Below are 72,089 nucleotides of genomic sequence, written 5' to 3'. Positions count from 1 at the left end.
TTTTCAGAAAACAATGTCTATTGACTATGGATTATTAGACTAGGGTATAGAGTGGAGTGTCCATAACAACACCCGTAGTGGAAATAAGAGCAACAAGATCAACCTATTATTGATTCTCGGTGCCTCCCTATAGGGAATCTACGCAAGGACTACACCCATCAATTTTGCCTCAACTTTACCCACACATTAATGTTCTTTTCTAATTCCAATGAATAGTAGAAAGCATAGATCCTGGGAAAAGTAGTTTTAAAGGAGAACGTCCTAACCATATATCATCCCAAAAGAAATCATATGCTCAACCCCAGTTCCTTTTTCTTTTTTACATTGAGCAAAAAGATCCACACACTCTTCCCTCAAGTTTGCTATAACTTTAATAACATCTAATTAGGTAGAACTACGTTGGTTAGATAAAAAGAAATCCAAATTACCCTTGAAACCATGCATATCTCGATTAAGAGCACACAAGCTACTAACACCATCATTACCCAACTGCTTATGAAACATCACCTTTTACCATCTAACCCATGTTATGTTCATTTCCTCCAAATAAGCTCCAAATAGAAGTTATTGCAAAAAGATTCTAGATGCGAGAAAACACCCATATTAGCCTTGTAAATAGACCTGAAGTATGTAGGAAGATAACCTAACACATACTTCAGTATAATCAATATCCCACCTATAATGAATTCTTGACCTTCCAATTGGAAAGTTTAGTGATCACTTTTTTGATCACATCTTTTCAAGCGCCCAAACTATTCTTGTTACCACCCAGCGTCAAATCAAGATAAAAGAAGGGAGTCTTTATAGCTACACAACCTATATTATTAGCAACACCCATCACCATAAAATTAGGAACACCAATACCATTAACTTACTTTTTGTAAGTTAATATTTAAACCTTAAGTGGGATGAAAACAATGGAGAATTCAAATTATTTCACCTCCTAATAAACAAAGCATCGTCCACATAAAGCATGTGATAGACAATCACACTACGAGTAGAACCAATGTATATACTAGTACCATTCCTATGTCGTTAGTATAGTAGTACCATTTCGAAAGTTGTGGAATCCTATCATTTCCTACATCTTTCATCATACTATGACATCTATTATTACCCGTTGTTACCCAATGTACTAAATTTATAAAATAAACACACACACACACACACACACATATATATATATATATATATATATCAAATAATATTTCATTTAACAAAGGACATACTTTCACAGAAGAACATATAACATTTAATTATCTAAATAATTCATATCTATGTATAAGATAAACGTAACTATGCACTCACTTGATAAAAGTGGATGCCTCAGAATTTGGGCAACACTTTGCCTTGATACTTTAGCTTTTCTTCTAACGTGACCTAGGTTCATATTAATAAGTCTTAGTTTTATATTCCTAGTGACTAATGATATTTTAGATTCCTCATTAATCCCAATGTCTACATCAAGATCTATCATGTAAGGAAGAACCAGGTAGGATCATATCAGAGGTAGGGTCTGGTTGGTATACAGAGTATACTATTTGGAAATCCCACTTTAAACACCTCACTAAATCCAACCTAGATATCATCCCCGTAAGTAGATAAATCTGTATAACGATTTGGAATCACTGATAAATCATAATTATAGGTTCATAATAACGAAAATGACTACAATTAAAAGTTACACTTGAATAAAATAAGTGTAGCTTAACTTATAGAGCTTTCTGATGAAAACCGGGAATTATGCAAGAATAACTCTGATATGGGAGCTTCTATTCACCGACTATCTAGCACCGTAGGGCTTCTAGTGATCTCAGAGCTTTTCGAAAGACTAAAAATACGGAAAGACTCGACAAAAATTGAGAGAAATCGAGAGACAAATGTAGGGAAGGAGTGAAATTTGAATGAGGCACTTCAGGGTATTTATAGCCAAATTCAAAGTGCATGCCACACAAATGGTCGGTCCATACCACACATTTGGTTAGGGAGGGTGACATTGTTCCAGCAGTCGCGTGATATGTGTCACAATCTCGTGGCTTGCTAGATGCTCGTCGTGTATGTTGTTGTTGTGTGCAAGCGCACATTAGGATTTTCCATTTCTTCAAAAATTCATATCTTCTTTATACAAGATCCGTTTCAACACGTTTTATATCCACGCATAGCCATCGACGAGATCTACAACTTTCGTCTAGACTCTGTCGGCTAATTTTGACTTTATTTTTAAAACTATATTTTTAATAGACTTAGACTGTTAAAGTTCGTTAAAAATTCATAACTATCTCACATGGTATCTGTTCTCGATTGTCTTTATATCGATGGATATGTATTGATGAGATCTTCAAGTCCTGTTTATATTATTTTTCCTAACAATCGACCGATTTCAATTTCGGTTTCTGAGCTGTATAATGCTACGCTGAAATGTTAGAAAAATCATAACTTCCTCTTATGAAGTCATATTTGAGCGTTTTCTATATGTACGGAATCCTTGTCATATATACTGTAACTTTGGTTAAGATTATTTATCCTAAATAATTTGTTATCAAAAAGTCATTTTTAACGCTTATAATATCTTAATTGACTAGTCCAAATCTGTTGGTGTTACAATTTTGTATTAGCAACCTATTACACTAATGGTACGAAAATCCTTCACACACTTAACATCCTAAATTTTAGTGGTAAGAGCAATTAACGAAGGATGGCAACCTTTAGGAAAGTTCCTCGATCAAAAGAATTCCAACACAACTTTAACTACATCGTCTTCTAACAAGTACCAACTTTTCCTTATGAATTTAAAAGTAAGCCAATCAGGACTTGGAGTTTTGTTTTCCCTATACTCCCAAACTCCTCTTTTGATTTCATCTTGTGTTACATCACACTCAATATCTAAAGCTTGATGAGAAGACAATGAAGACAAAAAAAATATCATCTTTAAGATGATGCCTAGAAGCCTTCAAATTATCAAACCCACTGCTGAAATGCACAAAGAACTCTCTTTTGTCCCCTTAAGGAGAAGACACCCAATTATCGCCAACTAAAAGACCACGTATAACAAATTTGCGATGCTTTTATTCAAATAGCATGAAATTATTTTAAATTTTCATCACCTTTAGTGGTTGTCGAGGCCAATACATAGATAACCTTATATTATAACACATGTTAAAGTGTATAGTGGCAAATGGATCAAATCCACTTAGATTGGCTCAATTTGTAAATTTATAAGACCTATTCAAGGAAATAATTTTGTGATAACATATAAATAAAAAAGAGGAGATTTTTAGTTGGTTTGTTTGAAAATTCAATTATAACAAAATTTTTATATAGTGCAAGGACATAAATAACAAGTGACATGAATCATTATAGAGGAGATACCTAACATTCCATTTCATCAAACAACTAGCTAACCAGTTATTAAGAATTATGGTGTAATACTTGTAGTTTAATCTAATTTGGTTACAGGAACTCAAATGCTTGAGTCACATAGATTCTTCATAAATAATATGATAGTTAAAGAAGCTCTTAACACATATTTTAAATCAAATTCATAAATATAAGAAGCATTTGGATCATGAAAGTTGACCAACTTTATGATTTAAGAACCACCAAATCCAAAGGAAGTCAAAAGCATACACTTCTATTTTGGAGAACACAATTTCATGATTTAGACATGGGATGAAAACATCCATAAATACCATTTGTTACTAATTGTTTTTAATATCTACTAAGTAATCAAGAAAAGAAATATCATTTAAATATCTAAACTTGTGAATAACAAATTAAAATGACATAAAAATTCAAGTGGAAATTGCATTGATAGATAAAGAACTAAAAGTTCACAAAAGTTTCAAAGATAGACTAATGTTCATAGATTACTTCTAATAATGACTATTAAAAGTATATCTAGTCATGTATAATATAGAAAAGAGTAAGATAAGTGTACCAAACATCAACAAATCAAGTTTCAAAGATGAAAAATGAATAAAACCCTAACAAATGGCCTCCACGAAGCTCCAAGAACACCTCCACAGTCTTTTGGTCAAGATCTATAGAAATTGACACAAAACATACCCTATATAACAACTCTAAACTTAGCCTTTAGTGTTGATTCTCTCTTACATCTACATGATCTTGTCATTTTCATAATGATCTTCTTCCCCCTACTTATAGCTTGTGTTAGACCTGAAAACGAACCAAATTGTAGTCCAAAACTTAGCTCTAGCACCTTCGTCTTTCTTCCAACTTTTCCATTTAGCCTAAATAGTAGTGTTGCAAGGCCCACAACTTATTTGCAATGCTCCCGATCAATACCAAACAATCTTGCACCACATCAGTCTTCTAAAAATCTAAAATTAAAGAAAAATATTTGAAATTACCCAATATAACAATAAAATAAGTAGAAGGAAAATATGTATGATGATTTAACTAAAAATGAATAATAATATGCTACATCAATTGTAAAAACAAGAAAATAAAATCCAACCTTCAATCTTCTATCTAATAGTTACTTTTGAGCCATATCCAACTTTAATGTTCTCAAGTCATCTAGAGCCTTAACCAATGAAACATTTGAAGTTAAATACATAGTATTCCTTTCACCTCAATCAAATTGATTATCCAAATCGACCAAAATAGTTTAGAGATCCACTTTATCTATACCATGCATTGGCCTATTTGTATTACTCCACACCCTACATATATTTTTCTTAAACAATTGTAATTTCTTTTTAAGATACAACATGTCATTATATTCTAAATCCTCATCATTTTCCAAGAATCCTACACTAGCTTCTAAAAATATTCATGAATTAACTAATAATGAAATAATCTAAATAAAGCAGGTCCATAATCAAGCATCACCTATTTCATTATATGGGATGATGATCCAAGAGATGTTGAACAACGATCATACCCGATAAATTAAGGAACTACTCTATGAGGCCTTCAGAAATTAAAAACCTATCCAACTTGTTTATTTACTAGTTATAGTGTCTTTCTAAGTAAATGGAAATCCTACAAGTGGCACATCAATCAATGTAACTTCTTAAAAATGGATAATTAGAAAAAGGAAATGAAAAAGAGTTGTGAATACTTTAAGACTTTATTCTAAGGGTAAAATGGTAGTTATACATGATCAACAAGGGAAATAATATTAAATGTGACCATTACAGGAAAGTATATGAGTTCCATGTAACTGTAGTACATGTGAGCCAAGTATGATAGTAAAAACAAAAAAGTGTGAGACTATCATTTTACATAAAATGATAGAAAATGCCAACTTTGAGACCGTAAAACCGACCTAAGAGGCAATATAAAGGAAAAGGGTAAAAAGGTAATTCGTAATATACATGGAAATGAAATGACACAAAAAAATCAGCCCAAAACAAGTTGTAATTAAGAAAATACACAGATTGCAAAGTTAGAAAAAAATATATGACTTCTTATGGAAATAGCTACATTTCTAAGTAGACATGTTTAGAGATTTATAACTCAAGACCTAAAAATATTGAGAGGAAGCTCTATTTATCAAAGTTATAATGTGCATGACAAAGAAAATGCATGGAAAAGATTTAAATCAATTGAAATTAAAACGAAGTAGTACTTACGGTCATTTAAATATGGCGTGCTTAAATCCTAAAAGTGTAAAATTGGTGAACACCCATGTTTACGGGCTAATAACTTCAGATCATGAAATTTTCAAACAAACATTTGTAAGAAGAAGTTGTATAATTCTTAGCTATCTTTCTGTGCATACAAAATTTACTAAAATAGATATTTATATTAGAAAATAATGTATGTTTGAAGTTAAAAGAAAAGTTCAACAAAACACATGAAGTCTTACTAAGCATTATAATGAGTATTGTTAATTAAGAACCTATGTTTTAGGCTATGTGAAGGAGGTAATACTTTATCCATTTTAATATAAAGTAGAATAAGTAGTAAAAGGAATCAATCCAAATGGATTATATATGAAGAAGTTATGGAAATTGGAAGTTGGTTATAAACTTATTTGGTATAAACATAATAGAAGAATAAAATCATTCTAGAATGAGTTGTGTAATGTTTAAGACCTGAAAACACTTTTTAATAATTAATAAGTGATTTATAATGGATGGGAAGAGTCTATGAAGAAAAATAAAGAATTTCATGATTTTTAGGAAAAGTTCAAAAATGATCGATAAGCTACTTTGAGGCCTAAAATAAATGTCTTCCAAATTTCCAAATTACTAATGAAATATTTCACAGGATAGTCCTTGATAATTACATAACAGTGAAAGAAACCGTATGCCAAACCAAATTTGTATGATGAAGATACAAAGGTTCAAAGTTAGAAGAAATCATAATCATAGAAAAGTTGAAAATTCTTTTAGCTTATTACATGGTCGAGTCACGACCTAAGGCTTGCCGAGTCAACTGAGTCAGTGGTATGTGGACTAATATCTCCACATCCTTAAGTGCATGGTGGCACATAGATGGTTGTTTGGTGCTGAAAGTTTGTTACGTGGTAGAGAACAATCCAAGCTACCCGTTGATATATGGTACCGCATCGCTTGACACTGTTTAATCTTAAATGATTGATTCCTTTTTACTTATATTGATGATTTTTACAACCAAAATTCTCTATAACCCATATGTGTACGCGCATGGTGTAATGAGTGTGTGTAAGTGAATTCAAGCAAGAATCAAGTCAAGGTCAAAGGGATTTTACTATTTAACTTTAAGATTCAAGGTATGAATTTAATCCCTTTCTTTTATATGTATTAAACTTGAAGATTATGATTAAACTCATGAACACTAATTTTTAGGGTTTTTCCATTTGGTTAAAATAGGGTTAGATAATGATAATTCAAGTTGTATAAACATGTTATTCATAAGGAATAACATTTCTTAGGCATGATTATTGTTAAAAAGTTGTCGCGAACGTGTTAAACAAATAAAATATCACTTCTGTGTTGGACTAAATGAATAACACAGGGAAGCAGGGTCGCATCCATAGGGACACAACCTAAAACTCAATGCCTCTTTGCGTAAGGCACAAACTAGTCTAATGCAAAAAAATAATAAAGGGGGGGGGGGGGGGGAGGAGGAAGAGGTGTTATGAATTAATAACCAAAAATACCAGTGAAATAAACTAAAGAAAATTCAATAATAAAAAGCAAATTCAATTATCCTGTGACTTTCCTAATTATGCAATCAGCACATACCTGGTTATTTAAGATGTTTTCTATCTAAGTTGGTATTAAAAACTACTAACAGGCTCTAGTAAGTTCTATTATGCCTAGTTAATTAACCAAAAGAAGCTCTTCAATTAATCCTAACTTTTTACTAACCTAATTAAACAAGTTCTTAATCAATTCAGGAAAAGTAACATTATGATCACAAGCTCGAAAGTGTAAAAATATGAAATTTTAGTTTATAACAAAGTCAAATCCCAACATGGAACTAATTTGTTACTTGTTACTCATTATCAGTTTATCACAAAAATTACAAATTTCAGCAACTGATTAACTAGAATGATTCAATACTAGATTAGGTGACCAGACTAAAAAGAATTAAAAATCAAACATTCATTAAGCGCAAAACTGAAACAACTAGATAGAATCACACAATAAAAACCGAGTCTAATGATTGATCACATAAAAAAAACTAATCTTTGAAGAATTGAAATCTAGTGTTTAGCCAGAAATGGCTAAAAACGAGTCTAGAACAATAAAAAGAAAAATCAAACAACTAATCTTACTAAACTAAATGAAAGAGTCAATCCATAGTCTTCAGATCTTCAAAAACTGATGAAAGAGGAGAAAAATCGCCCCAAAAATCGTCTCCGGTCGTCTGGGAATGACTATGATTCTAACTGATAAGATAGGAGGTTATATATACAAAGGCAAAAACAAAAATCACTTAATCCGGAGAAATATGACAGGCACGCCGCGTCTTTTAATAGGCACAACACACCCTTCTGAAAAATATTGTGAATACTCGTTTAATGAAGTACGTTTCTATATCGGACCCGTATATGAAAAACACGACCATGCTTTATGAAGAAACACGATCATATAAAGGCATTGAAGTCTTGAAAGTCGATTTTTGTCCCAAAAAATTTGCGAAGATGAAGCACGGTAAAAAGCAAGACCGCATGTCCAAGAACACGATTGTGTAAATCATAAAACACACGTTTCAAACTCAAATTCTTTAGTTTCAACAAATTCATCCCAAATTCTAGCTTCCTTAGGTGTTTTAGCTCCATTAAGCTCAAAGTATGCATCCAAGTTACTTCCAAATCACCGCTCCACTCAAAATATCTAAAAAATACATAAAAACATGAGCAATACAAGAATTCTAACGATGAAAATGAGTTGAGCATTATTTAAACTAATGCATATGAAAAAGCATAAAATATGATACAAAATGTTAATAAAAATTAATGTGAAAGATTCATAAATGGCACCTAACAATTACTTATATAAATGTTCATGGATTAATTATCAATATGGTTATACAAGATTATTGATGTGTTATTTATCAGTCTTAAATTAATAAAGGCTTTATCAGAACTAAGGACTATTACATAATTAGGCAAGCGTACGCATTTGTATAGCAATATAGTTAGGTAAGACCGGGTTGTCGCACTCTTAAGAACGAGTATGATTTAATTTAAAATATTTAAATACTTGTTAAATTATAAGAAGAAAAATAAAAGGAGAATTTTGTTTAAACTAAATTAAACGGAAGAAAAATGAAACCAATGAAACTAGATATTAGATTAAAAAAAAGATATTTAAAGTACTTTCACTTAGATTTTATTCATCCTTTAGTTATGGTTGATTTATTAGAAGTTCAATGGATTTAATTTGTGTCTACATATTCCTAGATTAATTAATTATCTTGGTCCGATTAACTAACCCTAATGGCTATAAGAAAAACTAAGGCGGTCGTTATGTAATTAATTATCCACATAATTTGCATTTAGTTCGTATTATACAAGACGTGATCTAGTAATTAATTTCAATGGTCATGACTATTAATTAATGCACGAAATGGCCATATAATGTAATCTTATACATTTAAAATTCATTACTTTATATCCTAACCCTAGGATTTGGTCAATCATTAGTTGTAAAAGTTTAATGGTCATAAAGCAGTTAAATTCAAGAAAATATAATCAGATTAGGCCTATAGACTATATAAAACCAACGAAAATATAATCAGATTAGGCCTATAGACTATATAAAACCAACGATATGTGAAAAAATATAAACTTTAACATAAAGGATCTTCAAACAAGAAAATAAAATAAATTATCCAACTAATAAATATAAATATTTTAAATTAAACCATAGTCTAAGAGGTTCCTCTACATCTAATAAAAACTATATGGAATTAGCCCATAATCATAGATAGAAACCGTAAGAAACAATGCAAATGATGCTCGGCATGATAACTATGCAAACAAATTGATGATCTAATGATTCCACTATTTAATTCTTCAAACTCTTGTTCTAATCTTGATCTTATGCTTCAAAATTGTTTCGAAAGGGTTTCTCGTATTTTTAGTAAGGTATGCCTTGGTGACTTTTATTTAGGTCGAATAATAATGCCTTATACATAGTTTCTTCTTCTGACCGAGTTTATACGGCACATAAGGATGTTGGATATGTCACGTTCTCTAATGTTTGTGCATTCCAGTCGAAGTCTTCAGCTCCTACACGACACGTGTTCTCTCTGGACACGACACATTCTTTGTATTTTATCCATATCCTCTCTTTAGTCCTTATTGTTTGCGTTTAACTTCCTAATATGCACAACTATGAATTTATCTATAAAATATCGATTCAAAGCTTTATAATTATCAATTATCTACAAATATATCAAATCATAGCTAGAATATTAAGATATTGTAGAAAATATACCTATAAAGATAGCAATATCATAATACCCCACACTTGGGTTGTTCTTATCCTCAAGGAAACTAGAATCATTCAAGCCAAATCTCAATTATACCTCAATATAAATCTAATATAACATCATTTATCAAAGATACAAAAGAAGAACTCAAGAAAAAAATCACTAATATTCAATATCATGCATATATTTATGTTTACTTACCCTTCTTATAAGCAATCACCAATCAATTTGAATTTCTCTCAATTCTACTGTAACGTCCACAGATTCGGGCTAGTCTATTTATAGATAATAAAAGATAAAAATGACTTTTTGATAGAATATTATTTAGCATAAATAATCTTAACCAATGTTATAGTATATGTCACAAGGATTCCGTACATATAAAAAACGTTGAATCCGACTTATAACGAAGAAGTTATAATATGTCGAAGCTTTGCGATTAAACCGACACGGCTCCATGTATCGTAAAAAGTAATTTTTTGATAAAATACTTTTTAGACTTAGCAACCTAAACAAAAGTCGTAGTAGAAGTTAAACCGAGAACGTATATATAGAGAATGTCAAATTTTGACTTCTTTAAAGGTAGTTATGTTTTTTCTAAGATTTAGCATATCAGTACACAACCCGAAAATCGAATTTTAGACCGATCAATTTTTACCCGACACAATCTAAACAAGAATTGAAGATCTCGTTAATAGGAGCTCAACGATATAATGACAGTCGAAGACGGACGTCGAATGGCAAAGTTATGAATTTTTAACAGACTTTAACTAGCTAAAACTGTTAAAATATAACTTTAAAAATAAATTCAAAATTAGCCGACGAAGTCTAAACGAAAGTTGTAAATCCCGTCGATACCTACACGTAGATAGAAAGAACGACAAAAATGGAGTTCGTATATGAAAGTTACGAATTTTAGAAGATAAATAATTTTCAGATTAACCAGCGAGTGACACGTGGCAGGATCTAGGTCACACCTTCTTCCCAACGACTTGCCAACAGAATGCGACATGTGGCACATTACGCCAACGTAATTTTGAGTACGCCCAACATAACCCCTAAAAATCCATTACACACAGCGTAATTCTCGAGTACCCTCAACGTACTTGGGCGCTGACACTATAAATAGACCTCATTTCTCACTCTTTTCTTCACACCCCTTTATCCCATTCTCTCCCAAACCTCCCCAAAGCATCAAGGCTTTTCCCTAGCACGTCCTAGGTATTAGTAGCGAGACGCGGAGCACCGGAAATCCCCGAGAAGAAGAGATTTCGGCTCAGAAGTTCTGCCTGCGTAGAGCCTGGTTTCTCGCTAAACTACATGTAAGTTAAGTTATGCTTACCGTACTTTAAGTATAGGTTATGTTTAAGTTCATTATCGTTACTAAGAACCTATAAACAAGATTTATCAGTGATTCCAAGTCATTATACTGATTTATCTACTTATGGGGATAATGTCTAGGCTGGATTTAGTGAGGTGTTTAAAGTGAGATTTCCAAACAGTATACTTCGTATACCAAAGGGACCCTACCTCCGATATGATCCTACCTGGTTGTTCCTTACTTGATAGATCATGAAGTAGACTTTGAGTTAATGATAAATCTAGACTAATAATTATTCGGAATAACTATTAGACTAAAACTTAGTAATAATGATACTAGATTTCGTCAAAGGAAAAGACAATTGCTAGAAGCGAAACGCTTCCCGAATTTCGAGTCACCACTTTAAAAAGTGAGTGCATAGTCTCTTTCATGAACATGATTTTAATACAAATACTAATAATGGTATTAAATATATGTTGAAAGTTTATACATGAGTTATATGCTTATTATCTGGACATATGTGTTATATGTATATTTAATGATATACGTTATGCGAGCCAAACATGGTTTTATATGTGTTAAGATGTATTTACATGATAATAATAATAGAAGTATTATAAATGAGAAGATAAATGTATGTTTACACTTAATGCTATGTATAAAATATTACACTAAATTAGGATAGTGTTTCCGAAACAGAGTTGGTATTGAAAGTTGATTACAAGCATTGTAGGCTTGCCTAGTGATGAAATAGGACCTAAAAAGAGATGCTTAGTTTAATTAAGTTCAGATATTGGGTAGCATCTTATTAAGGGTATGTGTGTGATCGTAATAGAGAGTAGAAAATTTGTTCGAGGCAATTGATGATCGATGGAGTATGTCCTACGTACAAAAGTACTTTCTAAGTACCAAGTCTTTTTCAAAGCTCTGTATCTTAGGTGCCGCTTGTGTCGGGTATTATTATATTATGGGTTACGAGTCCTACTCATACCATGGTACTATAATGTTCCAGAAGTACTATCATGTACAAAGTCCTTATTGACACTATTATGTGTCAGAGTATAGGAGCGTACGAGAGTACTTTATTAGTATTTCCCCACACTTTTTCTTTTGATGAGATTTGTGTGTCAGTGTTTCCTTTCACGAAGTAAATGAGGAAACTTTGTAGACTGCCTAATAGAGTGTGTTAGTAATAGACCGCTACTAGGTATATCTGATGTTGTATTACCGAATAGGGTAAGTCTAAGGGTAAAATACCTCACAGTGACAGAACACTGCTAGGAACAATTATCTAGATAATCACCATTGACTTAATTATCTTGTTGTTTTTATGAAAGGTGGTTCATGGTGAAACTTATTCCATTTCCCTTATTTGATGTATTTATTGATCCTCGTTTGCTGCCAGGGAATTTCTGAAGCAGCGTCGTTAGTTTGTTGTTCATATTGATCCTTTAGACTATATCTTGTAAGATGTTGTATAGGATCTGTACGTGGGAATTGACAGGATGGGATAAATTGTTTTAGAGATATGATATATTTGTGTTAATGATAATAGTTGCATTTGCAGGTTTGAGATATACATTATTATCACATTGTGGGATTGAAATCCTGATGTATTCACCAGGTTTCCCAACATAACCCACCCAATTTATTGTATCACAGGTAGCGATATTAAAGATACATTATGTTGAGGGATTTAAGGAGTATTAGGCCATTAGTTTAACTACTGTAAGGCTTGTAATATTTCATTATGCTTATGTTTCTGTATTGACGAAGACATCCCAATGTTTTAATATAAATAAGGGTTTTGGTCATTTTTGGTCACTTAACTTTTGGTTTTGTACTAATTTGGTCACTTAACTATTTTAAGTTTTAAAAGTTCATCAGACTTTTGACTTGGTGCTCATTTAGTTACTTAAATTTTGGTTTGGTTACTTAACTTTTAGATTTATGCTCATTTAGTCACCTAACTTTTAAAATTATGCTCATTTGTGAGAACGGGGTGTTACAATCAAGCCCAAGTTAGATATGAAATTATTAAACAAATATACGACTTGACTATGAAATACCTAACATATCTTTCACTTTCAAGTTGGACTTCATCAAAATCACCCAACAATATAACCTCACACCACCATGAATAGACAATAAATGAAATTGGTTTCATAACATTTCTTAGCATTAAGGTCTTATAGATCAACATAAAACAAACACAACTAACTAATAAGTATTAGTATGAACCCAAACAACTTCCATCATCACTAAGGAATCATAAGAATGAATCCTATGTTTTAAAAACACCCCTTTATTCCAAACAAAAAGAATTCCACCCGAACGGCCTCACAAAGAACTACAAGAAAAATCATAAAATAATTTTCCCACACATTTTGTGTCATTATTTATCGTGATGTCAAATACATTAAATCAAGAAAACTAAATAAAGAAAATAAAATTGAACAATAGCCGCTCAAATCGATCCAAACACATATAACACAGTCATGGCAAATCTACGTCCTCATCAATAGAGAAAAAAAATATTTTCAAAATTTTGATGCTTAAATAACAAAATTATATATGTTGGAAAATTTAGTATAAATATTTATATTTTTACTAACTTTGGACGTATATAAATATAGACATATGTTGTATATATAACTAACTCTAAGTGAGTTTGTGTTCTCCTCCACGAGGACTTCGAAACGATATATTATATGTCCAAAATAAAGTATATATGAATGAGATATCAATACTCAAAGAAGCGTATTTGAGAATAAATTTAGCAAAAAAGGATAAATGTGGGAATGAATCCCACACTGGTAGAAAGACCAAACTCAAAAAGGTTTATAAGATTGAATGCATGAAAGGCTTACAAGCTTGTGTCTATGGTTTTACTAAAATTCCTACCCGTGCGCAGGGGGGGGGGGTGCAAATATTGGATTTCATAGACCAAAAACACCGAACTTGTGCATGGGCGCGACCTACAGACACAAATGCAGCTCCAAAAACTCGGGCGTGCGCTACCTAAACTTGACAATTTTGGTCCTTTTTGAATTCTGTAACGGATGCATTAATTACGTAATTAATGACATTTATTGGCATTAAACGCTCAATCAATTATTGATTTTTTTTCCATTACACGATTCAACTATAAAAAGAGACCTTTACTGTCTCATTCAATATACGAATGAAAACTTTTTTCTTCTTCCTCCTTCTCTGTACACCTGCTTCCGGCGACTCTTTCTGGCAAGTGAAATACACGGCAGTACACACACTGTTAAGGTTGTTGTATCCTGGGAACAGACGACGAATCTGTTTAAGGGAATCGAGTCCAACTCGAGCCTCAGCCACCACGTTCTGCTACTAATCTTTTTGTTTATAGGAAACTTTCAAGAGGAAAACAAAGTCCTTATACTAACAGTCTTAAACATATTCGTTCTTTGTTCTAAACCTTTCGTTTTTCTATTCTTCTATTCTAAATTGATTTTGTATCGACTTTTTCCTGTAATCTATTTTACTGTGGTTACGACTCTTTCAGAATGACTGGAACTCCCGTTACTACTGGAACTCCTGTTGCTGGTGCTACCCCTGCTGTGAACCCAAATGCACCGGTTTCAAACATCATGGCTAATCATGCTGAGAGATCTGAAAACTTTTCTGGTCTGAACTTCAAGAGGTGGCAGCAAAAGATGATATTCTACTTGACCACTTTGAACCTGGCTCGGTTCCTAACATAAATTACTCTTGTAATTGTTGAGGACCAGGCTGATGCTCAATCTGTGAATGCAGTGGAAGCATGGAAGCATTCAGAATTTTTGTGCAGCAACTATGTGTTGAATGGCCTAACCGATGCACATTACAACATCTATTGTAAAGTAGCAACTGCTAAGGAACTATGGGAGTCTTTCGAAAGGAAGTATAAGACAGAAGATGCTGGAACCAAGAAGCATGTTGTTGCTAAGTTCTTGGAATACAAAATGGTTGACTGAAAATTTGTTATGAGTGAAGTCCAAGATCCTCAGGTCATCATACATGATAACAATGCAGAAGGGATGGATCTTAATGAGTCATTCCAAGTTGCATCAATGGTTGAAAAGTTCCTCCCGGTTGGATAGACTTCAAAAACTACCTTAAGCATAAGCAAAAGGAGATGTCTGTGGAGGAACTGGTGGTGCGTCTTCGCATTGAAGAAGACAATCAAATGGACTTGAAGAAAGGCAGTGAAGTTGAATCTTCTAAGGTTCATATGGTGGAAGCTGGTCAAACTTCCAAGAGCAAAAGCAAGGGGCCTCACAAAGGGAAAGCAAAGGGAAAAAACCTAGGCCCCAAGGCAGGAACTTTCAAGAAGAAGTTCAAGTACTATAACTGTGGCCAACCGGGTCACAAGGCTTTGGAGTGCCCACAATCTAAGTGGGAAAACTGTCAAGTAAACATGGTGAATGATAACATGGAGTTGGTGGCCATGATAACTGATCTCATGGCTATGGTTTCTGAAGTGAATCTCATGAATACAAACTCAAAGGAGTGGTGGATTGACACGGGTGCTACTCGTCATGTGTGTCATGATAAGAGTGTTTTCAACATTTACAAGGAAGTTGAAGATAGTGAAAATCTCTACATGGGAAATGCAGCTACCGCGGATATCAAAGGTGTTGGTGATGTCATTCTAAAAATAAATTTGGGGAAAGAAGTGAAGCTTATGGATGTTTCGTATGTTACTGAACATCGTAAGAATCTAGTGTCGGGTGGTTTGTTGAACCAATTTGGTTTTCAGCTAGTGTTTGAGTCGGACAAGTTTGTTTTGTCCAAAAATGGTATGTTTGTGGGAAAAGAATATTCCTTGAATGACATGTTCAAATTGAATGTAATGGTGACAAATAAAATGCATAATGAAAGTTCTAGGTCTGCTTATTTGCTTGAGTGTTCAAATGTTTGGCATGGTCGCTTAGGACATGTAAATTACAACTTTATTAAGCGATTAATTAAACTAGACTACATACCAAACTTAATATTGACTCAAATCACAAATGCCCCACATGTGTTGAAGCCAAACAAACTATATTATCTTTCCAAACAATCAAAAGAAACACCGAACCTCTTGATTTAATTCACACTGATGTGTGTGATTTAAAGTCAATTCCTACTCAAGGTGGGAACAAATACTTCATTACATTCATCGATGATAACACAAAATATTGTTACGTATATTTACTTAAGAGTAAACATGAAGCAATAGACAAGTTTGTCTTGTACAAAAATGAAGTTGAGAATCAACACAATAAGAGAATTAAAGTGGTTAGAAGTGATCGGGGTGGAGAATATGTTTCTCTCTATGCTGAATTTTGTGTGAAAAATGGAATTCATCATGAATTCACATCACCCTATTCACCTTAATCCAATGGAATTGCTGAAAGAAAGAACCGTACCTTGAAAGAAATGGTTAACGCCATGATAATTAGTTCAGGTGAAAACCAGTCAATGTAGGGGGAAGCTATTTTGTCAGCTAACTATCTTCTAAATAAGACACCTCATAAAGAAAAGAATGAAACACAATATGAACTTTGGATGGGAAGAAAGCCATCATACAAGTACTTACGAGAGTCAGGGTGCCTAGCTAAAGTTATTGTACCACCGCGTAAGGTATAAATGTTAGGTCCTAAAACAGTGGATTGTGTATTCATTGGGTATGCACAAAGTAGTAGTGCTTATCGTTTCCTTGTGCATGATTCTAAGAATCCTAAAATACACAAGAATACCATAATGGAATCAATGAATGCTTCATTCTTTGAAGATATATTTTCTTGTTTGAACAAGGATGTTGAAATCCCATCTTTACCAGATAACGAAGTTGTTCGAGAGGAAGAACAAGCTCAATCCGAGGAAGAAGAGATAGAACTCAGAAGAAGCAAGAGGGTTAGAGTTAAAATATCATTTGGTGATGAATTTTACACTTATCTGGTGGAAAGTGAACCTAAAACCTACCAAGAGGCGGTTACTTCTTCTAAGGGACCTCAATGGAAAGAAGTCATAAAAAATGAGGTAGAATCTATCTTACAAAATCATACATGGGAACTAGTGGATCTACCTCTAGGTAGCAAGCTACTGGGTTACCATTGGATTTTTAAGAGAAATATGAAACCTGATGGCAGTATTGATAAATACAAGGCAAGACTAGTAATAAAAGGTTATAGACAAAAGGAAGGTCTATATTACTTTGATGCGTATTCGCCGGTAATGCGGATAACATCCATTAGATTAGTTCTTGCCATTGCAGCTATTAGAACCCTGTAAGTTCCTCAAATGGATGTGAAAACTGCTTTCCGAATTGGGGAGTTAGAAGAAGAAATTTATATGGAGCAACCTAAGGGCTTCATTGCCTCGGGACATGAGAATAGGGTTTGTAAACTTGTCAAGTCTCTATATGGATTAAAACAAGCTCCAAAACAATGGCATCAAAAGTTTGATCAAGTCATGATGGAAAGTGTCTTTAGAATCAATGAGTGTGATAAGTGTATCTATGTGAAAAAAACCACTCATGGTTATGTCATCTTGTGTTTATATGTTGATGATATGCTTATCATTGGTAGTGATGACAAGATAATATGATCCAAAAATGATATGTTGAAATCCAGATTCGACATGAAAGATATGGGTTTAGCAGATGTGATTCTTGGAGTCAAGATCACAAGAACCCAAAGTGGTTTGATTTTAAGTCAAACACAATATGTGGATTAGATTCTTGAAATTTTTTGCTAAGGGAGATACTAGCATAACTAGAACTCCAATTGACACTAGTCAACATCTACGTAAAAATAGAGTTGATAGTGTTAATCAAGTGGAATATTCAAGAATTATTGGCAGGCTGATGTATCTAACGAGTTATACCAGACCTGACTTAGCATATATTGTTAGAAAACTAAGTAGATACACTAGTAAACCTAGTTCTGAACACTGGAAGAGTATTACTAGGTTACTAAAGTATGTAAGATACACACGAGAATATGGACTACATTATGGAAGACATCCAGCAGTTATTGAAGGATACACAGATGTAAATTGGATATCTGACATAAAAGATTCCAGATCTACAAGTGGATATGTGTTTACACTTGGAGGTGCTGTTGTGGCATGGAAATCATCTAAGAAAACAGTTATATCTAGATCCACGATGTAATATGAATTTATCGACTTAGATATTTGTGCTGAAGAGGCGGAGTGGTTATGTCAATTTGTAGAGGACATTACTGAATGGCCTAAGTCGGTAATGACCATATGTATACATTGTGATAACCAATTGGCAATTGGTAGAGCTTAAAGTACAATGTATAATGGGAAATCAAGGCACATTAGAGGTAGAAATAAAATGATACGACAACTAATCTCTACGGGGGTTATCACGGTTGTCTGGGTAAAGTCAAAGGATAACATTGTGGATCCGCTTACAAAAGGCTTGAGTAGAGATGTAGTTTATAAGTCGTCAAGAGGAATGGGACTAAAGCCCATGAATGAATAAACTCAAACTTACCCAGAAGACTGGAGATCCGAAGATCTGGGTTCAAAAGGATAACCGAATTATATGAGTAAGGCAAGTCAATATGGGGGGGGGGGGGGGGGGGAGTTAACACTACTTCCTAGTCCATTCCTATATGTAGTGACAAAATTAGGCTAAACATATGGTTTTTAATTATTCTTGGAATCACCTATGTGAGAGAGATATGGGGTCGCTTGAAAGGGAATTATATGGGCACAATTCCTAAAGCTCTTGCAGAACCAGGTTAGTGTTCATGACCAAAATGAACACGTCTATGAGGATATGGCCTTGTCAGTGAGAGTCCTGTGAGATTTACATTGTCGTCTACATAAATGGCAACTTAGTTCAAAAACATCGAGATATACTAATTGCTAGGAGATTAACTGTAACATCTTAAGGGAGGGTTCAAAGGGTAATACCTATATATCCTATACAAGATTCAACTGTTGAAAATTTCGTTTGGAAATTGGATGTGCTGAGATCGATCTCCATTCATGTGGGAGATTGGTTGAAAATTTAGTATAAATATTTATATTTTTATGAACTTCGGACATATATAAATATATACATATGTTGTATATATAACTAACTCTAAGTGGGTTTGTGTTCTCCTCCACAAGGACTTCGAAACGATATATTATATATCCAAAATGGAGCATATGTGAATAATATATCGATACTAAAAGAAGGGTATGAGAATAAATTTAGCAAAAATGGATGAATGTGGGAATGAGTCCCACATTGGTAGAAAGAGCAAACTCAACAAGGTTTATAAGCTTGAAAGCATGAAAGGCTTACAAGCTTGTGTCTATGGTTTTACTAAAATTCCTACCCGCGCGTGGGGGATGAAAATCTTAGAATTCATAGACCAAAAACACCGAACTTGTGCATGGGCGCTACCCGCGGGCACGAATGCAGCTCCGGATACTCGGGCTCGCGCTACCCTCGTTTTTGCTAAACTTGACAATTTTGGTCACTATTTTTGAGTTCTGTAACGGATGCATTAATTACGTAATTACTGACATTTATTGGCATTAAACGTTCAATCAATTATTGATTTGTTTCCATTAGATGATTCAACTATAAAATGAGACATTTACTGTCTCATTCAATATACGAATGAAAAGTCTTTTCTTCTTCCTCTTTCTCTGTACACCTACTTCCGGCGACTCTTTTAGGTAAGTGAAATATCCGACAGTACACACACTGTTAAGGTTGTTGTACCCTAGGAACAGACGGCGAATATCTTTAAAGGAATCGAGTCCAACTCGAGCCTCAGCCACCACATTCTGCTACTAATCTTTTCTTTACATGAAACTTTCAAGAGGAAAACGAAGTCCTTATACTAACAATATATATATATATATATATATATATATATATATATATATATATATATTACAAATTATTTAACTTCACATCTCTATAAGAAAAGAAGCATAATAGGAGCACAATTTTAGTGGTGACTAGGTCATTAGCGGCCACCCCAAATTCGACACGCTTGGTGTCACCGCTAATGCAACTATTGTTGGATATAGTGTCTAAGTCCATAACTTTATTTGGTATGTACTTGACCCGACCCGGCATGGTCCATTTGGGTTGCATGACATTGCAATACTTGGATAGACTAAATGAGAGAATAAGGCACTTATGATTATTAATATATTATAAGTTCTAATATATTAATAATAGTATTATTTAATTAGTATTGATGATGTATTAATCTAGTATTAATTTGGTGATCAAAATGAGACTAATTAAATATATAGGGTTGATTATGACAATCATCAATTCTTTTATGGTGTATTAATGATCCATGGTTTATGGGTTATGGATGTAACCATTTGGAGCTCCATGGATAGTCCATGAGAGTTACAAACCCATGGGTCATGAGAAATGAAGAGTAATGACAATTATGGGTCTTCTTAATGAAACCCTAATTGTGACACCACTATAAAAGGGACCCTTTGGCTAGCAAAATTGGGATCTAGTGTTACTTGAGAGGGCATAACCGATTTTTGAGTGTAAGAAGTATTCTCTCAAGTTATTCCAAGTTTTGTGGTGTTGTGTGAAGCATTTGAGGCACAACATTTGGGGTGCTAGGCTCACAAAGTCTTGAAGGAATCCATGCAACAACAAGGTATGTATTTCTACTAGTTTTTATGTTTCATATATTCCCCATGCCATGCTAGTTAGGGAATAACCTTGAAAAATAAATTTGCATGTATATAGAGAAAACATAGATTCAAGGTTATTAGGGTTGCATGTACACTTAGGAAGTGTTAGAATGCTCAAAACCCATCAACTATCGCCACAAAAATTGTCATTTCTAATTCAATGTCACCACAAATATTGGCGATTTGTGTAATTTGGTCTTTGTCAATCCCATCCATCTGTGTGGTGAACCGATCCAGCGGTGCTCATTCATTCTCGCAATATGAATAGCCATGATAGTAATAGTGGTGACATTTGTCGTCGTTATTATTCATAATAAAAGACTAGGACGATTTCCCCTAATATGTGGCCGCTGATGTGGTTGTCACCACTAAATGCATCACTACACACGTGTTAAATCAAACATACCACAATTTCCTTCTCTTTTCTGATTATACGAACACAAAAGAACTCTCTCTCTCTCTCTCTCTCCCTCTCTCTTTCTCTCAGGTGTTGAAGCCTCTTGAATCAATTAGCGTCCTTATTCTCTTTACATAGCTTCAATTCCTCCAGTGTTGCTTTCTTATGCCATACAAGCACGACCACCATCTATCATGTCGGACAAAAACCACAACCATTAAGCAGGCATTTGTCCCTTCTAATCGAAAAAGCTTATCGTGAGGACTAATTTTCTTTATTTTCTACAGGTTTTTGTGTTGATTATTGTGTTGGGCTAATTGCTACTGATTTCATGTGTATAATACTTGTATAGTGCTTAATGATGTATTAGTTTGTTTGGAAAATCACAAAACTACGGATTGTTAAGGACTTAATGATGCTATGATGTGTCTATGTAGTATAATTAGTTAATTAACATGATTTAATCATTCTAATTACAATTTTAATCAATTTTGGAAAATACAACATACTTTAGTATAAGAGCTACAAGAACAAACTAAATGCTCAACTTAAGGAAGTACTTTAACACTACTAGATGATATCACTGTTTTTAAAAAAGTTTTTGGTGCTTTACGTGGACATGTTAAAGACATAGTGAATAAACCTTCTTCTACAACATTATGTTATTATAAGGGACAATCATCACAACCACCATATCAATCACATCCACCACAACATGCATATGCAAAACAAAGATTATTTAAGTTCAGAGTCTCATGTGAGAATCAATGAATGCATGTTAGTTTGGTAATTTTGGTTTATGTTGATTATTTGTTAAAAACTTTGGTAATTATTTTGATTATATTTTGGTAGAGTGGTTTATATTAAGAATCAATGAATGCATGTTAGTTTGGTAATTTTGGTTTACTTTGATTATATTTTGGTTGAGTGGTTTATATTGATATTTTGGTATGTTGGTAATTTGTAGTTTGGTTATATTTTGATAATTGTTAGTTTGATTATAGTTTGGGAGTTTGGTTTATTCTGATAGTTTGATATGTTGGTAATTTGTAGCTTGGATATAGTTTGATAATTGTTAATTTGATTATATCTGATAGTTTTGTTTATGTTAATAGTATCGTTTGTTTGTAAATTGTAGTTTGGTTTATGTTGGTAATTTGTAGTTTGGTTATATTTTGGTAATTGTTTGGTAGTTTGGTTTATGTTGAGAAATTTGATATTTTGGTAATTTGTGGTTTATTTATATTTTGGTAGTTTGTTAATTTAACTTGTAACTTCACATTGACATTTATTTTGTAGTTGGGGAATCCTGTTGAGCATCTAAAAGCTATTGTTAGCAACCGAACGTGTAGTTCCAGATTTGTAGTGTGGTTGCGATCGTTATCGTCACTAGCTGATATTAGAGGAAGTAACGAAGGGAACAAAGATGATGATATGTGCAACTAGTTTTATATTTTATTTAATGGTTCGTATCTTAGGCTTTGTATAACATATAGCTCTATAACATATTTAGTACTCTATTATGCCACTATTATGCCAGTTATGGAAATTTTAAAGTTTCTTATCAAATTTTCTAACATATATTGCATTGTCAGGGACGACTCAACCAGTTTCGAGACTCTAAGCGAACCAAAATTTTGGGTCCCTTTAGCAACTTCCAACAAAAACTGTTCCAAAATCCAAACTTGATTCAATAAACAGATTCATTCCTTCTTTTGTGCAGAAAATAACAAAATTTATCATTGATTATCAGATTATCACATTGACACAAATTCACAATCATAGATAAACAGTAATGGACACAGTTATCAGTTATGGAGAAATATAGAATCCGAGGAAGAACCTAAGAAGAACATACTTGATAGCTTTTCAGAATTCAGCCTTGTCAAGATCCTACACTGTCCACATAAATGAAGTGTTACATAAAAAAACATAAAAGAAATAAAAATAAAAAAAACTTAAATTACTAACTTCATGTCTTCAAAATCCATTAATATCATTAAAGAAAGCATAATAGAGACCGACCCCTTTCTACAATCTAAACAAAACACCTATATATCAGTAGTTTCACCTATATAGGTAACAAAACAATTCAAAGGAAATTCTCTATTTGTGTTTTAATCAACCAATTCCATATATTAACAAGAACTTCTAACAACTAGTTTTCAAGTGCATTAGATGTTAAACTAAAGATCCTTTAAAGAATACAAGCTACAAATGTTCAAACTATGCAATCCCAATTTCCACAGGATGACAAGGGAGAAATCGTAAGTAAGAAAATCCTTTGACCTAAAACTGAACTCGACCTGAATCAGGATTCAAGAATCACCAAATCAGTTGAATTATTCACACTTGACAGCCTTTCGGAAAGAAGAATCAACAATGGAGCTAACCTCTTTTTTTGATTTTTGATCAGAAGAAGAAGAATCGAGAATCGGAGAATCAAACTGGTATTGGTTTCTGGCTTTCTACAGTTCTGAGTAGAATGAAGAATGAAATCAGAGGACATAATCACAAAGATTCATAGAAAGAAGAACAGTCGCATTCAATTTCTACCAAGAATGATTTCTGTGGTTGTGGTTCTACTTCTAGTGTTGATGTACGCGGGAATCTGAATCGATAAACCCCTAATATTTGGGTTAAGTGGGACCCTTAGAATCGGGGGACCTAAGCAAGGGTTTAGTTTCAATATATGTGAGGTCGGGCCTGTGCATTGTAATAGTAGTTTTTCTGCATTTGGATTTTTTTTTTTTTTTGAAACCGATAACATTATTTGCGTCGAAAATGTATTAGTTGTAGCATGGTATTACCGGCGAAACTAATAGAAACACAACAATATTAACAACGACAAAGATTGTAGCAGTGACAAGGGATACAAAGTAAACAATAACGACAAGTTACTAGCGACATATTAGCAACAATTTGTTGCCCTGTTGCAATCAGCCAATTAGCAGCATGGTATTATTAGCCTCTCTCTCTCTCTCTCTCTCTCTCTCTCTCTCTCTCTCTCTCTCTCTCTCTCTCTCTCTCTCTCTCTCTCTCTCTCTCTCTCTCTCTCTCTCTCTCTCTCTCTCTCTCTCTCTCTCGTGGAGTAGGAGGACAGAAATATTCTGCAGACTAGATATTTTTTATGTCGACATTCAAAAGTATATTATATATTATGTTATTTAGATGTCATCTAAAAAGGTACAAATTATAAAAAAGTTATGGGTTGAAATGAATTTGGACATTATTTTCAATTCATGGCTAAGGTACCTAACACTGCCACATCCACATCTACACGTTTCTTAGACTTTAAGTTTGACTTTTATCCATTATAAACTCACCGTCTCTCTCTAACCCAACTATCACCAGCACAAATTCACAATTCACAAATTCGAAACCTTTTAATTCAAAAAAGACAAAAAGATCAAGATGCCAAGATCACCTCCCCACCATCATCAACCATCACCTCCAGTGGTTCACCATCCACCTCCACCGGTCGTCCACCACCCACCTCCCCCAGTTGTCCACCACCCACCACCACCAGTCGTTCACCATCCTCCTCCACCTGTGGTTCACCACCCTCCACCACCACAGAAGCCACACCCACATGTCCACCATCACTGAAAATATCCTAACGTGGTTGCAGATCTACTAACACTGTGTTGTGATATGGTTGCTATGTAATTTTATGTATTCATAGCATGTAGTCGATGTACTATTATACTTTTTTTTTAAATCTTTTTTCTTTTTTGTTGTTAATAAGGGTGCTGCTTGTGGATCTGCATATTATTATTATTATGTGGCCATGTAATCTGAATATTTAACGTTAATGATGACCGTCTTATGTTTGTAAATCTCTTCTTTGTCGACATCTTCTTTACTTTTTTGAATGGGATAACATAATCTTGGATCTAGGATTTTGCATTTCATTTTACCAGTTTTGGACATATTCAATCAGTTAAAGATGTATAAATCTACAAAATTTCGATAAAAAAAAATTATGAACAGTTCTTCACAAATCTTGCTAGGTTCTAAATAGGGAATATGACTTAATTAACTTTACTGTTTTTTAATATCTAAGAATATAAATAGGGAATATGACTTAATGTTGCAAGGTTCTAAACAGGGAATATGCCTTAATCTTGCAAGTTAACTATTTTTTTTATTAACTTTCAGAGAATTTTTTAGAAGTGTTCATATATAAACCGGTTGTAATTAGTTGCTTCCGATCATACTGATTATATATATATATATATATATATATATATATATATATATATATATATATATATATATATATATATATATATATATATATATATATATATATATAAAATAGTTAAACTACACGAATGGTCCCTATAGTTTCGTATAATTTACGCGTTTGATCCCTAACATATTTTTTTTAAACTCGGATGGTTTCTACTGTTTATTTTTGTTGCGTGTTTGGTCCAGACTATTGTACCCTTATTAGTTTATTTTTTAATTCATTTTTTTTATTTATGTATTTATTTTTTAAATATTTAAAAAAAAGTTAATAAACCCCATATATCTTTATCTTCTCACCCTAAACCTGATACCATATTTGAAAATTTTAATCTGGGTCCCACCAGTCACCATCCCATCTCTTATTCTCCTCAACTTCTATCTCATCTCTATCTTCAATGACATCGACGTATTTACCATCCCTTCTTTTTTCGGTCATTCTCAACTCCGATGCACCAACACCACAACATTCTATTAGCAAACATTCTAAGCTTTAACTCATCAAACAGTGCGATCTCTATGGATTTCTCTAAATCGAATAAAAATCTAGCATTAGAAAGATTGTCTTACCCCCTTTTGTGGCAACAATTTGTCGATTATTTTCAACTCTTGAGAATTAAATTACATCATAAGAGAACCAACAACATTTTGAATTTGATTCCTGATACTTTAAGAGAACCAAAATCAATCGATTTAGTTGTGGATTTTGATGCTCCTTTTCATATTATTGGTCTTCATTTCTGATACTTTTATACTCTAGTAAATTTAAAATTCTATATTTAATATTTTAAACAATAAATTTCTATAATATGACGATGTGTTTTTTTTTCATGTCAAATCTAATTTTTTTTACCAAAGTAATGTATTTTAAAATGATATTTGCCAAAATTGTATGGTTTTAAAAATATTTACCATTTAGGTTATATTTTATACCAAATCAAAATTAGAAGGTAAAATAAAAAATAAAAAAAAATTAACTTTTCGATTTGTTCATATGTGGGTAACTATTTTTTTTTATATATCTAGGTAACAAACTTTTTGGAAGTGTTCACATATGACTATTACGACTGGATGTAACCTGGTTGTACAACCGATCATAATGGTCATATGTGAACATTGTTAAAATGTTCGTTACATAGATGTATAAAAAATAGTTACCCATATATAAACAAACCGAAAAATTAATTACCTTAATAAGTCATATTCCCTTCTAAATAATATAAGGTGTGACTTGACGACAATGTTAAACCTCAAGTTTTTACGAGCCTTGGCGAGCCACATCGTTTGTAAGGCGTGACTTAAGGCTGCAGTTTTGTATATAATTGATAATTTTATATGTATTTTCAACTATTTTCATTTTTATATAAATATATGACTTAAGGCGGCAATTTTTTAAAGTTTGGTGGCAAGTCGAAGCCTTGGAGCCACGGTGCGCCATTACGACAAGTTTTTTAGAACCTTGCATATATATAATAAATTTGAAGAACGTTGTAAACACTCGACTGGTAAAATTTGTTTTCGAAATAGCCAAATTTCGTAATGGTCCACCGCAATGAAACTGTTGGATTTGGTATCTAAGCCCATAACTATATCTAGTATGTACTTGACCCGATTGTAGGATGGTCCTTTTTCGGTTGCCTTCATTAGTGCAATTTGATAGGATGGAATTTTTGAGAATAAGGTTTTTTGATGATTTATTAATATATTATAAGTATAATATATTAATTGGGAAATCGTATTAATTAATTAGTATTGATCAAGAATTAATTTGAAATTAATTTTGTGATCAAAATAGACTAATTAAATCAAAGGGGTTGATTATGTAAATCAATCATTCTTATAGTGTGGGCCAAAGATCTATTAGGGTGAGCTAAGTGGTTCATGGATAGTCCATGGAGCTTTAACCTATGGAGCCTTAGGGATATGGAAGGTCATGGTGCATTAGGGTTACATGGATGAAACCCTAGAGTTTGTAACACTATATATTGAACCCCCTTGTGTCAAAATCGGCACCCCCTCTCTACATGTGTGTGTGAGTCAATTTTAAACAAGTTAAACCTATTCTCTAAAAAGCCTCCTTTTCATTTGGTGTTTGTGATACATTAGAGGCATTACATTTGAGGTGCTAAAGCTTAGGCTAAGAACTACACAAAAGGTAAGCTATCTAACTAGTTGTTATATTCAATTGTATGCTAGTTAAGTTATATGCTTTGGAAATTTGAAAATTGCATGTATAATTAGAGAAAACATAGTTCCAAAGAATCTAGGGTTGCATGTGCACCATAGGATTGTTATAGTGCTGAAAACTCAACAGTGGTATCAGAGCCTAGGACTACTTTCTGTCATAGTTGATGCACACTAGTTTTCAATGTTGAAAAATCGACTTTTCTGCATTCTGACAGACGAACACGCCGAGTCCATGAACAGAATCAACGAGTCCACTCTGTAAGACATCAACTCGGTGAGTCCAATTCATGTACTTGACGAGTTGGTGCTCCTGTGTGCAGAAACTTCGAGTTCTTGGCTAGAAATGGATAGAGTCATTACCACAAACAGTTTTGTAATCATAAAAATTGTATTTTTTGAATTGGTAATGATAGTCTTCATCCATTTAAAAGGCAATTGTCAAATGTTTAGATAATAAAGTTATTATATGTAGTATTTGATATGAATTGTCTTGCTATGAGTTTGTTTAGATCAATAGGAAAAATAATTATGTGATAATTGTGTTTGATCCCAAAATTTGATCTAATTGTTAATGTACTGTGTTATTGTAACTTGTCCTCAAGTTATATGAAAAGTCACATTCATGGATATTAAAACTCATAATGGTTCATAGGTTATGAATATGAAAGGTCTTGAAAAGTTTCAAAACTTGCCCTTAAGTTTTAGAATTTGTAAAGTCACATTAATAAGACATTTAATTCCTAAACCCTAGAGTTTTAAAAAGATTAAAATTCAGCCATTATACTATTATAATATTAAATGTTGATACTTATATATATATATATATATATATATATATATATATATATATATATATATATATATAAAGTTAGTCTTACCGTTAGTAGGTCTCATTCACGAAGTCGATCTATAAAGAAGGTATAAGGTTACTGCCTATAAAATGACAATTTAATGGGTGTCCATTCTCACCCACCGCTTCCTGACTGGTGGAGGGTCGTTAGCCGAACGGGTAGGATAAGACATCAATTCTCGCTAAAAGTATAATGAAATTATAAAATAACTAAACTTTTATTAAATTCCCAATCTTAGTTACTTTAGGAAAAATGTGAAATGGTGCTAGTCCATGAAATTACACTTTGCACTTTATTAAGTCGTTAGTGGAGCATGTGTGGTTAACCGGCACACTAATTTGGGACTTATAAAGAGTGGCAAAGGGTAGCTTAATGTTAATCATAGATCAATGGAGCGTGTGTGGTTAACCAACACATTGATTAGGTGATTTGTAACATTAAGAGTACCAAGTATATTTGCATGGTTATTCACACCTTGTTTGTGATCCTCGACATCCAGTCACAAACTTGAGAAGGCACAATCGAGATTTAAACATGTCATTGAAAGTTCAATGAATCTCAAAGATCTAGGAATTTCAAATCCAATTAAAACTTAATAATCTATTTCGTTTTTCATGGTGGAAGTTGGTAAATCATCATTTACCTACCTTCAAATATTTTACAATTGGATTACGGCATCCCTATTCGCAATTGTAGAATATTGTGTTGTATCCTAGCCTTAATATATCATTTGGGTGTTATATTAATGATTCTCATCTAATCTAAACATTGTTCCTTTTCTTTTACAGATGTCTATTCCAAACAATGCTTTAGGCTCAAATCCTTCAGGCTCTTTCTCCTTAATGAACTTAGTAGGGAGAACCATCTTTAATGGATCCAACTTCAATGATTGGATCAGAAAAATTTGCATGGCCCTTTGATATGAGGACAAAGAATATGTCCCTGACAAGGAGCTGAAGGAAATTGACGAGCAAATTACTACTCCCGAACAAATTGAGGAGTACCGGGTTCATAAGAGGGATGCGGAAAAAGTGTCGTGTATAATGATAGCTACCATGTCTGCTGAGCTACAAAAGTCCTATGAGGACTTCTAGCCCTATGAAATGCACCAAGATTTGATGGAAAGATACCATCAATCAGCTTGGCAGGAGAGGTATGAGATCATAGCCTCCATGATCACCACTAAAATGAAGGATGGAGAGTCCATCACGAGCCACTTGCTGAAAATGCATAGATATGTGGACCACTTGCTAAAATTGAATGTCAGCTTTGATGAAGAATTAGCTATTGATATTATTCTTCATTCCCTGCCTCCTTGTTATGATCAGTTTCGTATGACCTATCATATGAACAAGGAGGAGGTCACTCTTAGCAAGCTTCAGGGACTCCTCAGAACGGTTGAAAGCAACATGAAAGGGAAATCTATTGCTACTACTCCTACTCCTACTGCCACTGCCACTGTCCTAGCAATTGGACATGGTAAGAGTAAAAAGAGGAAGGCTCCTTCCAAGGGAAAGTCCCGGGATGGATCTTCTTCTAGTGGAACCAGAGTTGGTTCTGTTGTTCCCTTTACCAATCCAAAGGAAGCAGAGTGTTTCCCTTGCCATGAAAAGGGGAACTGGAAGTGAAGTTGTCCAAAGGACTTGCAGGATATTAAGGGTGGGAAAATCAAGCCCTCCTTTGCAGGTATTTACACTATTCATTCTAATGAAACATCACATGCTAATTCTTGGGTCCTTGATAAAGGTTGTGGTATTCGGATTTGTTCTGATTTGTAGGGACTAACAAGAAGTATTGATATGGATCACGGGAAGATAAACTTAATCATGGGAAATAGGAAAGTGTTGTCTGTGACCAAGATTGGAGTTTATTCTTTATTGATTAATAATGGTTTAAATTTGGATTTGAATAATTGTTGTTTATCTGCCGATATGGCGAGAAATATTATTTCCTTTTACAGTTTGTATAAACAAGATTTTACCTTTTCATTTAATAATAATAATGGTGGTATTTATGCTTATTATAATGGTGTCTTTTATTTTGAAGCTTTTCCTTGCAACGGTGTGTATGAAACTGTGAATGTTATAGATAACCTAGGAAATAATGTGTTACATATTGATTCATCCAATGATTTGGATAAAGCATGCTTATGGCATTGTTGTCTTAGACATGTCAACAAGAAGCATATAGGCCAACTCCAAAAGGATGGAGTCTTGGAATCATTCGACTTGAAATCAGATGACAGTTGTGAATCTTGTTTACTTGGAAAGATGACTAAGTCACCCTTTACCGGTACTTGTGAAAGGGGTGAGGGTTTGTTGGATCTCATACACACTGATGTGTGTGGGCCCTTCAGATCTGTCACAAGAGATGCTAGTCACTTCTATGTGACTTTTACTGATGATTAAAGTAGGTATGGCTATATCTACTTAATCGAGCATAAGTCAGAAACCTTTGAAAAGTTCAAAGAGTTTAAGGCAGAAGTGGAGAATCAATTGGGTAGGAAGATAAAGGTACTCCGATCCGATCGAGGAGGAAAGTATTTTAGTATCGAGTTCCACGACTATCTTAAGGAATGTGGAATTGTTTCACAATTGACACCTCCTAGGACACAACAGTTGAATGGTGTGGCTGAGAGGTGCAATTGAACCTTGTTGGACATGGTTCGTTTTATGATGATTCGAGCTTCGTTATCAATCTCGTTTTGGGGGTATACCTTAGAGACTTCCGCCCATATCCTTAATCTAGTACCTACAAAAGGAGGTTACCAAAATACCTCACGAGATGTGGACCGGGAAATCTCCCACTTTGTATCACATCAAAGTTTGGGGTTGCGAGGCTTTCGTGAGGCGCAAGACTCACGACAAGCTCGAACCTCGGAGTGAGCGATGTATTTTCATCGGCTACCCCCAGAAATCCTTTGGATATCTCTTCTATCGACCAAGTGACAATGATGTTTTTGTCACGAGAAGAGGGGCCTTTCATGAGAGAGAGCTTATATGCCAAGGGGACAGTGGGAGGCAAAATGACCTTGAAGAGCTTCAAGTATCAATCGATGAAGAAACCTCAAACACTAGCGATCAACCCGAGGAAGAAACTTATGTTGAACCTATTGACGAATCTGTACCTCTGAGGCGTTCCACCAGAGTTAGGATTGCACCTGAGTATTATTATGGTTTCGATATTACTACAGAAGGTGATACATTTATCAGTGATAGTACATTGGTGAATTTGGATAAGCCTAACAACTACAAGGAAGCCATGGATGGTACTGAATCTGCTAAATGGAAGGAGGCTATGGATAGCGAGATTCAGTCCATGTATGATAATCATGTTTGGAACTTGGTTGACAATGAACCGGGTCGAAATACTATCAAGTGCAAATGGATCTTCAAGAAGAAGATCGACATGGATGGAAAAGTACACACATATAAGGCGCGAATAGTTGCAATGGGCTTTACTCAAACTCATGAAGTTGACTATGATGACACTTTCGCACCAGTAGCAAAGATTAAATCTATAAGGGTTATGTTGGCCATAGCTGCATTTCATAAATATGAAATATGGTAGATGGATGTCAAAACTGCTTTCCTTAATGGAAAGTTGGCTTAAGATGTTTACCTGAGTCAGCCAGAGGGTTTTGTCGATGCAAGATACCCTAATAGAGTGTGTAAGCTTGAGAGATTCATATATGGATTGAAACAAGCATCTTGCAGTTGGAATCTTTGTTTCGATGAGAAAGTCAAAGAGTTTGAATTTTCGAGAAGCGAGGATGAGTCTTGTGTGTATGTCAAGGCTAGTGGGGGGATAGTTATATTTGTCGTGTTGTATATGGATGACATATTACTCATAGGAAATGACGTCCCGACCTTGCAGGAAGTCAAGTCCTGGCTTGGGAAGTGTTTTGCTATGAAGGACCTTGGAGAAGCTACCTATATCCTAGGGATAAGGATTTTGAGAGACAGGAGTAAGAGACTAATAAGACTTAGTCAAAGTTCCTACTTGGACAAGGTGCTGAAGCATTTCAGCATGGAGAACTCCAAGAAAGGTGACTTTCCTATCCAAAGCAATACCAAACTAAGACTCAGAGTCCGAGTATAGAGGTTGAGATAGCAGAAATGAGTCGAGTACCATATGCTTTCGCAGTCGGCTCAATCATGTATGCTATGACTTGTACTCGCCCTAATGTGGCCTTTTCTTTAATCTTGGTCAGCGGATATCAAGGAAATCCTGGTAGAGCTCACTAGACTGCAGTTAAGAACATTCTTAAGTACTTACAGAGGACTAATGATTGGATCCTTACTGTCGGTGGGAGTGATGACTTGAGAGTATTAGGGTATTGCGATGCTGGATTTCAGACTGAAAGAGATAATATGAGTTCTCAGTTGGGCTGGGTGTTTACCCTAAATGGAGGAGAAAGAACTTGGAAAAGTTCCAAACAGGAGACTGTGGCTGATTCAACATGTGAATCAGAGTACATACTCACAAAACCCTAAAACACGTTCAACCCATTGGGGTTTCACTCAAGGAACATTTTAAGGTTTATGGAGGCTGAGGAATGACAAACCATTGGTAATAATGCACCTTAAATAGTCACAAATCCCGAAAACACGGTTAACCCACTGGGGAAGAAACACGTTCAACACAAGGTTTGACCATAAACTCCTAGTTGATTCGACCCTTATTTACCCTAGATATCTTGTGTGTGTGTGTGTGTGGTTTATTTTTGACCTAGACGATGACCTCGATCAGTGGACAATTTTATCGTTAACTTTCAACATAGATGTAGAGAAGTATTATGACATGGCCGATCCATTTACTTTACTTATTTTGAGTGGTATATGATATACTTGTTTTTCAATTACATTACTTGAGTAATTAATAGTCACTTATAAGAAAATATTATATGATGATTATTTGATTCCAACCTTTTATGCAACTATACATCCCTATTAATATATCACATGGCCACTCGTTGATTCTGGCTAGTCAATTTAGATATAATAAGCGTTATTGACTTTTTGATAGAAGATTTTTTAGAATAAATAATCTTAACCAAAGTATAGTATCTGTCACAAGGATTTTGTATATATAAAGAACGCTAAAATCCGACTTATAACGAAGAAGTTATGACCCGTCGAAGTTTCGTGATTAAACCGGCACGACTCTGCGTATCATAAAAAGTAAATTTTTGAAAAAAAAATACTTTTTAGCCTTAGAAATCTAAAACGAAAGTATTAGTAGACGAAAATCGAGAGCATGCATATAGAGAACGTCTAAATCTGACTTCGTTATAGGAAGTTATGAAATTTCTAAGATTCAGCATAGTAATATACAACCCGGAAATCGAATTTTAGATGGACTGATTATTAGCTGACACAATTTAAACGAGAATTGAATATCTCGTCTATAGGAGATCAAATATATAAAGACAGTCGAAAAAGGACGTCGGATGACAAAATTATGAAATTTTAACGAACTTTAACTGTCTAAGTCTGTTAAAGATAACTATAAAAATAAATTCAAAAATAGCCAACATAGTCTAAACGAACGTTGTAGACCTCGTCGATACCTATGCGTGTATATAAACAACGTTAAAAACAGAGCTCGTATGCGAAATTTATGGATATTAGAAGATAATTAATTTTTGGATTAACCAGCAAGTGACACGTGACAAGATCTAGGCCACACCTTCTTCCCCACGACTTGCCTCCAGATTTCGACACGTATCACATTACGCCCAACATAATTTTTTATTACGCCCAATGTAACCCTTAAAAAGCCATTACGCCCAACGTAATTCTTGAGCACCGGAAAGCCCCGAGAAGAAGAGCTTTCAGCTCAAAAGTTTTGCCCGCATAGAGTCCAGTTTCTTGCTAAACCATCTGTAAGTTGAGTGATGCTTACCATATTTTAGTATAACTTATGTTTAAGTTCATTATCGTTATCATGAAGCTATAAAGAAGATTTATCAGTGATTCCAATTTATTATACTAATTGATCTACTTACGGGGATGATGTCTAGGTTGGATTTAGTGAGGTGTTTAAAGTAGGATTTCCAAACAGTATGCTTTGTATACCAAACGGACCCTACCTCAGATATGATCCTACCTGGTTTTTCCTTACTTGATAGATCTTGAAGTAGACTTTAAATTAATGACGAATCTATACCAATAATTATTCTTAATAAATATTAGACTAAAACTTAGTGATAACGATACTAGGTTTTGTAAAAGGAAAAGACAATTGCTAGAAGCAAACCGCTACCTGAGTTTCAAGTCATCACGGGATTTCAATCCCACAATGTGATGATAATGTATATCTTAAACCTGCAAAAACAACTATTCTCCTTAAAACATATATATCATAACACTAAAAAAATTTATCCCATCCCGTCGATTCCCACGTACCGATCCTATACACCGATCTTAAAAGATCTAACCTAAATGATCAATATGAACAACAAACTGACGACGTTGCTTTAGAATTTCCCTGGAAGCACATGAGGGGAATGGAATAAGTTTTACCACGAACCCCCATTCGGAAAAACCACAAGATAATTAAGTCAAGGGTGGTTATCTAGATAATTGTGCCTAGCAGTGTTATGGCACCATAAGGTATTTTATTCTAGCTTGTAGCACTTATAGCTACAAGTTCCTTACATTAACGGTGATTGTGATACTTCTATTCATCACTTTCGATTATCTTTTACTTCAATCTTCCGGCTTAATTCGGATGCTACATCGAACTTGGTTCTTTGAACCACTTAATATACATATCTTCTCTAGACTCAATTTGATATGACCACTAGGGACAAAATATCAATCATCTTCTTGGTCATTACCTAAATGATGGTAACGACATATATGAACAAAACAGAATCAATTAATAGCGCCTTGGCAACCTTGTGACTTTCCCAGATCCAAGTTCGAGTCATGTGCTTCCGGTAGTATAGGCCTTAACTACCTTTCACACTTACTCATACTCGTCCCAAGTATGGCCTCTCAGTTCTCTAGTTTACCACACAAGAAAATTCATATAGCAACTTAACACATCAGATAACATAACCAAGGTTCATATTATTTCTTGAAATGATTACATAGATATTCAAGTTCACCCTATACTAGGCCTCTTATAATAGGCTACACCACATGATACCATCTATATGACTACTTTATATCTCGCTCTTCAGATATAAAGATCCTTACTCCTGAATCCTCTCATTGTCACCTACTTCATTAAGGATAATCTGGAATGCTCTTGCCTTTGGCATCGGTGGCGCATTCGGTATTGATGCTTTATTTTTCTTCATGCAGTCCCTAGAAATATTCCCTTCTTCATTACATTCGTAACACACCCTCCTATTGAATGTACACTCATTGGCATAATGCCTAGTCTTCCCATACTTGAAACAAGTCACCTCCTCGCCATATTTTTTAGAGTGTGTCTTTTTGCACTTCTCACACCATTTTTCTTCACCTCCTCCTCCTCCAGACTTTAAGAACATGTTGTTCTTGTTGGACCTTGATGATACCTAAAATTTCCTCTTCTTGCCAACTTCTAACTTGTTGGTAGTTCTGCATTTGATCATTTCTTCAACAGACATAGGAGCCCAGATGGCCGCCTCTAGAGTAGGTGTCAGGCGTACTGGCACAGTGTACTCCCATGGTAGTCACTTTGTATACTTATCAAATTTTGTTAGATCGTCAGGGACGATGCGCAAAGCAAACTCCATCTTGTCTTTGAAGTCATTGGTATACTCATCAATGGACATATTGCCCTTTTTCAAAGTGAGAAACTGGTTCTCCAGCTCTAGCATGTTTTGGGCTGAGCAGAACTTGCGTTTAAAGTGTACCAAATTTTTTGCCTATGTCAGTTGTAGTGGCTCATTGGGGCTTATGATCTTTCCCAAAGTGTTCCAACAATGAATAACCCCACCCCTAAACGGACGCACAACATAAGTGGGTTGTAGATTGCCCTTGTAACCACATGTTATGAAAACTAGCTTCATCTCAGAGATCTAGTACTTAATTCCGATTGGATATTTTTTCCCAGTAAAAGTTGATGGTTTGCAAGTCGTAAAGTCTTTATACTTGAATCCGTTCCATTCAATTCCTTTATCCTGGTTATTTCTCCTAACCACTTGTGGTTCGGCTTGACTAACAGTTCTACTATAGTATCCTTCTTCGGACTGTCTCTCATTCAGTTCAGGTTGCACAACTGGTACAGTAGGTTCATCCCTATTATCATGCAAAATTTGTCTCATCTCCTCCCTTTGTTTCGTCATCATAGCCCGAATAATTGCTTGGACTCCTGCCATCGTGATTGGCTCGGGTGCAACTGCTACCTCTGGTGCACACTCAATCACTCATGGCTCAGGCTGCAGGTTTCCATTAACGTTTCCTAATCTGCTACGAGTTCTCACCATGTCGATCTATAAACCAAACCATACGTTCAATGTGTAATGACGAGAATTAAGATAGAGAAAGCTTTATTTATGATAGACGTATAAATCTCTTTATCACTCTGAAAAGTTACATGCCAGTTCTAATACCATAATTAATTTTTTAGAAATTTGAACACATAAAATTTCCAGATCCGATCAGCAATAGGCCAAAGATCCGATCAAACAATAACATCATAAAGCATATAAGGCATCTTATATCATAAATCATTTAGCACCTAAAATCAATTTAGGTTTTTTTTCCTAAAATAAGCTAGTGCTCGTGTCTATATATTTCCTAAATATAGCAGACAATCGTCTAACAATCATCAAGTTTAAGTCTATAAATCCTACAAATTCCTATTTCTCTTAAACTAATGCTCTGATACCAACTGTGACATCCCCAATTTCACGACAATAAAAGATTGATTTGTTTATGCTTATTTAAAAATTAAAGTTTCCTTTTTTGAAGAATAATATTGCGGAATTTGTTCCTAGAAAAAATGTTATGGTATTATCAAAGCATTTTCAAAGAAATGTATTTCATTTATATTAAAACATTTAGATGTCATCGTCAATACGGAAACATAAGCATAACGAAATCTTACAAGTCTTACAGTAATTAAACTAGCGGGTTAAAACTTCTTGAATCTCTCAGCAGACTGTATCTTTAATATCACTACCTGTGATACAATAAACTGAGTGGGTCAGGTTGTGAAACCTGGTGAGTACATTGATGAGTTTTAAGCATAACAACATCCTATGTGTTCATGCAACCCTAATTGCTTTGGATTTAAGTTTTTCATTAATTGAACATGCAAAAGAAATTCCAAAGCAATAACCCTAGATCTAGCATATACAATTAAAAATTAACATATGAAAAGGGTTAAGAACATTACCATGCTTGTTATATTGCAATAACAAGAATTCCTAGATTGATCTTGACCATTGAAAGCTTTAGTGCTCCAAATGTTTCACCTCTAATGGCTCAAAAACATTTGTAGCAGGAGGATGAGAAGGAGAGAGGAGGAAACACTAAGAACTTTGGCTAGGGTTCTTTAACGAAGCAGTTGGCCGATAATTACATGTGACGGGGTTATTATATAGCTGAGGCTGCTAGGGTTTTCAGGTGGAAACCCTAATCTCTTACTTAGGCCCTAAGAAGTCCATGGACCTCCACTTCTAGAAGCCTTGGACGAATTCTATAGGGCCTCCCTATAGAATTTCGTCCACCCCATTCCAATGGAGTCCAGCAGCCTAGTTTTACAACTATCAATGATTTGCAAAATAGTCCCCGTTCTTTTTATCACTTACTTTGATCCTAAAATTAATTGCAAATTAATTTCTGATCAAATGCTAATTAAATAATATGATTTCTAATTAATATATTATTCTCATAATATATTAATAAATCATTTATTAGAATGAATGATGAGTAATCAATATGGCTCAAAATTTTTGGGGCCATATAGGATTAGTATTATTATTGTGTTTCTCTTTGCATGTTTTGACTTCCCAAATAACTAGATTATTCAAACCATCCATAGTGGATTATACTTTGGAAGTAGGTATTGAGGCAAGACTGTCATGAATAGGTCTGTAGTTTGTCTAGGACAAAGTGGCTACAGTGTTCATGAGAGCTCCTGGAATAAGATTCGAGTATTGGATTCAACCCACGCTCATCTGAATCACTTCATGGATTTTATCACGAGTGATTGTGAGATGATAATATCTTATATTCTTGAAACGGAGGCATGTGAGTTGTAGTTGCAAGGCGGTTGCACATTGACATATGTAAACGCACAAGTAACTTGGATGTTATAAAGCATATCGTTGTGTGTAATTTGATGAGTAAGTACAAGCAAGCATTTGGGTCGAAGTTTATTCGTTTCTTTTACCCCATGTGGATAAAAGCAATATCCGTGGGCCCCTCGATGACTTAGTGATGACACCAGGCATGGACTGATTTGATTTGTTCAATTAGTCATTTGTCATAAATCAGAAATCAGGAAACAATAGATGGACAAAGAGAATGATTTTAATCCATGTCTCAATCCACATGATATCTAGAATGCAAGAATATATGATCCATTATCTAATGGACACGTTATTGACTAGGTCAGAGTTCGACAACGGTTTTTAAGAGCTACGATTGCTAGTCGGGTTGGAGTCATGCTTGCAATAATAGTTATTAGACTTATCCAAGTGGGAGACTGTTGGATTAGATGTCTGAGCCCATAACTATTATTGGTATGTACTTGACCCGAGAGTAGCATGGTCCATTTGGGTTGCATGGCACCAGAACAATCTGAAGGATGGATAATTGAGAAGAGGTTATTTATGGTTTATTAATATATTATAAGTTCTAATATATTAATATGAAATCATATTATTTAATTAGTATTGATCAAGAATTAATTTGGAATTAATTTTGTGATCAAAAGAGACCAATTAAATATAAGGGGTTGATTTGGTAAATCATTCATTCTTATAAAGTGGGCTTATGATCCATAGTTCTTCATGTTGGGCTAAACCCATGTGGTAACCCATGGATACTCCATGGAGGATTTAACCCACGGTGGATGAGGGATATGGAAAGTTATTAGGGTTTACATGGTGTAACCATAGTTTGCCACACTATATAAGAACCCCTCTAGCTCATGAAATTGGCACTTAAGTGGCACTAAGGAGTGACTTAGGTGGAATACTAGAGGGCTAGCCGATTTGTGTGTGCAAGGAATCTCTTCTCAGGTTATCCTTTGTTCTAGGTGTGTTGTATTTCCATTTGAGGCATTCATACTATTGGTGCTAAGCTCTTGATAGTCCAAGAAACAAGCCACAAAGAAAAGGTATGTTATCTAACATGTTTTATTACCTAAGTATCAAAGTTTTGTATGCTAGTTAGGGTAATACCTTGAAAGTTCAAGTTTGCATTTATAATAGAGAAAACATAGATCCAAGGTATTTAGGGTTGCATGTACACCTTAGGAGTGTTAGAATGCTCAAAACCCAAGATTATGTATGTATTAGAACTTAATTGCTAATTGAGTGTCAACTGATATTAGTAGCTACGGGAAGTGGACAGGGCAACAACTAAGGATTTCATTCGGGAAGCGTTTGCATTCGAGGCGAGTCTCCTCGCCATACCCATGGGTCGAAGGTACCATGGCCGGCCCGTTTAGTTAGTTGTAGTGTTTATTGTGGATTCACTACTGATATATCTTGTATGCATGTATATGAGAATATGCTAGTACTTATTGACTAGATATGTGGAGACCCCGGGGGGAGCCCATAGCAGTTGGACATAAGGCCATGTGGGGGAGCCCATAACACTCCTAGGTAAAGAGCATGTGGGGGAGCCCATAACACTCCTAGGTAAAGAGCATGTGGGGGAGCCCATGACAAGTAGTTAAGACCATGTGGGGGAGCCAATGACACATAGGAGTAAGACCCTGGAGGGAGTCCACGACATCCATATATGTTATGTATGAGTTATATAGTATGATAGATATTTATGTGATATATGATATGCTAGTTAACCTTATATTTTTTGCATGGAAGACCCCGGGGGAGCCCGTGGCAGTTGGATATAAGACTATGTGGGGGAGCCCTTGACAAGTAGTAAAGACAATGGGGGAGCCCATGAGATGTAGGTATAAGACCCTAGGAGTAGCCCACGACATCCTTATATGTTTATATGCATTGTTTATGTGATATGTGGTATACTAGCTGTTTATGTGATGTGTGATATGTTAGTTAACTTTGTGATACTTGCACGGAAGAACCCCCCCTCCCCCCGGGGAGGGGGGGGGGGGGGTGGAGCCCATGGCATTCCAGGTAAAGACCATTAGGGGGGGAGCCCATGGAATCTTGGTATAAGACCATGGAGGGAGTCCACGACATCCTTATATGTTTGTATGCATGCCTTATGTGGTTTATGTAGCTGATATAGCTAATATGAGTTATGTGATTATGCGGATTGTGTTGGGTATGTTCTAGGGAGCTCACTAAGCTTCGTGCTTATAGTTTTGTTTATGGTTTCAGGTATTATTGGTTTGGAAAGGATGGGCCCAGCATGATCGCAACGCATACACCCGTGTTTCTGCAATATGTGATTTTGGGATGAACTCTGATAAATGTTTTAATTAGCAATGTTTTTGGAATGCTTGAATTCAAATGATATCTGTGTTTTAACTATAAACAAAATGAAATTTTTACTCCTGATTTTTGGGTCGTTACAAATAAATAAATATCAAATTTATTAATGGACTTACCTTTTTTTTCAAAATTTCAAAATTAAAGCTTATTAGTTTATTTTGTTAATTACTTTAAATTTGAAAGATAAAAATCTACTTTAATAAATGAATGTTTTTTATGCCACATGTTACAATCTCATTCAAATTACCAAATGTCATTTTGTGGTTATTTTGAATTAAATTTTCTTTTCCACATGTCATTTTATAGGTTTTTCTATTTTAATAAATTCCACATAATACTTTAATATAATAATTACAATAAACGTAGTAATAAATTAACATCAGTTTTATTAATGGAATTACCTTCTAATTTCAAAATTTCCAAATTAAAGTCCATTAGTTTATTTTGTTTATTTATTTAAATTTAAAAGATAAAAAATCAATTTTAATAATTCATATTTTTCTTATTTTCTTAATTTCTTATAAATCGAAAGTTTTTAAATATTTAGACCTTTATATTTAATTTCTTTTAATTAATTCATATAATATATGGGTCTTACACTTATTATATAATATATTTAGATATTTAGGTAACAATATATTGTATATAACTATTACAAAAAGGTGGTGTAGTTTGCGACATTAAAATTAAAATTAAAATTGGAAACAAGATTTTTTTAAGGATTTTCCAAAAGTAAGAAGTTAATGCGTTAAAAAAATTACCAACAGAAAATAGTTGAATATAATAAAACTAAAGAAAATAGTCAAATATGTAGTATATTAAAATAAAAAAAAAAATTAAAACAAAGAAAGTAGTTATAAATGTGATTGTTTTAACAATTTATCAAGTTTGAAAAATAATGCAAAAATAATAATAATAATAATAATAATAATAATAATAATAATAACTAGAAATGTGTCCCCTCTTGGGGGGGGGGGGGGGGGGGGGTGTTGGAAGGTGTCACTTTTGAATGGTAGGCACACTAAAGTACATTGCTATCCTCTGCAATTCGTCTGTACATTTCTATTTCTTAACCTGTACATTGTTATTTCTTAATTTGATTACTATAAATGAAAGAGGTTTTTGAAAGAATATTGGTTCTAACAGTTTTGATTTAAGAAAATTTTGAAAGCTTGTACTTTGACATGAATAGCATCCAGAATTGGTTTCCATTCCTCCACTTGTTCCCTTATTCATGTAAACTCCCATCTTTTTTGTTTCTAATGATAGCTCTATCAGGACTCAGTTGTTGATGGTGATGTCCGTACTTCCTCGCTTGTCCCTCCATCAAAACCCTGGAGGTTTCCAGGTTCAACCATGATCGATCAAAAGCAAATAGAAGTGACCCACTTCAATTTCTGAAGTTATTTTGCATGAATCCTCTGTAGGGCGACGAAATCGTACCCCAAAACGAAGGAATAGATAAAAATAAAGAGAAATAGTAGAAGTGGGTAACCGGAAGGTCGGGATCAGAATTGCAGAAAGGAATTACAGAAGAAGAGAATTAAAGGAGAGAGAGAAAGTCGGGTAACCGGACGGTTGTTTGCAGAAGAAGAACCATCGACCTGGTGAAGATGATAGAAGGCGTTGTCGATCCATTCATCGCGACCTGCGGACATCTTCTCCCACTTGCCGATATTGAGCGGAATCGGTGGAGGCGTCTTCTTCTCCCACTTACGTTGCGGGGTCAGATGTATTGTTTTATTTGGTCTAAGTCGTTAAAACAATTTGTTACGATAGTATTTTTTATAAAACACATTGAAATGTAATATATACAAATAAGCGAAAAATAAAAAATATAATCAACTATGTACTCAATAGAAGATTTGGGATTCGGAAAGCTAATTGCACATTTTTTTTTCAAATCTTTAATCTTTTTTTTTTCTAAAAAAGCTAAATCGCACATCTGACTTCAAAGTAACAAACTAATTAATATAATCCCCATGCTAACATTTTAAGCTGAACTCATCTACAACAACTATATTGGCCACCCTAATCCTCCATATTGACCTTGTTAATCCTCATACTGTAACAATAATGACACACATTTTGACCTTTACCTAGCTTAACACCACAACTACTATCAAATGGTATTTCCTATGAAAAAAAAAAAAAAAACTCTTCAGTGATGCATTGTTTTTCAGCATATATAAAAGAAAAATATAGAATTGCATGGTTTATAAGGAGTTCTCGTACAGGTTAAGTAAAGATGGGTATTTTGGTTTTTTTGTGTGTTTTTTGATCTGTGATTTTATCTTTGATTCTTCTGGAGGCTGAAAATAATGTTGGAATTGAAACTGTAAGATTGTGGTTTGGTTTTACCTGAGATTTGTGCAGTAAAATTGATGAGATTGGTGCAGTAAAATTTATAAAGGGCAATTTGGTCTGTTTTTGGTTTAAAGAAGGATATTACTATATCAATCAACTTAACATCTACTGAGAAGGAGAAGAAATAAAAGTTTTTTTAAATAGTTCTCGACTGTAGAGGTTAATGATGTTCCATCAAGGGCATTTTTGTCTCTTTCTAGTTTCTTTAATCTACAATCCAGGTTTGGTTTTCCTAATGATATGTGATGTTAAAGCTGGTTTCTGTTGGAATAATAAAGTCATAATAGGAAGATATGATTTCTTCAAAAATTACCCAGATGATTTGGATTTAATTTTTGCCTTGATAGTAGAATGATATAATGAATGATTAACAAATTTTTAGATTATCTTGAAAAAGACAACTGACAATAACAACATAAAAAATCACAGTATCTGTATAGTCTCGTTATTAGAATTAGAAATCTTACTATGCAACTCTTAAATTGAACTGCATGAAGTATGACTTAAAAAAGAACTCAATATGTAAAATAAGCTTCTTCCAAAACGCGATGCACCGAAAATCTGTCCGCAAACAATCACTTTGAGTATTACATAAAACTAAAACTAAAATGATATATAACAAAACTTTGAAAACATAAAAGTAATATAGACTTACATTGCTTATAACCATTGTTGGTAATTGATTTTCATCTCCAATAAGAATGGTTATGAATATGGTTTTCTTTATATTTTAGAATTATAATTTTACAAAATGAACTACAAAAACACATTTGGCTCACATTAGCCAAAACTCATAAAAATGAACTGTATCCACCACCAAGAGGTACTCTTGGATTAAATTTGGCAGATACCTTCAAACATGGGCAAATTGTAAAGCCAATATTCTGTAACCAAATAGCAAATTTTTTTAGATTATATGGTTATATGAAACAATGAAGTTTTCTAAAAGAAAAAAAAGCAAATAGTTACTATTAAAGTAAAATCAATAAATAAAGCTATTTAAAGGGTTAAGCTTACTGGAATGCTTAAAATCTGCCTTTCAGGGTTAACTAAAACTGGAAGGCTTCTTCTTGCAGCAACAGGAATTGACTTTAATACCCTCAGAGCTTCTCGTGCGGATACTTTAAAAAAATCAGAGCACAAATTTTCACTCTTACTTAATTTAGAAAGATATAACCAATCATCATCAACCATGTGCTACACCTCCATGACCGAATATTGACCAAACACACAACCACAACAACCTCCAGAAACAAACTCCCATGAAACCAAGAACCTATCCATGAAATGACCAATTTGCCCTTGATGAAGTTGTTTAACATTATTAACCAATTCCACCACCTTACATGATCCATTGTTGGGTAAAGTTTCGGTTTGATTGAGAACGAACCGTTTCACCTTCAGTCCTACATTCTTCTTCTTGATTTTCCTGTTAAAAATCAAGAAATGACAAATTAAAATAACATGACTTTTGTGTCCATATTGTTTTAATTATACTTCCTAAATGAATCCAAACAATTTAAAATCGATTTTTTTTTTCAAAGAGTTTTGTATTTTTATACCTATCCATATTGATATGCAGAATCATCGGTGTTTTTACTCTTCAAGCTTTGGTTAGGCGAATATGAGTTCATATGTGGGACAAATGAAACCAAAGATGGCCTTTTTGCCCTAGAAATTGAGGGCTTCACCGGAGACGTGAATTCAATGTATAGATGCCGTTTTTTTCACAGTGAAGGTTGAAACGAAGAACCGATGTTGGAGCAGATTCACGGAGGAGAAGCAAGCTGGGGACGGTAGCATATCAAAATTAGATAAGTTTCAAAAACAAAACCTAAATTTTACTTGATAACTGTAAATTTGTCACTGGAGCCTTACCTATACCAATTCCGATTCCAAAAATAAAAGTGATATCGACCTCCTTTAATCAGTCTGCCTGGAGCAGTCGAAGAGACGTGATGTAGGGGTGAAGGAGAACTTGAGCAAAGCATTGAGAGGGAAGCAAATGGATTGGGGAAGCGCGACATATCTATACATAACCAAAATCTGGAAGTGAGGTCAGCTTGGAACTCGAAACAACACCTTTTAATCTCTATTTCTCGATCCCTTTCTTCATCTACCTTCTTCGTTAGCAAGAATCGAACAAAATGAGGGTAGAGTAGGGCTTCATCGCAAGAAAAATAAAATAAAATGAATAAATTAACCTGCAATTTTGGTCAAAGATCGATTTCTACAGGGGGTAGAGTAGGGTTGATTTCTCGATCTTTTTCTCACCAGTGTCGATGTGTTATCTTCATCCCAGATGCTTCAATAAAACCCCAAAATTGAACGACTGAGTCATCTATTTAACCTCAATTCTTAATCGGTAGAAGAAAGCTTTGAAAGAGGGTGGCGTTAGTGGTGGTGACGGTGTTGAGATGAGGCGGTGAAGAGAGAAGGTAGAGGAGTAAGGTTTTCTTGGAAGAATGGTTATTGATTATCATCTACTAAGAGAGGGTTAACAAAAGATCGAGACGAAGGAGGTCGGTCTGCGCTGTTGGATGAAAGAAGGTAGGGGCGGTGACCATGTACACAAATATGAACCTCATTGGATGAGAAAGCGGTGGGTACGGTAAAGTTAGATCATAACAACACGTGGATATAAATAATAATAAAAATGACATAAACTACCCCTAAAAGAAAGGAGACACAATTGCAACCACATTCATAATGAAGGGACCATTTCTACTGAACATTTTTAATGAATATATATATATATATTAATAATTGAAGGACCATTTATGTCAATCCCTTAGCCACTTTATCGTAGCTAAAGGCTAAAGGTATACAATTTTAATATATATATATATATATATATATATATATATATATATATATATATATATATATATAGGGAAAAGTGAATATGTGGCTGTCATGTATGTAATATTAGGTATAGAACCATCAAAATTGACTTCATTTTGATTAAAAAAACACAATTTTTTTCATTGCTAGCTTCTTCCTATTGCTTTTGAGCTCATATTATTGTTTATTTCATAATTTATCTCAAACATCTATGTATTTCGAATGTGTTCTTTATGTTAGATCTATAGTAGGTCTCATAACTTTCTTTGACACCTACCATGTATATACTTGAATGGTTCTTTTTGATGTGTTATGGGAAGAAGTTTATTGTGTTTTTAATGAACAATTTTAATCTTTCACTATAGTTTTCTTTATTAAATTTGAATATGAACATTTATAGGTAGTTAATAATGTATTTTTATACATAGTTTGTGATGCAAAATTAAATATTTAAAACTCCATAAAAATATGTACAAACTCCATAAAAATATGTACAAAGTCTATCATCTAGTCTAAGAGAGATTTGATTGCATTTTGTTAAAACTATATAGTTTTTGATGGTTCTATACCTAATATTAGGTACATAACAGCCACATATTCCCTAAGCCCATATATATATATATATATATATATATATATATATATATATATATATATATATATATATATATATATATATATAATAATAATAATAATAATAATAATAATAAATCTTAAAATTAAGTACTAGCCAAAATAAAAAGAAAATCAGTCACGCTTATGGTTTTAATGCTTATATTTAACCAAGCTTTCTCTTCAAGATGATCTCCCTATGAAAGAATATATTTTCACTATAGTAGAAACTAGTTTGTAAATATAAGAGTCAGTTTTAGTTAATTATGTACATTATTTATAAACGATGCCAAACAGATTAAATCATGAAAATTAATTAAAAAACAAACCAAATTAATAGAAAAATAGCCATCTACATCCTCATAATAAAGAAAATATTTCCTTTCAGTTGTTAAATGCTCAAATAATAAAATTTTATATATTTTGCAAATTCCCTAACGTCGCATCCATCGACATACAACTTAAATTTCGATCATGTCAATTAATGCTCGTTCACTTGTTGAATTCACCTCGATTGTTTATATAAAAACACATTACTGTTTTAATATCCAAGTTCTTTTGTACTATATATTTTAGCATACCAATTACTTAAAATTACAATATTTACGTGTCAACCTTATTTATTTCGGCCTGCACTAGACAAAAAAAAATCATAAAAGGACAACAAACACGACTTATCACTATTGATTCAATGATCGGATAGGACATGAGACATGGTTAGCGATAATTAGTTATTTGGTACAAACAGACTCATAAAACAAAAGTTTGAAGATAGTTTGATGGTGAAATGGTAGACATACAAGACTCAAATATCGGGTTAAAGAGAATTTCTAGATATTTTCTATGTCGATATCTAAAACTGTTTTATGTTTTTGTGATCTAAAAAGATAAGACTTAAAAAACTTCTGTGTGGGTTAGATGAATTTGGAGATCCTTTTCAATTCATTCATGGCTAAGGTGTACCTAACACCACCACATACACATTTACAAGTTTTCTTTGATTTTTTGTTTGACTTGGATCCACTATAAACTACCAATTTCTCTCACACCCATATTCTAACACCATCAAAATTCACAAATTCGAACCCTCCATGTTTTGTTTCAAAAAACACAAAAAGAAGATGCCTAGATCCTCTCCCCACCACCCTCCTCCGCCAGTGGTTCACGTCGTTCACCACCCACCACCAGTCGTTCACCACCCACCTCCACCAGTCGTTCATCACCCTCCTCCACATGTGGTTCACCACCCTCCACCACCACATGGCCATGGCCATGGCCACCACCACTGAAATTATGCAAGGGGCGATTGCTATGTAGTTTTTATGTATTCATGGCATGTAGTCGATAAGTCGACGTATTATTGGATTATCTTTCTCTTTCTCTTTTTCTTTTGTTTTCTATTTTTAGGTTAAAAAGAATGTGGGTTGTGGATCTGCCTATTGCTATTATGACGATGTGTAATTTCTTTATTTAACGTTGGCTCTAATTTTGTTTTAAATATATTTTTTTTTATCTTTTGAAGGGGATAATATAATAATTCGATATAGGTTCTAATTTGTACATCAGATTTCATCTTTATAATAATAACTAGGTGATAGTCGTAAGATATGCAGTTGATTGTATTTATTTCTCTTTGAAAAGGTTAAACATACGGCACGGTTTGATGATTTTTCCAAAAGTCGCTGGTAAAAGTCCCAAAAATCGCCGGTACTAATAATAGCGGCGACGCGTCGCCGGTAATGAGTCGCCGCTACTGCCTCGTCGCTATTGATCAGTTTGTCGCCGCTAATGATAATAGTCGCCGCTATTAGTATGTCGCCGCTAATGAGTAGTATCGCCGCTAATAATGTTGTCGCCGGGAATGATATTTGTCGCCGGCAAAAGTGTCGCCGGTAATGAGCTCTGTCGCCGGTAAAAGTGTCGCCGGTAATTTGTTTTCAATTTTTTTTTTAAATAATGATTTTCGTTGCCGGTGATAATATCGTAGGTAAAAGTGTTGCCGGTGATAATATCGCAGGTAAAAGTGTCGCCGGTAATAACAATATTCGATTAAATATCAAAACCAATAGTGTCGACGCTAATTACAAAACAAACATCCTATTAAATATCAAACATAATAGTGTCAAACAAACATCCTATTACAAACAAACATCCAAAATACAATTAAATATCAAAAGTCATACTATCCGAGTAGCAAAACAACAAAATTTTTACAATCTACTAAGTAGCAAAACGAGACAACATATGCAAATAAAACTCATTCTTACATACCCTCATCGCCGTTCTCATCGTTTCCTTGATTATTTTGGGATTGAAAAAACAAATAAAGCTCATCCCTACATGCCGGGTCGGCGAGCATTGCACGGAGATTTTCCAATTACATAATTAATAACAATATATATAAACTTATAAGTTAGATCGTCAAACATAAACAAAAACTATCAAAATACATTGTTATTTTTAAAGTAAGATAGAAAACCAAAGTACATTGCTATATTTTGCACTTGGGACAAAAACCAAATTACCAAACTTTTTAGCAAATAACCACCACAAAACCAAAACTACCAAATCAACATGCATTTTACGATGCTAAAGTAGATTGCTATTTTACCTGTGATGGTTGTGATGGTTTTTGTGATGGTTGTGAAGGCTGTGGAATCGTCGGGAGACCAGAAGGTTTGCGGCCAATGCCTCTAATGTGGCAACGTCGCTCTCCTAATACTTTCTCGAACGTAGCTCTTTCTTGAGTTGGCGTAAACTCACTTTCACCTTGAGTTTGTTCTAGCAGCTCTTCAACTAACCGATTCTGTAACTCCCAAAAGTGAGTAACAATTAAGTATAAATAAACATTTAAATATATGATAAAATTATAATTAAATACTTACATATTGTTGTTCCGATTCAGCAGTAACAAATACACCATTCTTATCGGTATGAGCTTTGCGAAATGTTTCCACTCTCTTAAGGTTCTGTTTAAGTTTAAAAATTAGATTATATTTTAAATAAATAATTACATGTATCGTACGGTACCTTCTTATAGCAAGTACTGCTATACGAGCTCGAACCCCCACGATTCACAATTGTTTGCTTTTCACGGATTTTTTTGTTCCTTTCTGAAGCAATTTTGTGTTCGTCAGTTTGAAAATACTCAACTGTCTTCTCCCAGTTATCAACAAGCATACCATCCGGAGGATTTGCCAATGCTCTCGGGATATCTTCATACCCTCCGACCATCTTGAAATATTCTTTTGCGTCGGCTTTACGCTCTCGAAAACCTCTTAACAAGGCTGCTTGAAAACTCTCTGTCAATAAAGTAGCTTGTGCATCCTGGTACATTTGATTGAGATCAAACTTTGTCTACAATAAAAAAAAAAGTTAACCAAGTAAGAAACAATTATAGTTAAACCTATAAAATATATTTAAATAAATAATTACCGCTAAATGTTGTAATACAGTGTCCTTTATATCAGGGGAAACTCTTTTCCAACTCCATTTGTCGAAAGGGACCATCTGCCACATTGTTTTCCCAACTTCTCGGGAAAACATGTCTCCCGCCTCTCCTACGGGATTAAATGTGATATCCCTATCAAATTGCATGGCTATTGGTTTCCCCTGGTTCTGCAAGATTGCTTTTTCAAGCTTTATATTTTTTTGTTTTTCCTCGAGCTTTCCTTCGGGCACGTCCCTCAACTACAAATGTAATTAAAAATTATTAGAAACGACATTTAATTTATGATAATTGAACAAAAATAATAAATAAAAATTCATGATAAGACTTACCGTCCTGCTCGTGCTGGCCAGGACCTCTACCACCTAGAACTCGGGATGGTTTCGATATGGATTAGTAGTCCAACTTTTATCAATAGACATGATGTTGCTGAAACATAATTTTGGGTTTAGAGTTTAGTATACAGAATTAGCATTGTTTTTTTTTCAATCCACATTTTTTTTACATCTAAAATAATACAAAAATTAAGTAATAAAGAAATGAAAAAAATAAATTAAAAATTTATATTTATGCATTTTTTTAATTAATTTTAATTAAAATTACTTGTAAGTTAGCTTGGGTAAAAACTAGAAGCTTTCTAGTTTTTGTATATAAGTTTTTAAACAATTTTATAGTTTTTTTTTGTGTTTTTTTTTCAATTTATAAAAATAATGTATTTTTTTTTTTTTTCAATTATAGCATCCTACTTATAAGAAAACCACATACTTTTACATACGTATTATGTTGTTGTGTTGTTTTTTTTTTACCATCGAGATTAAAATGTATATAAGTTTTTAAAGAATTTTATAATTTTTTTTGTGTTTTTTTTTTCCAATTATAAGTTAACTATATAACTTATTGGTTAATTAATTTGGAGTTAGCTTGGGTAAAAACTAGAAGCTTTCTAGTTTTTGTATATAAGTTTTTAAACAATTTTATAGTATTTTTTGTGTTTTTTTTTCAGATTATAAAAATAATGTATTTTTTTTTCAATTATAGCATCCTACTTATAAGAAAACCACATACTTTTACATACGTATTATGTTGTTGTGTTGTTTTTTTTTTTTACCGTCGAGATTAAAATGTATATAAGTTTTTAAAGAATTTTATAATTTTTTTTGTGTTTTTTTTCCAATTATAAGTTAACTATATAACTTATTGGTTAATTAATTTGGAGTTAGCTTGGGTAAAAACTAGAAGCTTTCTAGTTTTTGTATATAAGTTTAAACAATTTTATAGTTTTTTTTTTTTGTGTTTTTTTTTCAATTTATAAAAATAATGTATTTTTATTTTTTTTCAATTATAGCATCCTACTTATAAGAAAACCACATACTTTTACATACGTATTATGTTGTTGTGTTGTTTTTTTACCGTCGAGATTAAAATGTATATAAGTTTTTAAAGAATTTTATAATTTTTTTTGTGTTTTTTTTTCCAATTGTAAGTTAACTATATAACTTATTGGTTAATTAATTTGGAGTTAGCTTGGGTAAAAACTAGAAGCTTTCTAGTTTTTGTATATAAGTTTTTAAACAATTTTATAGTTTTTTTTTTTGTGTTTTTTTTTTCAATTTATAAAAATAATGTATTTTTATTTTTTTTTTCAATTATAGCATCCTACTTATAAGAAAACCACATACTTTTACATACGTATTATGTTGTTGTGTTGTCTTTTTTTACCGTCGAGATTAAAATGTATATAAGTTTTTAAAGAATTTTATAATTTTTTTTGTGTTTTTTTTTCAAATTATAAGTTAACTATATAACTTATTGGTTAATTAATTTGGAGTTAGCTTGGGTAAAAACTAGAAGCTTTCTAGTTTTTGTATATAAGTTTTTAAACAATTTTATAGTTTTTTTTTGTGTTTTTTTTTTAAAATTTATAAAAATAATGTATTTTTATTTTTTTTTCAATTATAGCATCCTACTTATAAGAAAACCACATACTTTTACATACGTATTATGTTGTTGTGTTGTTTTTTTTTACCGTCAAGATTAAAATGTATATAAGTTTTTAAAGAATTTTATAATTTTTTTTGTGTTTTTTTTCCAATTATAAGTTAACTATATAACTTATTGGTTAATTAATTTGGAGTTAGCTTGGGTAAAAACTAGAAGCTTTCTAGTTTTTGTATATAAGTTTTTAAACAATTTTATAGTTTTTTTTGTGTTCTTTTTTCAAATTATAAAAATAATGTATTTTTTTTATTTCAATTATAGCATCCTACTTATACCAAAACCACATAGTTTTACATAATACATAAGAAGGTGAAATTCACATACTTTTACATACATATACCACATATACACCAAATACAAATACACACAAAATACCATCCTATTTAAACCAAATACACATAATTTCACATATATACATAATAACATCCTATTTATACCAAATACAAAAGTTTCACAATCATATATCACATTTACAACAAACATACATACATTCACATACACACAATAACATTCTACTTATAACAAATACATATAATTTCTACTAATATACCACATATACATCAAACACACATACATTGGAATATATATACCAAATTCACATATATTCAAACAAATACAAAATATACAATCCAATTTTCACATATGACAATTATCACATAATTTCACATATAAATACAACTTGAAGCTATACAACTAATTGCAATTAAATAACCACAAACAAAAAATTGAATAACTTGCTTCTAATCCAAAACAATACCACAAAAAACAAGAATATGAACAATTTATTATCATTCAATCACTACATAAAGCTACAAATCGAAATTCATACAAAATAAAAATGAAATCATCAAAAAAACTTACCTTTCTTCAAGAAATGGAGGTACCTAGAAATTGATCCCAAAGCTTTAACCACTTGCTTGGAACAATGCTTCTAATCCAAAACAACACCACCAAAAATAAAGAATATGAACAATTTATTATCATTCAATCACTACATAAAGCTACAAATCGAAATTCATACAACATAAAAATGAAATCATCAAAATAAAACTTACATTTCTTCAAGAAATGGAGGTAGAAATTGATCCCAAAGCTTTAACCACACCTAGAGACACTTGCTTGGAACAATGAGGGGAGAAATTTGCTTGAAAGAAGCAGATTGAAGAAGAAATCGGCGATATGGTGAAGGAAATTGGAAGCAAACAGAAAGGAATATGAAGAAGGGAGGTTATCTGCGTGCGTTTTTTTTTTTTTTATCTGTGATGACCAATAGCGGCGACACCTTTAGCGGCGACGCTAGGGGCAATACCGGCGACAATCAGTAATAGCGGCGACAAACTGGAGGGAAGGGTACCGTGTCATTTTTAGCAGACTATTAGCGGCGACTTTTTTGGAGTTTTAGCGGCGACATCTGTGTCGCCGGTATTAGGTTAGACCGGATAAGGCACCCCACCCGTTGGATTGGATATCTCATCGAACGGTTGAGATGCAATAGAGGGGGAAAGTGCGGATTCGGGTGACAACCCTTTAGCGGCGACACTATTAACGGCGACAAGGGGCTTTACCGGCGACTCTAGCTTGAGTCGCCGGTAAAGCCCCTTGTCGCCGCTAATAGTGTCGCCGCTAAAGGGTATATTTCTTGTAGTGAACACTCATTATAGTAGCTAGGAGAATTAGTAAAATAAGAAAATGTTTTTGAAGTTGAAATGCGGAAAATTGATCCCAAACGTAACATAGTTTTAAAATAGAATTTAATAGTTTTAGGGTTTCAATTATCATATTAAAAAAAGTTTAAACGAACCATGCATACATGGCATTCAAAATACCCCAATAGTAAGCTAGAAGTCTTCGACCTTTTATTTATGTGCGAGTACATATCAAAATCTGGGGGCCTAGTGAGTAATATCAAAATGTGCTACTGAATAAAACTAGTTACAACAATACACAATTCATAAATTTGATTCCAAAAATCATTTGATTTTTTTTTTTAAATTTCATTGCTTAATTACCGTTTCCAAAAAAAAATTCAATGAAGAGTTAGCATAATTTCAAAAAGAAATTAAATATCATCCTACATTTTTTTTCGTATTTATCCTCTTACCATATAAAAATGATAAAAATGGATTAAATGATTATTAATTTTATTAAATGTGACACGTGTCAACATTTAATATGGTATGAAGATAACTATAAATAAAATTTACGAGGATATTTAATTTTTAAATATCCTCCTAAATTTTATTTCTACTTATCTAGTTACCATATAAAAATAGTGAGAAGTGGATTAAATGATTATTAGTTTTCCGTAAATATGTAATTAAATATAACATATGTCAACATTTAATATGATATGAATAATGTGTTGGTGATTTGATCACTAATATTTTAGTGTAATGGACTTAACAAATGTTTCAAGAATAATGTTTTAGTTATAATACAAGTTAGGAGGTGTGGGAGTGCACACTTGTATTTACTAAACATTGTTACGAGGACTAATCTGTCATTCTTTAAAGATGCAAATTCAAGGATTAATTCGTATTTTCTAAAAGTTGAAAACTGTTCTCGTTTTATCCATTGTGTGGATAAGTCCGGGAAAAAACGTCGATTCTTTTGAAACACAGAAAACTGGAAAACACTTTCGACTTCATCTTCTCTCAAAATTGATTCTGTTTTTTGTGCCTAAGATCAGAATTGTAACTTCAGGAATTATCCTAGTTTGGATTTCGTGATACCCAAGGCAATTAGGGTCGAAATATCAAACAAGGAAAGTGTTCTACACGATTCCTGTTTGTGATCCAGATTTCTCATAACCCAATTTCGAAATTCCCCAACAATCTTGTTTGATATTTTCGTTTTTTCTGAAAAAAAAAAATGGCTGGCAATTCATTGAAAGACATGAATACTTCGTTTGGCAAATTGGAGAAATTTCAGGGCCAAGATTTCAGACGTTGGCAAAAGAAGATGCACTTCTGGTTGACTACTTTGAAAGTTGTCTATGTTCTCTCTACTCCAATGTAACACCCAAAGTTTTGAAGACCAAGAAAGGAAAGAAAACCCTAAGTTTAGGGGTCGACTCGGCGAGTCCAAGGAGGGACTCGGCGAGTCCGAGCGGGATCCGGGTCGAGGTGTAAGTGACCAACTCGGCGAGTCGGCCAAGTGGACTCGGCGAGTCTGGTCTGTGCGAGGAAAACCCTAAATTCAGGACTTGGAGCCTATTTAAGCGCCTCATTCTCTCTTCTAGGGTTCCTTTACTGCCTCTTTCACCCAGAACATTAAACCCTAGCCGCCATATCCTCTATTTGAGCCATTTGTTGCCTTGGAAGGTACATTAAAGCTTGGAGAAGGAAGAAGGAACTTGGAGGAGCAAGAAGGGACTATAGATCTGGGATTGTGAGTTCATTATGAGCATTTGGAGGTAATAAACAAGTTCCTGGACCCCTTTTTGCACCTAGATCTATGTGTGGTTGTTGGGGCTTTTTAGCCATAGTGTTATTATTTTGAGTTAGAAGCCATATCTGAAGTTGCTACTTCAGATCTAAGCATATTATGGTCTTGAGAAGCATAAAGTAGCAGCCCTTGAGTTGATTATGGAGCCTCCTTGCCTTAAACCCTAGTTTATGGTGTATTTAGCATAGATCTCCTTCTCTACACGTAAAGTTTGCAACTTTACGTGAGGATAGGCTTGGGGAAGGTAGATCTACTGTTTGGAGCCCATGCATGACTCAAAAGTCCTCTGCATGTATGTAGATCTGAATGAACTTGGCGAGTCCTTTGAGTAGACTCGGCGAGTAGCATGCATGAAGGTTTGGAGGAACTCGACGAGTGGGATGAACAGCTCGTCGAGTCGGATGAAGTTGGGCAGGAACTCAGCAAGTTGGAAGAACAACTCGGCGAGCCTGTTGAAGGTTGTCCTGGACTCGACGATTCTGTTCTTGGACTCGACGAGTCAGGTCGCGAAACCCCAAACCCTTCGAGTTGAGACTCAAATCAGTGAGTCGAATGGAGACTCGGTGTGTTGGACAGGTCAGGACTCGGTAATCGGTAGACTCGGCGAGTCATGGACTGACTCGGCGAGTCGAGTCGCGAATAGAAGGACTCTGAACATATGAACTCGGCGAGTCAATAGGGTGACTCGGCGAGTAGGGTTGACCTGGAAGGTTGACTTTGACTAGGACTTTGACTTTGACCAGAGTTGACTTGGTTGTCTTTCGGGGGTCAGTTAGACTCAGTGTTGTATTGATATTGGTAGTTCGGGGAGCGAGTGGAGCTGAAGTTCAGAGAGTTGTCGTGCAACAGTTAGTGGGCTCATCAGCCAGTTCAGCCAGTGCAGGTGAGTTTCCATTTGTATGAATGGGTCTACGGCCACAATGCCGGCCCATATAGCTATGAGTAGAAGACCCGGGGGTTAGCCCTAGGCACAGTATGCTAGTATGATATTCGGGACGAGGTCCCATGATAGAGGGCGGGTACCCAAGGAATGGTTTATGTGATAGTTTATACTTGTTGTCTGTGTGATACTTGTATGTGCCTGGTAGGGAGGTGAGTGTGGGCGAGGTCCCATATCTCACTAATAGCAGAGTGTGGATGGTGTTCCACATCTCAGTAGCAGCAGAGCAGGGGCGAGGCCCAAGTTAGGGAAGGAGTGAGGGTGGGCTGGGCCCGTACCTCACTATCAGCAGGAGTATAGACGGGGTTCCATGACTCATCAGTAGCAGGACAAGGGCGGGGCCCAGAGATAGGCGAGGCCTTAGGACAAGATCCATTAGTATGTGTTTAGCTTATATGGTGCAATGTGATATGTTTATGTGCTATTATATGTTAGTGGGCGAGGCCCTATGACAGGCGAGGCCTAAGTGAAACAGATCTGTATCCGAGCGGGGCTCGAAGCCAGGCGGGGCCTGGAGCGGCGGGGCCATTGTTGCGGGCGAGGCCCAGGATAGCGGGCGTGGCCCCGTATGTGCAGTATGTGGCTATGCATGGTATGTGGTAGGGTGGGGAACTCACTAAGCTTCGTGCTTACGGTTTTCAGTTTTGGTTTCAGGTACTTCCGGTAGCGGAGGGAAGAGCTCGGGGTGATCGCATGGCACACACCATAGTTTAGACAACCTGGGAATGTTTACTCTGATAACGAACATGTATTTTGGAAACTAATACTTTGTTTATGTTTTGAAATGATGAATTTGCTTAAAGTAATATTTTATTAAAAGAAATTTTTAGTCTTGAATTTTGGGACGTTACATCCAAAACCAGAAGAGGTTGAAGATGCAAGTCTGGAACAAATCAGAAGGAGAAGCAAATGGGAGAATGACAACTACATCTGCCTTGGTCACATTCTTAATGGTATGTGTGATTCCCTCTTTGACACTCATCAAAACATTGAAACTGCAAGTGAATTGTGGAGCACACTTGAAGCAAAATATATTGCAGAAGATGCTTCAAGTAAAAAGTTTATTGTTTCCGATTTCAACAATTATAAAATGGTTGACTCTCGTTTTGTAATGGAACAATATAATGAAATCCTACGAATTTATGGTCAATTCAAATAACACATGTCCATGGATGAATCCTTTGCTGTTTCAAGTGTGATTGATAAACTTCCACCCTCATGGAAAGATTTCAAACACCATCTGAAACATAGAAAGGAAGAGATAAGTTTGATTCAACTTGGGAGTCATTTGAAAATCGAAGAAGGACTTCGTGATCAAAAGAATGACAAAGGAACTGGAAAGGGCAAATATGATTTTGGATAACCCCAAGTTCATATGGCTGAATATGATAAAGAAGACAATTCTAATCACAAGAGCAAGGGTAAAAAACGTAAATATGAGGGTCACAACAAGAAGTCCAACAAAAAATACAAGGATTCCAAGGATTCCAAGGAACTTGTATGTTGGAGATGCCATCTAAAAGGGCATATGAAACGTGACTGTCTGGTGAAACTTGGAAATAAAGGTGCAAGTGGTAGTGGAAAAGATGGTGCTGGTGGTGGCAGTGGATCTCATGATCAATCTGCAACCAAAGGTCAAATTACTATTGATCTTGTAAGTTCAGTATTCAATGTTATGCTACTAACTCCAGAAGTTACTTTTGTACAGGGGGTTGATACAGATTCATGGTGGCTTGATACCTGTTCTACACATCACGTGTGTAATGATGAACGGTGGTTCACGAAGTTGAACATAGTAAATAAAGGTTCTGTCTTACACATAGCGGATGAAGGATCAAAGCCAATTTTAGGATCTGGCGTTGTTAGTATTACGTTTACTTCTGGAAAAACAATTAATTTGTTTGATGTATTGTATGTTCCAAAGGTTCGAAAGAACCTTGTGTCTAGTGGTTTGTTGAATTGTATGGGTTATAAACAAGTGATCGAGTCGAACAATTATGTGTTGTCTAAATGTGGAATATTTGTGGGATCTGGTTATTATTGTGATCGTGTTTTTAAGTTAAATGTTATAAGTTGTTTTGCATCACATGTCAAATCTACTAGTATGACTTCTGCATCTAATCTTGATAATTCTATGTTATGGCATAATAGATTAGGACATGTTCATATTAAAAGAATGGTTGAAATGTCAAAATCTGGATTGATTCCAGCTTTTGACATTAATTCTGAAAAATGCAAAACTTGTATGTTAACTAAAATCACGAAACAACCGTTTCCAAATGTTAATAGAAAATCAAAAGTGTTGGAATTGATTCATAGTGATCTATGTGATTTTGTGACAACCCAAATTTATTGCCGTTACAAATCCCGTCTGCACTAACGGAATTCGTCGTTATATTTATTTTTTTCCCGTGATGTTTGGAGTCGTCAATAAACAAATATCTAGTTATTTATATGTCCTGATATTATCATAAGTAATTATAACTCGTAAGTGTTAACCCCGTTTAACTAAATAGAGTTATCTTACTTTTCAACCACTTCACTCGGGTAAAAAGTTTTAACCCCGTTAAACTTTAGCATCGGGTAGCCGTGTATCGGGTGCAATACCCGAGGCATATGAAATGAGAGTAAACACCATTTGAACATTCTTTTACCACTCATTCACTCTCTCTCACTACTTTCTCTCTCTAGACCCGAACCCGACTCCAAAACCGCGAATTCCGGCTTCCAAACGTAAGGGTTTCTTCCCTATCTCATTCTAAACATATTCTATTGCATTTAAAGGTCAAAAATCATAAGATTTAGTGGATTAAAAGGAGTTTACGGCCTAGAAAGCCTCTTAGGCCGTAAACACCCAAAACTTAGCCAAATGTCCCATTTTCCTTTCCTTTAAGCTTGGATATTAATTAAGGAAATAGCCTAGATGAGTTTGGACATGAAAACACAAGTTTTTAGGACCTAAAAGGGAGTTTACGGCCCAAGCTTGTGCTTAGGCCGTAAACACCAAAATTTCATGCTAATGTGACTCAAAAACTCATCTAAGGCATGTGGGAATTTAGCTATGACCCTAGGAAATGTTTATGGCCATTAAGCATCTCATTTTGAAGCCAAAAGAAGAGTTTACGGCCAAGGCTATACTTGGGCCGTAAACTCCCCAATTTCTATGCCAAAATGTCCCAAAAACCCACCTAAGGCCTTCTAGAATTTAACTAAGACTTAAGGAAGTGATTTGGACCATTTAAACATCCATTTTGAGGGATTAAATGGAGTTTACGGCCCAAGCACAATTTTGGACCGTAAACTCCCCAAAATGTCACAAAATGAGGGTTTTAACCCTCCAAATTAGTCCAAGACACTTGCTAGTAAATTAGGGAAGTGAAATAAGGCCTTAACTTGCAATTTTGGAGGAACACATGAGTTTACGGCCATAAAATCCCAAGTAGTGGCCTTTGGGCCGTAAACTCCAAGGGAGTGAACTCATGGACTCCCCCTCAAACCCCTCTTGGCCTTGTACCACTCCCGGGAACCCCTTCTAGGCCCTAAAACCCCGAATCAATGCTAGAATGCCTAAATACTTTAATGAAAAGCATAAAATGATTAATTTGTTGTAAAATACATATTTCATATGACATTAGGGGCCTAAAAACGTGCACAAGTCATTGTTTGGTACAAAACGCTCAATCGACACTTTTACCCGATCTACCCGATTCACCCGATTTACGCGATTTCAGGTGAGTTCATACCCCTATAATGAACCTTTCAAATGTTTTATATGTTTTAGGGGGGGGGGATACAATTCAATTATACATGTTTATGGAAATTCATACAATTCATTTATTCATGTTATGGAAATTAATCACATGTGATTCACTATCCGTAGTTCAAATCACATGTGATTTACCACTATGCTTTATAAAAAGGATTTTCGTTTTCAAAACCATTTCGGATAAAGGATAAATTTTCTAAATATTCCCTTTTGACAAGATTTTTATTAAATAAATTCCTTATAAAATGTAACCACACCAATATATTTATATAAATAAGGCTTGAAGGACTTAGGACCGATAGCTCGCCTTATTTCCTGTTCTTGTTTGATTGTGGGCTTAGGGTAGTTGTTATCCGTCCGACTGTCGTTGATTTCTTAGTTATATATCATATATATTAGTGTTGGATACGAGTATTTTCATTTCATTCAATGTTTAAACCACTAGATTGACAAGAATCATACGCACTAAGTTAACTATAATAGGTATAGTTAAGGCCACTATTACTCACTATAGCTACTACTCTACACATTATAATACACTCTATAATGATACTATATACTAATACGAGAACATACTACGAGTATACAAAAGACTACTACGCTATAATACAAGAGAAAGCACTAATCAAGAGATAACACACTAACCCACTACGAGATACTCTATTCGCTACGCACTACGCCCAGAGTCTTCCGGCAGGAAGACGAAGCTATATGTATAGATCTATACGGGGCAGACGCTATCACATCCCGACTGTTAACTTCAGTCCGAGCCGTACAGGTCCAGGGATGTCACTACATCACTACACTGTGCATGACCGGGAAGGTCATGGGGTCCTCTATTACTCACACTATCGGTAACATACAAGAAATACACTATCACCACACTAAAATACTAACTAAGAGTTAAGTTAAAATCCCGAAGTAATCAAGTATCTAATACTATAGAAAGCTTGCATCACTATTATTGATTTCAGGCATAACCTACCATATTGCATTACTTATTGGAAACCCACTATTATACTGTTACAATGAATGTTTTCTTCAAAGATGAAAATGACATGTTTCTTAAAGGTTCTCACTTACAAAGTATTTCTGGAAAATATAGGATTTTCTAGGTTTTTCTACTACTTATGAATGTAAATTACAGCTTTTCATACTATCGGTTCTAATGCTTTTTATACAAAAACTCACACTAAACTTTTATGAACTCACCAGCTTTATGCTGATATTCGTTTTCAAAACAACTTGTATCCTTAGGTCAAAGATAGACAGGTACAGGCGCGGCATTTTGGAGAAGATGGAGCATACAAGATCCATCTCTTATTTTTGTAATACTTTTGGTGATTGTTAAACATTACAAAACACACTTGTAATTAGACTCACTATGTAATGCAATGGTTGTATGTTTCTTGTTTTTACTATTATGCAATTGTGATGATACTGTACATGACGTCCTCCACCCCGAAACGTATTCCGCCATTATCGGTTTTGGGGTGTGACAGATTTCCATGCTACACCTTCTTTGGGAAATAAAGAGTACATTGTTACCTTTATTGATGATTCAATTCGGTTTTGTTATGTATACTCGTTACATTCCAAAAATGAAGCTTTGGAAAAGTTTAAAGTATATAAAACCGAAGTCGAATTACAGTTGAGTATATCTATAAAATGTCTCCGGACAGATATGGGAGGAGAGTACATGGATTCTGAATACTTTCAATCGGTTGGAATTATTCATGAAACCACAACTCCTTACAATCCACAGCAAAATGGTGTTAACGGAAAAATCAAGTTTTAAAAGAAATGGTAAATTTGATGCTTTCTTTTTCGGGTTTAAGTGAAGGCTTTTGGGGTGAATCTATTCTCATAGCCAATTATGTGCTAAACCGGGTTCCTAATAAACGGAACAAAGTTACTCCTTATGAACTTTGGCACAAGAAAACACCAAATTTGAATTATTTTCGCATTTGGGGATGTCGAGCAGTTATGAAATTACCTGAACCTAAAAAGAAAAATTTAGGTGAAAGAGGAATTGACTGCATATTTCTTGGATACGCAGAACATTCCAAAGCTTATAGGTTTTATGTTATAGAACCTAATGAGACATATTCCGTTCATACCATTATAGAGTCGCGGGATGCAATTTTTGATGAGTTGCGGTATTCTTCAATTCAAAGACCAAAAGATCTTATTCCAATCTCAAGTGAGGTGCCTAAATAAGATGGTAAGGAACTAGCACTCATCCTGATATAGCTTTCGCAGTGGGAAGATTGAGTAGATTTACTCATAATCCTAGTACTCAACATTGGCAAGCGGTTCATCGTGTTTTCAAATATTTGAAAGGAACCAAGGATTATTATTTGTGTTATTCAGGATTTCCTTCGGTCTTGGAAGGATATTCTGATGCGAGTTGGATATCCAATAGAGAAGATCATTCTTCTACAACTGGTTGGGTATTCTTGCTTGGTGGAGGTGCTATCTCATGGGCATCTAAGAAACAATCTTGCATAACTAGTTCAACAATGGAATCTGAGTTTATTGCATTGACTACTGCAAGTAAAGAAGCAGAATGGTTAAAGAATTTGATTTATGAGATTCCATTGTGGAGGAAACCGATTTCACCATTATCTATTCGCTGTGATAGTGTTTCTACTATGAGTAAAGCTTATAGTCAAGTTTATAATGGTAAATCGAGACACATTGATGTTAGACATGGGATGATTAGAAATCTAATCATGGATGGTGTGATTTCGGTTGAGTTTGTAAAATCACAACAAAATTTGGCGGACCATCTCACTAAGAGTTTGGTGCGAGACTTAGTGCACAAGTCTGTTATAGAGATTGGCTTAAAGTCCTTGTAAATTCTTATGAATGAGACACCCAATTCCCCTCTAATACAATGTTAGAGGTTGAATTCAATGAGGAAAGCTTATTTATATGAATTGGAACACACATTATAACTATCCCAAGGCATGTGTGTTTGAACTTGTAGAGACCAGGATGAATTTGATTTCTTAATGATTCTTTTGATAAAATGTATACAGGTACATGAATAAAAGAATCACCTATATGATCGTGAAGTGTAGCCGCACTTCAAAGAGCTTGGGACTTGGCTTTTATACGATCAAGAATGGATTGGGACACACAGCTTTATAATTAGTGTCAAGTTATTTTGTTAAGATGATTGTAAAACTAATGTGTATATTATCTTCAGATATTCAAAAGAGTTGTTGGGTTCAATCTTTAAGATACCTTGATTTCTCGAATGTTTGAAATGTGTAATATACTAACATGAGAATTCAATCGTATCGATATTTTCATTTATGCATTAGTTTCGTTTTTTCTTTTGTTTTAAGGTTGTTAATTCAAGGTTACACTAAAATATGGGAGGATTGTTGGTGATTTGATCACCAATATTTTAGTGTAATGGACTTAACAAGTGTTTCAAGAATAATGATTTAGTTATAATACAAGTTAGGAGGTGTGGGAGTGCACACTTGTATTTACTAAACATTGTTACGAGGACTAATCTGTCATTCTTTAAAGATGCAAATTCAAGGATTAATTCGTATTTTCTGAAAGTTGAAAATTGTTCTCGTTTTATCTGTTGTGTGGATAAGTCCGGGAAAAAACGTTGATTCTTTTGAAACACAGAAAACTGGAAAACACTTTCAACTTCATCTTCTCTCAAAATTGATTCTGTTTTTTGTGCCTAAGATCAGAATTGTAACTTCAGGAATTATCCTAGTTTGGATTTCGTGATACCCAAGGCAATTAGGGTCGAAATATCAAATAAGGAAAGTGTTCTACACGATTTCTGTTTTTGATCCAGATTTCCCATGGTCCAATTTCGAAATTCCCCAACATAATGAATATAATATATGAAGATACTAAAAAAAGTGGCTTCTTTAATTGCTTCAATAGATTCCTTATGACCGTCTAATAATCCAAGTTTCTAAGATTTTTCCTTTAAAGAAACCCAGTCAATGTTGTTTATTGACCGTAACTCTTTGTAAGATCACGCTCTTCTTACAATATTCAACACCACCTAAAATTGTTGTACACCACAAATACATTAAGATATCTAACCGACGATGAAAAGCAAACTAAAGGGCTGTTTGGCAGGATCTAAATTTTTAAGATCTGAATTTTTAAGAGGTCTGAATTTCTAAGAGGGTCTGAAATTTTAAGAGCTGAATGTTTAACATGCTGTTTGGTTGGGACCTCTGAATTGTTCTGCTGAATTATTAAAATGACCATTTTACCCTTCTGTTTTATTTTTTATTAAATTCAACTGTTTATTTAGAAAATAACCTAATAAAAATTCTTAATTATGTATTAAAAAATATGTAAACACCATATAAAATCCAAATTTAGCATAAATCAAAATTAAACACAAATCCAAATCAAACATAAATATTTTTAAATCCACACTATCATACTAAAATCCAAATAAAATCCTACAAATTTAATTTCACCCCAATTGATTCGCAATCCGGTCACGTAAATTATACATGTATTCATTTCCTTGTGAACCCCATTCCATATCGTGTACATTTTGGCCATCATTTTGTCCCCCTTGTGGTTGAGCATTGTTCTCCTCGAACGCCATAAATAACTCATCATGAATATCGCATTTCCTTATGAAATTGTGGACTGCAAAACAAGCAACGACTATATCTCTTTGCACTGAAAAAGGAAAAGGAGTCATTCGCTTTAGAATTGGGAATCTCGCCTTCAAAACACCGTAAGCACGTTCAATAACATTTCTGAGTTGCGCATGTGCATGATTGAATTTTTCTTCCTTAGTTAACGGACGTCGCCGTCGATAGTCGGCTAACCAATACCTCGTGTTGCGATAAGGAGTCATAAATCCACGAGTGTTGGTGTATACAACATCGCAAAGGTAATATTTATCTGTACACATGAGTAAAGGAAGTATTATATATAGAAATTTAATATCGTATTTTAGAATAATCTTAAAAAGAATTAAAAACCTGGAGGAGGGAACGGAAAGCCTGAAGTCGGGTTACATGCAACTTCTTTCAAAACTCGCGAATCATGTGTTATACCCTCCCAACCGGCCCATACAAATGTGAACATCATATCAAAATCACAAATTCCTAAAACATTTTGAAAGCATTCACCTTTTCCTCTTCCCCTATAGCGAGTTTGTTGATCAGCAGGCACAACTGCATGTACAAGAGTTCCATCTAGCACACCTATTGCTCCAGGAAAGATTTCTTTTAGCTTACGATGCCTCTTTGAGGAATTCACAGTTGCATTAGAATTCGTTGGCACTATAACTTCTTTTGCAAAAATCATCATTGCATTTAGCACCTCATGAAAGCATCTATGAACTGTTTATGTGGAGTGTTGAAACCTTCGTTTGATAATCCTGAACCGTTTATTATGTGCTATAGTAGTTAAGAACATAGCCATCTTTTCTTCAACGCTTATATGCCTACTACTTTGCAACCAATTGTTTCGTCTAAAATGATTGCCTAAAAGTACATATGCTTCACGTGAAAGACGCATCAGGTCTTTACATTGTGTAGAAGTTCCATGTAACAATTCTTGCGTATGTTGATGACCACTCATTTCCGAATCATTATCAATTGCCCTTCCAATTCTATTGGATGCTAGATTCAACCAATAGCAACATAGTAACAGGAAAAACGCAATTTCTTCATCCGAATCCATAAACAATCTGTTATTTTGAAAATACATAACAATTATATTAACAACATATAACATAAAAATTCATCCAAAACATCAAGTCATTCATATCATATAAAAATCTCGCAATGCAAAACATCAAGTAATCCAAAACATCAAATCATTCATGTCAAGTAATCCAAAAAAAAAAACCATCTAGTTCAAACCAAACATCAAGTAATCCAAAAAAAAAAACCATCTAGTTTAAACCAAACATCAAGTAAAAAAAAACCCATCTAGTTTAAACCAAACATCAAGTTATCCAAACATCTAGTTATCCAAAAAAAAAAACATCAAAACATTCAAAAAATCTTCTTAACGAAACATTCCATAATGTGCTCCAACAGTCTTGACCCAATTCTCACAAATAGCTGGATCAATGGTTAACCACACTTGCCTCTTATCCGCACCTTCACCAAAAAGAGCAACAGCAGTAGTGTATCTTGGATCAAATATTCCCCATCCTAACTTCTCCAATTTTTCCATACACGCATCCAAATTTGAAGAAGAATGCTTTTCCACAAATATTTTAGCAACTGTGGCAATATCTTCACCGATTTCAAGCAATCTTGAATTGGATGCATCTTTACCCTTATCTTTACTTTTATTTTGACTCTTTGCCGTATCTGTAGTCTTTTGTTTTTTTGATTGAGCGGATGACTCGTCACTGAGACCTACGGTTTCTTGTTGAGTGCAATCGATGTCATCAAAGTCATGCAAAATATAGTTGCTTGACTCTTGAGTAGGACGGGGAAGGGTAGATGTTGGCCCCCAACTATTTATGCCTGTCGCAGTTGCACCTTCAAACAACTGTGTGCAAAGATCGGGGTAGGGTAGTGGCGTGCGTCTCAAAGAATCCACATGTTTGTTTGACTGTTTGGAAAAAATATTTTATTACTTAAATATGATAATATGTTTTTTATGACTAAAAAAATACCTTCGATTCTAGTTCCCATTCTTCTTTGGAAAGGTTGAAGGTATTGGTTGTTGAATTGTACACGTTGCCGGTTTTGTTTTTTAACTTCAAAAAAGCACCAAACTTTGACTTTAGATAGTCATAGCGGTTCTTCATTTGTTTTTGGTCCGCAATAAAGTTGTGTTCAATTTTTAATGTTTCAGCTATATTCCTCCAAGATAATGCTTTCAAACTACTCCCTTCCCGCCCATTCACCGTAACTTCACGTAAACAAGCTTCTAGAAACGTTTTTTCTACACCTTCAACCTTCCAGCTAATCCTATCCTTCTTTTCTCCCATTTCTTTGATCAATTCAACAAAAAAAAAATGCATGTTTTAACAAGTTAAACATTGCAAAAACACATTTTCAACAACAATTTAAGCAACATAAAAGCACCTTGTCAACAACTATTTCAACAACACAAGTGTACAATTTCATGATATAAGCAAGAATATATATGATTTCACTGTAATATCAAACACAAATGTGGATATTTCATGATAACAACAACATAACTTATGCATATTAAAAATCCAACATCAACATTCGATCATATGACATTAAAATTGAACATATTACATCAAAATTTCACCATATTCCTTAAACACAATCAAGCCTACCATCAAAATTGAACATATAACTTCAAATTTTCATCAACTTTCGATCATATGACATCAAAATTAAACATATAACTTCAAATTTTCATCAACATTCGATCATATGACATTAAAATTGAACATATTACATCAAAATTTCATCATATTCCTTAAACACAATCAAGCCTACCATCAAAATTGAACATATAACTTCAAATTTTCATCAACTTTCGATCATATGACATCAAAATTAAACATATAACTTCAAAATTTCATCAACATTGGATCATATGACATCAAAATTGAACATCAAAATCAAGCCTAACGTCAAAAATAGCTTTTGATTGAACAAAGCTATTTAAATCATTATTTCAAGAAAAGCTATGAACAAGTACTGGAATTTCATAGATATGGGGCATTAAACCCTAGATATTAAAATTAATCAACCGAGCTAGCTTGATTGAAGGCGGCAGAAAAAGTAATTTTGCTGTTGCAGTTGAGGGGATGGGGCGACGCAAGAGAAAGAAGAGGAGGCGGAAACATACCTGTTGCAGTCGGAGGAGATGGAGATGTATCGATGATGGCAGAGATGGAGATCCTGTCGATGATGGCGCCGGAGATAGGATTGGTCGACGATTGAAATTTCGTCGATAAGAAGAATCCACGGACAAGCAACTAAGCGAAGTGAAGACAGAAGAGAAGAGGAGGCGGTTGATTAATCTAGGGCAAATTAGGAAGCATCCCGTTTTTTTATTTTAGTTTAAGAGGTAAAAATTAATACTCAAACAAACACTCTGAATCTGAAAGTTTAAGACATTACCTCTTAATTTTGCAATTAAGAGGTAAACAAACGGGGCCTAAACTACATAATATAAAAATCAAAATCCATATATGATGTGAACTCATTACTTCATTCATTTTCATAACACAATCGAAAGCTTATGTTAAACGCGAACTAACATTAAGTACAAATAAAATCTCAATCTTGATGAGTGAATAATTTCGAAAAGGTTTCTACATTCTTCATTTCAAAACTGATTCTCAAATTAGTTTTCTTGACAAGTCACAAAGCTTCCTTATTAGGACATAAATTCAGAAAATGTGATAAGGGAATAACCCAAATGGTAAAATAATACTTTGTAAATTTAATTATTTACAGACCAATAAAAGTCTTTTTACATACATCAAATCTAAAATGCAAACGAGATGGAGGGAATTAGAGGGGAGAGGAGGGAGCCTATAAGAAATTCGTTTTACATTGGACATATTAATAGCAAATTTCAATCGTGTTAAGACTTAGGAGAAAAGAGAGAAAGAAATAAAATATCATAAAATGAAAACGTAAATATTGTTTAGATATTTTCTATGTCATATTTAAAATATATGATGTATTATATGTTTTTCCGATGTGATATAAAAAGACAAAAGACTTAAAATCTTGTGTGGGTTAGATGAATTTGGACATCATTTTCAATTCATGGATAATGTAGATAGTACCTAACACCGCCACATTCACGTCTACACGTTTTCTTAGACTTTTTGTTTGACTTTTATTCATTATAAACTCACCATCTTTTCTCAAACCCAACTAACACCATCACAATTCACATATACGAATCGCTTTGAGTTTTGATTCTAAAAAGACAGAAAGAAGATGCCTAGATCCCCTCCCCACCACCATCACCCACCGCCTCATGTGGTCCACCACCCTCCTCCGCCAGTAGTTCACGTCGTTCACCACCCACCACCAGTCGTCCACCACCCACCTCCACCAGTGGTCCACCACCCACCTCCACCAGTGGTCCACCACCCACCTCCACCAGCGGTTCACATCGTTCACCACCCACCAGTGGTCCACCACCCTCCTCCTCATGTGGTTCACCACCCTCCACCACCACATAAACCACATCCACATGGCCACCACCACTGAAAGGATGCGAGGGGAGGTAGCAGATCTGCTAACACTGTGTTGTGATATTGTTGCTATGTAGTTTTTATGTATTCATAGCATGTAGTCGTACTATTGGACTATCTTTCTGTTTTTCTTTTTATGTTATTTTTAGGTTAATAAAGGTACTGGTTGTGGATCTGCTTATGGTTGTTATGACGCTATGTAATTTCAGGATTTAACGTTGATGATGATCATCTTGTGTATAAATTTCTTCTTTTTCTTAAATTTGGGTCACACTTGCTTGGGCGAGATGCAAGATTCTCCTCCGGGCCAACCTTTACGGGTTTAAACGTGAGTTGTTTAATCACATTTTGAAGGTTGTATGCAATTTGCTAAAAATAAAAAAAAAATCAAAAGATCCTGTGAATATAATTTTTTATATATATAAAAAAAATAAACCAAGAAATGTGAATTGTCATTTGAGAAAAATTAAAATTAAAATGTAAATTAATTAAAAATGGACAGAGTAAATTTATAAAGAGTAAATTTATAAAGTTTGAGTCATCAAACTTTGGAAACCGATTTAATATAAGAAATTGAAGGTTGTGTAGGTTGTGTAATTTTGAGTAGCACAACATGACATAACAAAGTTTTTTGTAACACGACACGATGTCGTGTTTTTTTAACTAACACGAAAACAAACCGATTAAAAAACAATAAACACAAAAAAGATGACATAATATAACAATTAATTTATTTAATTAATACTTAATCATACGTAACACGACTAACAAATGCTAAATCATGTCAATTTCGTGTCGAGTTTTGAACACAAACACGACACGACATAACGTGACGTTTTTTATACTTGACACAAACACGAAATCGAATTTCACTTCGTTCCAGTTTCGTTTCGTGTCGTGTATTTTTGTTGTATCGTGTTATCGATTGCTAACCCTAAATTTGAGTGATATGATTTTTTTTTGGAACGGCAAATTTAATTTAATTCGAATTAGTTCAAAATTCATCTAGGCTTTAGAGGAGACTTGCAACATTAATAAAGAAAAGGTAACATCTAGTACCGTTTGGGTTTGGAGTAATATGATCATCCAAAAATTATAGGCCCTAAAAATTCAAACTTGGATGGGTTTGCAAAGGGAAAATGACGTTTATGCTAGCCGAACAACATACTCATTTTCATTTTCAAATACTTTTCAATAAAATCGGTTAAAATTTGGGTCTAATTTTATTTAAAGCCTACGTGTCCACTGTTCTCTCTTTAGGCGTACTTAATAATTTATTAAACCGGAAAGAGTGGGAGGGAAGCTTCCCCCACTTTTTGTGGGATATATCAGGTTTTCCTTCACTTTCCTTTCCTCGTCTAAAACCCAAGGAATAGGTTGGAAGGGTTTCCCTCACTATTTTTTTTTAAATAAAATTAATTGATTTTAATGATAATCAGAATATAAATGTATAGTGTCTATTTTGTAATTTTCAAAAACTATTTTTGTAAAGAGAATTCAGAGCTAGGTATATTCTGTCATATGACCAAAACATAGGGGCCAAATATGTCATTTCCAGAAATTCTTTCTTCTTCCTCGTTATAACCTGCCGATCAAAAAAAAAAAAAAAAAAAAAAAAAACAAATTGCAGACACTAACAAGAGAGAGAGAGAGAGAGAGAGCGGGAACTCCTCCCCGCGCCTCCTATCCCCCACCGCCGGTGCGGTATTCCTCCGAGCAGGAATGGCTCCCGCACCTCCTTCTCACTTCACTCCGTCCGGCCTTAAAAGGAACTTCCATCCCATGCACACATTCGGTATTAACATTTGTTTTCCAAAAAAACCTATTTAAAAAACTATTATAATAGATGAAGTCTTTTTTTTTTTTTTTCATTTACTTGTCACACTTTATATATATTTGCCGGTTCTGAATTTTTTTTTTGTCAAACTCTCATTTAATTCATTAAATGTCATTTTGTGTTTATTTTGATTTTTTTTTTCATATGTAATTTTATCACTACAAGGAAAATGATCATCAGGGGCGGCTTAACCAATTTGGGGGCCCTAAGCAAACGTAAATTTTGGGGCCCTTTTTACTCACATTTTACTGCATTAAAAGTTATCCTAGTCGTAACTTTGTAACCTCATTAACTTTTCAATGAGGACCTGAACACAATCAATATATTTAGTGTAGAGATTATTAAGCTTAAACTAAAATTTAGCATCTTCCAATTTATAACACCGAATTAAATAATTATGTACATTAACTTATGTTCATTTTTTAGAATACTT

General features: G+C 34.1%; 1 protein-coding gene across 1 annotated transcript; it reads right to left on the bottom strand.

Annotated features, from left to right (window-relative positions):
- Window positions 1-49,638: 49,638 nt before the first annotated feature.
- On the bottom strand, window positions 49,639-50,276 carry LOC145064074 (uncharacterized). The gene is made up of 3 exons (XM_079011593.1): window positions 50,067-50,276; window positions 49,922-50,005; window positions 49,639-49,842 (listed from the first exon to the last, which is right to left on the bottom strand). The coding sequence occupies exons 1-3, from the start codon at window positions 50,268-50,270 to the stop codon at window positions 49,639-49,641; spliced, it is 492 nt and encodes a 163-aa protein (XP_078867719.1). The 5' UTR covers window positions 50,271-50,276.
- Between the last annotated feature and the right edge of the window lie 21,813 nt (window positions 50,277-72,089).

Source organism: Lactuca serriola, chromosome 7, assembly GCF_051521515.1.
Source record: "Lactuca serriola cultivar US96UC23 chromosome 7, Lser_US96UC23_V15, whole genome shotgun sequence".
NCBI classification, from domain to species: domain Eukaryota; kingdom Viridiplantae; phylum Streptophyta; class Magnoliopsida; order Asterales; family Asteraceae; genus Lactuca; species Lactuca serriola.
This window is presented reverse-complemented; position numbering and strand designations above follow the sequence as displayed.

What these genes read in the sequence shown, in the direction of transcription:
- LOC145064074 (XM_079011593.1), bottom strand. Translation starts at nt 50,270, where the DNA reads ATGGTCGGAGGGTATGAAGATATCCCGAGAGCATTGGCAAATCCTCCG. An exon ending in GCAGTACTTGCTATAAGAAG is followed by an intron (nt 50,006 to 50,066) that starts GTACCGTACGAT and finishes AAACTTAAACAG; the next exon opens with AACCTTAAGAGAGTGGAAAC. An exon ending in CTGAATCGGAACAACAATAT is followed by an intron (nt 49,843 to 49,921) that starts GTAAGTATTTAA and finishes TGGGAGTTACAG; the next exon opens with AATCGGTTAGTTGAAGAGCT.